Source organism: Dipodomys merriami, unplaced genomic scaffold (assembly GCF_024711535.1).
Source record: "Dipodomys merriami isolate MVZ:Mamm:240054 unplaced genomic scaffold, mDipMer1.0.p SCAF_2, whole genome shotgun sequence".
Classification (NCBI taxonomy): domain Eukaryota; kingdom Metazoa; phylum Chordata; class Mammalia; order Rodentia; family Heteromyidae; genus Dipodomys; species Dipodomys merriami.
In genome coordinates this window covers 37,087,954-37,160,042 of record NW_027203381.1, presented here as the reverse complement: position 1 = coordinate 37,160,042, position 72,089 = coordinate 37,087,954, and the positions used below count along the sequence as shown (strand labels likewise).

Below are 72,089 nucleotides of genomic sequence, written 5' to 3'. Positions count from 1 at the left end.
GATCCTTCAAATCCTTGGGGGAAAGGGTGAAATATAAACCATCTGTAAATACAAATAGCATTTAATCAGCCACCAAATATATCATCAACTATTATGTAAATCCCTCCCTCTCCATTCGCACTGTGGAGGATTTCATCCTAGCAGTGTTTATCTGAAAAATTTCCCCAGGAGCTTCCTCCACCCACTGCCTATCCTGCCAAGCTTAGGCTTCACTAGACATTGAGCCCAAACACACTCTAGTCCCATTATCATCCCAGGACCAGAGCAAGTTCCTGAGGCCCTTCCAGACTCCCACTGGAGTTCAGAGTTGAGGTTCTCACAAAAGGCCACCTCCTCACTCTGGCTAAGTTTTTGCCTGGGATCCACTTTCTGGAACAATGCAGATGTGATAGAAGCCCTGTCCTTCCTTGAGGGCGTCCTGAGGCCTCATACTCATGCTGATTAAAGCTCCAATTCCCTCCTAGTACCTTTCCTCCTAGGAGAAGTGGCAAGGCACAGCCACAAACTGGTGGGTCTTTTCCTCCTCAAATCCAAGTGATACCCAAGTAGGAAGCCAAGCCAAGCCATCTCATCTACAGCGGGGCCTGGGTAGCTCAGGCTCTTGGCATGAGATCATACAGTGAGCAAAGTATTTTTCTTTTTTTATTGTCTTGTAAAGATGCTGTTCAGAGGGGTTACAGTTACCTCAGTAAGGTAATGAGTACATTTCTTGTCGAGCATCGTTACCCCCTCTTTTGTTTTTCTCCTACTATCCCATCCCTTGAGCAAAGTATTTTTACCCACCTCCAAAAGATGGTAGGGGACAGGATGAATAGTTTACAGCATCGTAGCTCCAACTACACTCAAAAATCCATATTCCCAAGTTAGACCGTGCCCTCTTGTTTACTTGATCTTGCAAAAAGTAGATTTTTTTTTTCACATACCCACTGAGTGCCAAGCAGAGAACTGAACAGATAGGAGCCTTCTGGTCATAAGCTGTGGCATGGAAAATAGATAACTGAAAAAAAACAAAGTTAGCAAGGTTGTGGCAGTGACAAGCCCATGAGAAACAAGACTGAGACAGAGGCCACAGGCCCTCCTTAGACAAGGAAGTCAGTAAAACTGTGAGAGGGCATGCTTCACTTTGGTCTTAGTTCACTAGGGCTTTCACGGCTGAGTACTACAAAACAGGTGGCCTAAAGATAGAATTGTACTCATTGTCACTGAGGTCTAGAGGCTCAAAGTCCTAGACCAATATAGCATCAGGACCATGCTCCTACTGAAGGAACTAGGGAAGGATGTGGTTCAGGCCTCCCTGCTAGCTCTTAGAGCTCTTTGGATTGTGACAAAATTCCAATCATCACATACTCTTCCTGTGTGGCTGTCTCCAAATATCCCTTTTCTATAAGGACATTGGTTATATTCCATTAGGGGCCTGTGGTAGTCAATTTCCATTGCTGTCTCAAAATACCTACAGTTTGAGCTACTTTATAAAGTTAAGACATTTAGTTAGTTCATCGTGTGGGGAGCTGGAGGTCTAAGCAACATCGCAGCAGCTCTTGGTGAGGGCCTACCTGGCTGTATCACCTGCCATGCTGACATAGCATAGCAGGAACACCAGCGAGAGGGTAAGGTCACCGGGTAAGACAAGGCCTCAACAGGGAGCAGGCCCACCTTGCTCTCTATGCAACATCTTTCTCGTAAGAACTGACTAGAGTGCTGTGAGAACTGCATCAATTCCTTCTGAGGGCAGTGCCCGCCATAAGTGAAAGACCTCCCTCTGGACCTCACCTATTAAAGTTGCCATCCCCTCTTCACATTGTCACACTGGGGACCAAGGCTCTAGTCCACGAATCCCTGGGGACTAAACCACATCCAAACCATAGCAAAGATAACTCCAGTCTAGCGTGACCTAACTTGACTAATTACACTCCCAACAACCCTGTTTCTAATGAACATTTCGTCCTGAAGTCCTGGAGCTAAGCACTTGGTGAATTCCAAGGAGACAGTACCACTCTCAGCAATATTTCTGCGAGGGAGGGGTCCATTCAGGTGGCAGGGAGGACCACTTTTACCCACAATGCCCTGAGCAACTCTTTGAAAGCAAGCCAAGCTTTCCACTGTGTCTTCCCCACATCACCAAACACAGCATTCAGTAACTGAATGAATACTTGTTGATGGTTGATGAATGGTACATTTTACACTAAAATTTTAAAATGTGTGTGATATCCTGGGGAGGTAGTTTGGGATTTGTTTGTATGCCAGGAATAGATCTCATAGTTAACATATAGAAAATGCTTAAATCATTTGGAGCCTGATAACAGTTCCCAGAGATCATGTGGAAGAAAAACAGCTGGCTGGTATCTAATGCTGAACTGGCCCCTTTGTCTGCAGGCCTGGGTCCCAGAGGCAGCAAGCAGAGGAGCTCTGCGGCAAGGTTGGCAAGAGGTCACATGTGTGAGCCAAGAAGAAATTCTGGTAAGAGAACAGTAAGAGAGCGCATCCATCCAGGCCTCAGGGCAACTCACCCCCTTCGCCCAGCCTGGGGACACACAGCTGCCCCTCCAAGCTCAGAGGGGCAAATTCCCCCACATCAGACAGGCAGCCCTGGGCCACTAAAGGGAAACCTGGCCAGCTAGGAAGCAGCTGGTCTTGGCAAACAAAAAATAATGCCCCGGGCAAAAACAAAGCAAGTGGGATCCTGGAAAAGCTTCAGTCTTAGGAGCCACTCCCTGTCTAAACCAGATTTTAAACCCAGTATAGAATTTTAAACCGGTTTAGGAAACAGCATGGCAAATTCCTTCAGTCTAAAATTTTCTGTGATTAGAACATCCTAGAAAGCTTTCCTCTCCTTTCAAAACCCTCAAGAATTTGTTCCAATGGTACAGGCCACATTGCCACTGGCACTTTTGTTATCTACTATTCTTTTTTAATTTAACACAGGCAAAAAAAAAAAAAAAAAAAAAAAAAAAAAAAAAAAAAAAAACCAGAAGATCTTTTGTAATTTCATGAGGATCTACATCACACAGAATTACCTTTTAGAATATTGTTTATTGTTTTCTTACCTTTTTAATCTCATGAAATGACTTACTAATGGCAAGCTACTTTCACCATTGAAAATTATGTTTACATATACACATATACACATTGCAACCTCTTCTGAAATATGTATTTAATTCATTCATTAGCTTCCCACTGTGCATAAGAACCTGGAATCAGCTGTACATAATGGTCCTCTTATAAGAACAATAACTACCCACACAGATAAAACAAAGCAAGGTAAGTTTTCAAATAAAGAACTAGTCATAGTGAGAATCAAAGCCAGAGTGTTTTTTATCCTTATGTAGGACAATAATAATTGCTAGAAGTTAATCATCAAGCACTTTCTATGTGATAGGCAGTGTTATGTGATTTGGACCTATCTTATCACAAATCCTTTCAACTTCATTTAAAAAATTGCTTAAAAACAGTATGCCAGTTGGGTGTAGCTAAGTGGTAGAGCATCCGCTTAGCAAACACAAGGCTTGGATTTGATTCCCAGCACTGCCAGGAAAAAATACGTATATATACTTTATATTTAATAGTTTAATAATGAATAATTATATATATAATATTTCCAATGATATAATTTCAGCTAGTATTGAAAAGAGTTGGAATTCAAGCCCTACTTTGTCTTACTTTAAACTGTAGGCTTAGTACAATGTCATACATGGATAAAAACATGGCCAAGTACCAGTGATCCATGCTTGTTATTTTAATTACTCAGGAAATTGAGACCTGAAAGATCATAGTTCAAGGCCAGCCAAGGAAAAATCCACAAAACCCCAATCTCTAATTAAACAGCAAAAAGTGGGGCTGGAGGTATGGTTTAAATAGAACATTAGCCCAGCAACCAAGCTGATTGAGCTGAGGACCCGATGTTCAAATCCCAGTATTTCAAAATTAATGAGGAAGAAAAATACAAACTCTTTTTCTTCTTTTCTTTTTCCTTTCTCTTTTTTTTTATTGTGAAAATACCGTACAGAGGGGTTACAATCACATGAGCAAGGTAATGAGTACATTTCTTATCAAGCATTGTTATCAAGCATTTTCTTCCCCTTACCATCCCTTCCCATCTCCGTCCCCCCACACCCCCTGCCCCCCCCACGCCAAGGTTGTAAAGTTCGTTTTTCAACATAATGTCTTATACATCTCATTGTTGCAATGAGTCCACCTGTATCCCTATTTAAACAATTGGTTTTTTCCCTTCCCCTCCACAAATTATACCTACATCAAATACAGTGAAAACAGGGGTTATACCATGGGGGAGGGACATACAAAGCAACAAAGATATCATCTTATAAATACGTTAGAAACAATAGCAAGAAATAATAACCATTTGAGTCCTTATCTTGGGGTTCATTTCGTCTAACATCAACTTATCTGACTGTTTCTGCTTGTCTCAGAAATGTACTAGTCATTGCAAATGAGACCTATGTTTCTTTGGGCCTGGCTTACTTCATTTAATATAATTTTTTCCAAGTCTTTCCATTTCCTAACAAATGGGGCAATGTCATTCTTTCTGATGGAGGCATAGAATCAACATTGAGATACCACCTCACCCCAGTTAGAATGGCTAGAATCAAGAACTCTAATTACAACAGATGCTGGAGGGGATGTGGCCAGAAGGGAACCCTACTACATTGTTGGTAGAAGTGTAAACTTGTTCAACCACTTTAGAAAGTAGTATGGAGGTGCCTCAAAAGACTCCACATAGAGCTCCCCTATAACCCAGCAATCCCACTTTTGGGCATTTACCCAAATTATCACAAACAAGACCATACTAAAGCTACCAGCACAACTATGTTTAGTGCAGCATTATTTACTATAGCTAAGATAGGGAACCAACCCAGATGCCCCTCAGTAAATGAGTAGATCAAGAAAAATACAAACTCTTAGTCAAAGATTGAAAGCTCTTGGAAAATACCTATGGTATATTCTTTTCAAAAACTGATTTATGAAAAAAAAACTTCTATGAAAAACAGAAAATAAATCCAAAGGGAAAACTGAGGCATAGAAATTGTAACCAGAGCTTTTTTTTTTTTTAATGCTAGTCCTGGGGCTTGAACTCAAGACCTAGGCACTGTCCCTGAGCTTCTTTTGCTCAAGGCTAGCACTCTACTACTTGAGCCACATTGCCACTTCTGGCTTTTTCTGTTTATGTGATGCTGAGGAATCAAACCCTGGGCTTCATGCTAAGCAAGTACTCTACTAAGCACATTCCCAGCCCTAACCAGAGATTTTAAGAACTCACTCAGAGCTGGGTGTCAGTGACTCGAGAGGCTGAGATCTGAGGACTGGGGTTCAAAGCCAGCTGGGGCAGGAAAATCAATGACTCTTTTCTCCAATTATCCACCAAAAAGCTAGAAGTGGAGTTGGAGGTGGAGTTGTGACATATGTGGTAGATCATTAATCTTGAACTAAAAAGCCCAGAGACAGCATATAGACCCTAAGTTCAAGCACCACGACTGACACAAAAAAAAGAAAAAATTTCCCTCTAAAATGCAATTTTTAACAGATGAAATATCAGTTTGCCCTATTTTGAAGGTAAGTTCTAGAAGCCCTGGAGACTTCTAATGATTAAAAAAAATCACATGATAACCTTTTTTAGTAACAGGCTTATTGAACACAACATTACACTACTGATGCTATTCTAAGAAAAACTAGTCATGCTGGGCTAAATTTTCCAAGAATGCAATTTAAGTCCACAGTCAGGTGTATTGTAAAATGAATGGAATACTGCAGTTCAAACACGGTCCTTCCAATGGTCCATTGGTGGGCCTGATCTCACTGATTCTCATTAAACAGTGATTTCATTTCTCCACATCATCACCAGCCTCATTCCTGGGCAGCCCTCACAGATCTCACAACACATGCAAATATCATTTAAAGGTAGCCACACCCCAAGACAAAGGAGCCATTGCTGCTCCTCTTTCCAGGGTGAGGCACAAACCCCAGCAATCACAGATGGGAAGAAGGACTTGGTGGTCCCAGCAGGCCTGCCTTTTACCACCCTCTGAGGCTTCATTTAAAGTGTGGCAGTCACATACTTTTACGCTGACACACACCCTCACACACACACACACATACACATACACACTCACACACACACACACACACACACACACACACACACACACACACACACACACACAGGCACACAGAGTTAAACCATTCCACCTGCCCTTCACATCCCATGCACTTGTAATGTTAAAGATGTGGTGGACTCTATGAAAATAAAATCCCAAACCTTTACAGATATCTTGGCACAGACTTTCATTTGCTCCCCTGCCAGACTTGTAAAAGAAGGTACATTTCCCTCCTATTCCATATGGGGAAATTAGAGTGTGATATGTAGCAAGTGGTCCAGAGTTAAGAAATCATTGGAATTTTTAAGTTCTTATAGTTCACACTCTTCCTTATAGTCCATACCAGTTCCCATAACATGGTCAAGTTATTGGTAAGTTTATCTTTTCTCCCTTGAATAGAAAAAGGTTATTAGGGTGAGAGACAATTTAGGGTTCATTTTCAGGTTCTTATCAAACCCAACAAAGATCCCTCGAAGGCTAAGTGTGAATTTCTAGCACAAAAGCAAACAAAATACAAAAGAGCTGCTGGGTGGAAATGGGGAATGCTGATGGCAATGGCTGTTAATCAGGGCACTGGCTGATCATTAGTAAGTTTTCTTTATAGAATACGCATCTTCTATCAGAGAGTATCTTACTATGAATGGAGGACAAAGAGCAAACGAGATACAGAGATATGACAACCCTTGGCAGTTAATAAAGGAGCTATTGAGAGTTGAATTAATAGAGGTGTGAATGGCACATAGAAGTACTCACCCAAACCACTAATTACAACATGTTGTCTACTAGATAGAAACCCCATTGAAGTCATCTGTCCATTAGCTGAGACTAGCTTGGTTCCAATTAGCCAAATAGAGATGTTATTTAGTCCAGAACCACCCAGGGAGTAGATAAAGTCTACAGATATTTATCAGTCTATGTTAAAGATATGGACTGCAGATATAAACTGCCAGCCACCTAGTGTACCACTTCGAGTCTTACAGCCCAGATAAGCCCAAAGCCAACATCAAAGGAACAGAAGAGCTGTCCAGCAGAGCTCAAACAACTCACAGAACTATGATAATAAAGTAATAGTTGCTTTTAATCCACAAAGTATTTGTTGTGCTGCTAGTGATCAAGTGAGTCATTGTGGTGGTACCTGGGATTGAAGTTGGGGCTTCATACCAGCTAGACAAGCACTCTAAGACTTGAGCCATACCCCTGCCCTTTTGCTTTTAGTTTGTTTTTGTTTTCAGATAGGTATCGGATCTCACATTTTTGCCCTCCCTAGCCTCAGACCACAATGCTCTTACTTCTACCTTCCAAGTAGCTGGGATCACAGAGTATACCACCATGCATCCTAAGCCTCCAAGTATTGAGATACCTTACTACACAGGCCATAAGTTAACTGGAAGTAGAGTATACACTAAGTTAACTACCCTTCAAAGATACCCTCCTCCCCTCTTTAAGGGAAGCAGTACGAAGGATGTGGCAGAAGTCACATAACTTGCAAAGTTATGTCACATGTATGCTTACACACTTTGAGGCTTTTGTTCTGGGGGAAGCCATTCACTGTGGAACAAGTCAAACTACCTTGAAGCCTTCAAGGAGAAGCCTCTGGAAAGAGAGGAAGAGAAGAGCCTCAGCTCGGCTGACGTCTCAGTTGAGGCACCATGCACAAGCCTGAAGAAGCCATCTGGGTCACTGCCTTGTGGGTTATGAGAGACTTCAGCCTCTATTCTGTCTAAGTTCACTCACAAGAGACACCTTGCAAGAATCCTCCAGCTAGGCCTAATCAACACAAAGAATTTGTAGAGATGATATTAAGTTGTTCTGAAGCCAAGAAAGTTGAGATCAGTTTGTTACAGAATAGAAATACTTACAGAAAAAACACATTTGTACATTGTAAGTTGTAAATATCTCAGAACTTCTGGTCCTTCAATTTAAAAAAAAATAACTTTTCAGCCAGATGGCAGTGGCTTACACCTATAATCCTAGCTCCTCAGGAGGCTGAGACCTGAGGATCATGGTTCAAAGCCAGACCAGGCAGCAAAAGTCCATGAGACTCTCATCTCCAATAAACTACTCAGAAAAAGCTAGAAGTAATGCTGTGTCTCAAATGGTAGAGTGCTAGTCTTGAGCAAAAGAAGCTCAGGGACAGTGCCCAGGCCCTGAGTTCAAGCCCAAGGATGGGCAATAAAATAAACAACTTTTTCTGCATGTGGCAACTGCAAAATTTTGTGTCTTGTCTGTCTGACCAAAATGTAGCAGATTATTCAGCTACAAACTCAAAGAAAGATAAGTGAAGAGAATACATTTGTACTATTCATCAAAAGAATTTACTATTATCAGTAAACTATTTCTAGCATAGCCACAAGTATGAAGAAAGTGGGCACAAGGGATAGAGAACAAGTAGCCCCACACTGCCTGAACTTGGGTGGATGTGTGCTGTCGACCAAGGGTGCCAACACCTGAAGAAGATAAAAATGATTAGGCTTTAGATTTCAAGTGTCCTCTTACCAAAATTTTTCTCTACATATTATTTGGATGACAAACCCAGTAACACCCAATTGCACAACATCAAAGACGTTCCTATATGATGTAGAAGACTGTGTTGATGAATAGAACAGCTGTGGAAAACAGCTGCTAGGTATTGGAAGAAAAGGACACATGGTCTGGATCCACAGCCCAGCTGCAGGACATGGGTTCTGGGACCTCGGAGCAGCAGCAGAGCTCCCTCCTCAGCCAGGCCTTGGTTCTGCAACAATGTTGCCACTTCACCACCTCCTCAGAGGCACATTGCTTCTCTTAGTGGTACTCACTTATCCAGCATCTTCCCAGACTATTGGTTTTGATGGAAAGTACACAGCTGTCCTTGTTCAATGCATTGGTGTCTGTGATTTGATTCTGTATCTATTCAGACACAGTGTAGGTTCTGGAAGCAGGCTTTGAAACCTTGTTCAGTGAGAACTTTCACCTCTCTGAGACTCATTTTCCCCATTGATAAAATGATGATGATAATGTTTAATGTGCCTACCCTACAGTATTACAGAGACTATTTTATGTACAGTGTGCCCACAACATCAAATACACTCCAATAGTGCCATGATTCAAATATCTGTGTTCCCTCAGAATTTGTACATTAAAATGTAATTCCTGGCTAGGTGTGGTGGCTCATATCTGTAATCCTAATTACTTGGGAGGTACAGATCAAGAGGATTATAATTCCAGGCCAGTCTAGACAATGAAGTTTGCAAGACCCCATCTCAAGTGATAAAAATCTAAAGGGAAAGGCTCAAGTCCTAGAGTGTCTTTAGTAAGTGCAAGTGCAACTGCAAGGTCCTGGGCTTAAACTCCAAAACCACAAACAAAAACCTAGTCCTCAATGCAGTGGTCTCAAGAGGTGGGAATTGGGGGAAATGTAATAGATCGTGGGGACTCCACCCTCATGAATGGGGTCAAAGCCCTCACGGGAGACCTAAGAAAGTTTGAACAGCCATTTCTGCCTTATGCGAACACAAGGTCCCAAACTGTCCCCAGCCTTGATCTTGGCCTTCTTACCTCTCAGAACTGTGAGCAATAAATATCTGTTGTTTATAAATTACCAAGTCTAAGCTCTTTCATTATAGTACCCCAAACAACCTAAGACAATTAGGTACTATATTATTCTTGAGGAAATAATGTGTTCTCTTCCTTACATCATCTTCCTCCAGTGAGTTACACTAAACTAAGCTGCTGCAAACTAAGATGGCCAAGGACTCAGAGATATTTTGCAGCCTAATTACTCAAAGGATTGTTAGTGGAGGCCCAGGAAACTTTTAACTATTAACTAGAACTCTAAAGATACCTTTCCCCTCCCTCTGCTCCTGTCAATCATCCATTTGCCTCCTGGGTGGCAAAGGAGAATAAGAGATCTGACCACCAGCACAAGAAGTGAGCTCCTGAGAGTAGTGAACCAATGAGGACACAAGGGAACAGAAAAGGCCTCTGGAAAGGATGGTAAAGAAGACAGTAAAAGAATCAGATAAGAAAAATATCCCCCTACTTCCAGTGACAGTTGGAGCAAAGGCAGGAGAATGCAAATACCCAAGAAAATCAACTTTAAAAAGGATTTGGGATACAGTTTCAGCCTATGGTTACATGACTCTATAGCCTTTGGTAAAGAAGAACATCGTTTTAGGAGAGGACATCAGAGAAATCTGCTCAGCTCTCAGTGACTTAGAAATAGAGAGGAAGGAGCTAGAGTCCCAAAATACTTTTCCAGGGCACACCACCAATAACTACAACTAGGCCCCATCTCTTAAAGGTTCCACCACCTTCCATGCACAAGCCTTTGAAGGACATTTCTTGTGGCACTACTGATCTCTAGCTCCCCTTGAGGGCTCCAAAATGGTTTGGAATATGTTATCTGAACCCCGTATAGAGGGCATATCAGGTCTTAGAATGGACACTTGGCTGGCTGACTGCAAGAGCACTTGTGGCAAGGTCTCTATTGGCCCTCCTGCCACATGGGGACAGAGTGCTGGGACATATACTGTCGTTGTTTCTCCATTCCGAGTAAAATATAAGCCAGCAAAAGTCACTCCCGGACCCCAAGTTCCAATGTGAAGGGAAATATACTCCCTGAACTCTGCCCCAGATAAGTGATGTTGCTGATGAAACTTCTGGAGCCTCAAGGGGCCGAGTTAAAACAGGGTGGACCAAGCCAAGTCTCCTGCTTGGTCTTTCCCATCTCTGAGCCTCGGGCCAGCCACACTTGGGGAAAGCCTCCACCCCACAGGAGCTTAGACAACTTACACTGCAGCCCTTGGTTGAGCAATGCCGCCCACCCTGCCATCAGCCTTGGCTGTTTGCTGTCACCTGAAATGTTTTCTGTGGCTTTGCTAGGCTCCCATGGGGCCTGCAAACTTCTGATCTATACCCACGCTACAGCAATGTTGTTAGCCTTTCCCTAGGTCTTTTTCTCCTGCATGTCCCGTGAGACACCTGTGTTGCCTTCCCTCTTTAAGGCACTCTGACTCTTCCCTACCACAAAAATGTGAGGCAGAAATCTGAGGAGTATTTATCAGCAAAATTCAGTGCCTTCCATTGGGACTGTGAGGCAGAACCACCAAGGACTGTCACGTCTTGCCTATTAGATTCTTCTTTCTGAACAGAAAGCTAAGATATAAGCCGCCTGAATAACCCACCCAAGGTCATTTGTGTGGTCCACAGTGATGGCTGCAGTGGTGTGGTAGGGACTCAGGCTTTGCCTGCGAAGACTAACAGCTAAATCACCTATGAAGTCCCTCCCCCACCTTTCTGTCAACACAGCCAATGGCAAGGGTCAGCACCTCCACATCATTGATTGCTGGGACAAGCGACCTGCCAAGGCCCTTTCAAATCATGACTGCATTATTTCTCTACTTAAAAACGGAGAAGTTGTTATGTGGCCTCAACTAGCCCACCAAGCACTTAGTGGATTTAAAACCCCATTCTTCATAAATGGAAGCAAATATCAAATGACCACTTCCCGATCTAAAACAGGAAATATAAAGCATGGACCTGGAGCTTCTCCACATGTTTGAAAACAAGGGAGAGTTCGAGGTTCACAAGACACATGACCCCTAATGGCAGTGGGGGTGGGGGGCAGTAAGGGGAATGGCCTGGCCTGGGGGAATAACATGTCAACTTTGCACAGGAGAGAGCCTGCAAGAACTCTGCATGACCAGGACTAGAATAATTGGAGAAACAAAATAAATAGCACTAGAATATAACTCAGAGAATAACTAAACAATTGGACTAACTATCCCTAAAACCATACTGACATAAAAAGTGACTGAATAAATAGATAGATGGAAAAGGAGGAATAAATATTCCTTGTGGAAGAATTTCTGCCAGTAAGTATATAGAGAATGACAAACAGGAAATGCGTGTCAGGGTTCCACCAGTGCAGCAAGATCCATGGATGAATATTAACATTACAAGATGAAATGTTAAGGAAGAACAAGATGTTTGCATAACCTCAAATTATCTCCTTAGCATTTATTAATTACTGTGGTGGGTCTAACATATGTCCACCAATTCTTTGATACTCCTCTCTTTAGGAAGTAGAGCTTCATTCCCTTCCCTTTGAGTGTGGATTTGTTACTTCTAAAGAAAGGAGTATGAACAGCAAGAGTAATATTGTAGTGGAGGCATCTGACAGACACCACCCCAACCAAGTGGTCCAGGTTAGCATCATGAGAGAGTCGTGTTGATCTCATGTAGATCCTGATGTAATGCCCCCAAGAGGACTGCCCCTCCCAACCAACCATGATCCCTGTCTAATTAAGGGACAGCACCAGATGAAGCCCAATCAAGGGAGTGTCTGCAAATACCTGACCCATACTCTTCTTGAGGGTCAAAGGAAAGCCTGAGGAGCTGTCACAGATTGTGGGAGAATAAGGAGAAGTCACAACTAAATGCAAAGAATAAGGAGAAGTCACAACTAAATGAATTCAATCCCGAAACAAGAAAAAGATCTTGTTGGAGAAAATAGCAAAATGTTAATGCAATCTCTAACTTCATTTAGAACAAATGGGGTCTGGCAGTGTCTACACAACAAAGACAAATTTCTGAATAGAACACACAAGATGCCTCTGCCACCTTTCTTCACCATCAGTCACATTGGCATCTTCTGCAGTGACACAAAAATGAGAACCCTAAAATAGCTCTAGTAGCACTTTGTCCTTTATTCTGCCAGGAAAGCTTCCCCCGTTTGATCCATGCAGGCCTTCTCAGTTGTTTACGGATAACTATCTTTCTAAGACTCAGTCCAAGACTCCACATGCTAGTGGCCACTGTTTGGCCCTTACCTTTCTCCATCTTTCATTACATAACTCATCCTTATATTCTTACCTATAACATTTTAGGTTATTTCTTTAAATAACCATGTCGTTCTCTTCCAGGTAACAAAATTATTGAGGCGAGACTGACCTTACTCACTTTTACAGACTTGAAGTTTAGCAAATGCTTTATATAAATTCAGTGAAATGAGTAGATTATGAAATAAATTAATGGCTGGGTGCCAGTGGTACAGGTCTGTAATCCTAGCTACTTAGGAGACTGAGAGCTGAGGATCATGGATCAAAGCCAGCCCCAGCAGAAAAATCCAAGAGACTCTTATCTTGGCTTAATCCAAGATAAGATTAATTAATCACCAAAAAGTCAAAAGTGGAGGTGTGTCTCAAGTGGTAGAGTGCTTGCCTTGAGCAAAAAAGCTTAGGGAGCCAGGTGCTGGTGGCTCAAGCCTATAATCCTAACTACTCAGAAGGCTGAGATCTGATGATCAAGGTTCAAAGTCAGCCTGGATGGGAAAGTCCATGAGACTCATCTCCAATAAACCACTAGAAAACTGGAAGTGGCACTGTGGCTCAAATGGTAGAGCTGAAGAGCTGAGGGACAGTGCCCATGCTCAGAGTTCAAGCCCTATGACCGACAAAAAGAAAAAAGCTCAGGGACCTTGCATGCCCAGGCCCTGAGTTCAAGCCCAAGACTGGCACAATTTTTAAAAAATGAGTAGATGAGTGAATACTTAACAAATCCCCACTAGGAGTATATTGGATCAAAATGAGGGACAGATAAATTCATTTCATCTCTAGAAACATGTTTAAAGGAAGCTTCTGGTCAAAAGTTTTCAAACACTTTTTTAAGGTACATACATCAATTATAAAAACTCACGTTGAGTTCCGCAGATGTCCTGACAAAGAACCAAGTCCTGTCATAAATGAGGCAGCCACAGGGAGGGTCCAGACCCTGGCAGGAGCTCTGGACAGTTCCCCTTCCTGGAATTCAGTCAATTCCAACAGCCCCACACAGAGTCACACTAGGTCTCCTGACTTTATCAAGTCTATATTCTTTCCTGAGGTGTGAATATTTCAACAAGTACACCTAATACTTCTTTAATAATTCTAGGAATTCACACCCTCTTTTCAATATCGGTGCAAGTTGTTTTAGATGCCTTCGTAAACATACTACCTCCAAAAGAAAAATGGCAGAAGCCTTGCTTCTCAAAGTATGTTAAAGACATGTGAATATTACTTCTTGTTAAGCAAGAGTTTTCCATGTCTTGACACTATTGAACACACCTTGGACTGGTGAGAAAACATATTGATCTATCATCAACAAATATACTAAGTGCCTTTAATATGCTTATATCGAAGGACTGTGCTCAACACAGGGTTGACACACAAAATTTAATATTTCATCCATTAGAGGAAGAATATCTAGGAAGGAGAACACACACATCTCCTTAAAAGCTGGCAAGAACTGTAAGGAATATGGTGCAATCTCAGCTTCAAAGATCCCCAGCTCTTCTCTCTCGGGAGATGCTAGACAATGAGGTTTGGTCTTATGGCATTTATCTGGATGAAGTGTAGAACAATAGGTGAAATCTGTGCAAGCAGAAATCAGACTCAGAGATAACAATGTTTCCTCACAGTTTAAGTCCGTCCGTCAACAAACTTCCATCTCGATCTATTTATGATTCTTTCCTGCCATAACTGGAAAAACAGGCACAAACCACCACACCCAGCTTTTCCTGTTCATAGAGTATCACAACCCTTATTCCTAGTCTGGCCTTGAACCACAATCCCCTTGATTTTAGCTCCAAAGTAGCAAGGATTACACACAGGAGCCACCACATTGGGCTTTCATTATGTCTTTAGGTTGTCATTGTCTTTGTCTGGTTTTAGTTTTTAAGGTGATATTGGCTGTTTAGAGAGAGCTTATAAGAGTTCCCCCTCTTACAAGTTTTTTGAATGGTTTGGGAAGAATCAATGGTAGTTCTTTAAAAGTTGGGTAGAATACAGGTGGACCCATTGCAACAAGGAGATGTACAAGTCTTTATGTCAAAAAATGAACTTAACAACTTGACAACTTTGATGGGGGGTGGGGGGAGGACCGGGTGGGGGAGGGGAGGAGTATGGGAAGGTATGGGAAGGGGAAACAAGGAGGAGGCAACAATGCTTGATAAGAAATGCACTCATTATCTTGCCCTTGTAATTGTAACTCCACTGTACGGTATTCTCAAAATTTTAAAAAAAAAAAAAAAAAAAAAAAAAAAAAGAGGAAATAAAAAGCAGGTAATTGCAAAAAAAAAAAAAAAAGTTGGGTAGAATTCAGCAGTGGAGCCCTCTGGTGCTGGGCTTTTCTCTGTTAAGGAACTTTTTAAAATTCCTGTTTCAATCTCATTACTTTCCAGTTTTACATTTCAATCTCACTGATGTGTTTAGGTTTTCTGTGTCTTCATGGATTCATTCTAGTAGGTTATAACTTCTAGAAATGTATCCATTTCTTCTAGATTTTTCTACCTTGTTGATACATAATTGTTCATAACAATTCCTAATAATCTTTTGGTTTTTCTGTGCTATGTATTAGAATGTCTTCTTTTTCAACTGTGATTTTATTGAGTGTTCTTTCATTTCTCTTCATAAGTACATCTGAAAGTTTGTCAATTTTATTAATTTTTAAAAATCAACTTTCATCAATTGATCTTTTATACGTTTCAGTGTCTATTTAATTTATTTTGACTTTATTCTTTTGTATTCATTTCCCTCTAATCTGGAGTTATTTAGATAAAATGTTCTCTTTTCTGACACATTGCTCTAGTGTCCTTTCTTAATACTGCTTAATACAACATAGGTTTTGGTCTGTGGTGCATATATTTTGACTTGTTTCAACAATTTCTTTTTATTTCATCTTTGATTCCCTTGAGGACCACTGTTCATTCAAGACCATGTGATTTAGTTTCTAACACTCATCTAGTTGATTTCTGCTTTTATTCCACAGTCATCAGAAAAGGTAGCATGATAAGTTTTTGGTTTTGTCACCTAACATATTGCCTATCCTCAAGATTATTCTGTGGGTGGTTGAGAAGAATATTCTGAAGCCATTTTAAAAAGTTCTGTAAATGTATTAGGTCCATCTGATGTATAGTATCATTTGGCTATAATGTTCTTGTTGATTTTTTTTTTATCTACATGATATGTCTGCTGTGGAAAGGGGATGTTCAAGTCTTTGGCTATCATTCTATTAGAGTCTGTGTATCCCTTTAGATCTAATCATGTCTGCTTCATACTATTTGGTGCTCCCAGATAGGGTGCATATATATATATATATATATATATATATATATATATATATATATATATATGTATGTATATATGTGTGTGTGTGTGTGTGTGTGTGTATCTTCTTGCTGAATTGATCCCTTAATCAGTATATAATGAGCTTTTTTTCTCTTTAAGTGTTTTTTTTAAGTCTATATTATCTGTCATAATCACTTCTGCTTACTTTTGGTTTCCTATCACATGGAAAAGTATTTCCATCTTTTCATTCTCCATCTGTGTATGTTTTACTATCAGAGAAGTCTTTTAGGTAGTATATCATTTGTTCTTATTTTTAATTCACTCCATCAGTCTGAACCTTTTCATTGTAGAATTGAATCCATTTACTTTTAAGGTGATTTTCTTATTTGTATATGTACTCCAGTTATTTTCCAGTTATTTTGTTAATTTTTGCTCATGGTTTTAAATATCCTTGTTTTATTTCTCTCCCTCCCTATTCATCTTGTGGTGTGGCAATATTTGATTTCCTTTCTTTTTCTCTTTTTTGTGTATACACTTATACTGGATTTTACACTTCCAACTGTTTTCATGGTAATAATCTTGCTTTTACTTTTAAATGTAGAATTCTGTTACTTTTTTTGGCAAATCAGTGAAATATTTATACACCTTTTCCTGCCTTGTAAAATAGTCATAATTCAAATATTCATTTTCTTTGTCATCTCATAAGTATCAGAGGCTTTCTTCCTTCTTTGGACCTTTTTTTACTTCTACAGGTTATTTTGAAAGATCTTCCTCTGGTTCAATTTTTCCTTTCATCTGTTTAATCTAGTCTGCTGATTAGACTTTCAATTGTCTCTTTGATTGTTGTTTTACTTGTATGCCTGGTTTACACTAAATAATTAAATGAAAACAGAAATATTTTGACCTTTTCGCCAATGTTCTCCAAAACCTTCAAGCTGGCCTGCAATTACATCATTGAAGACTGCTGTACTCGAAGCAGTGGTAAATGATAGCTTTAGGCAGTTACAAACATGGCTTCAGCCAGCTTTCCAGAAATTTCTGTGCTATTCTCACCAAGAACCTGATTCACAGTAGACTTGCTCCCTCTTATCATCAGAGCCATCAAAGATGCCATCAAGTGAGCCATTGATGTCATTGTTCTAGGCATTTATAACTTCATACTTTCTTTTAGGGAATTCTGCATGGCTTATCATGTCTTCTGGCATCATTGTTGCCTACATTCCCCACATTATTTTTACTGTGACAGACATTGCACCTGTTATCTGCAGCTGGAAATTCATCACTTTGTTTGTGTGGAAATAGAAATTGTATTCTGAGCTTACAACAGAAATTCTTGATTTCTGTTTCTATTGATGTACAAGCTGCTTGAAAGTTTCTTCTATAAAATAATGTGGGAACGAGAATGGCTATGCTGTGGTTATAGTTTGAAATTGTCTCCCAAGAGCTCATGTATTGAAACTTAATACTATCCCTCCCCCCCACTTCATGAGATATACAAAGGTGAAAACTTAATTGAACATTGGTGTTCAAGATTGGAGCTTTTGCTCTCTCTGCTCTTTTCTAGCTCTTTCTCAGCTCTTTCCTTCTCTTCTCTTTCCCAGCTCCCTTCTCTTTCCTAGCTCTCTCTTTCCCACCTTTCCCAGAAGCTCTCTTTTCTAGCTCTTTTCTCTCTTTTCTAGCTCTTTTCTCTCTCTTTCCCAGCTTTCTCTCTCTTTTCTATCTCTCTCAGCTCTCTTTCCCAGGCCTTCCCCCACCACGTGGAGGACCAAGATGGCCTGGTGCCAGCCAGAACGATGAATAAACCTACCCCTTACCTGAATACCACATGCATGGTGCTGTTCTTACTCGGCTACCTCTTTTTAAAAACCTAACATAAATGGAGCCATGTAAACTCGGGAAGGACTTAAAAAAAAAAAAAAAGAAAAAAAAAGATTGAAGCTTTTGGATGAGGCCTAGACAACATCATTAGGGTAGAGCCTCCATGATTGAATACTGTTGGCTTCATAAGAGGAGAGGAAGTGACCACGAGAGAGAATATATATATATATATATATATATATATATATATATATATATATATATATGCCTTATCTCTTTCCACCTCAGCACTTTGCCAACAAGAAGGTCATCACCAGATCCACACCTCATCTTTGGATTCCAGAACTAGGAGCCAAAATAGGCCTCTTTGTAAGTAGCTAGCCAAGGGCATTTTATTATAATAATAGAAAATAGACAAGTACCAGAACCATTTATGATTTCAATCAAGAGCAAGGATATGTTGGGAGTAATATCTTAGGAATGTGCTGCAGGATTTAGAGGAGGAAACTTTAGAGGCCAAAAGAAAATCATGAAAATGTTGACTTAATATTCATTTGAATAGAAAGGAAAAGAGATGAGAAAATGCAAGGGGAGATCAATAGTAAGCACAGATTGATCATGAAGAAGAAAGAAGAGACAAAGTGACTTCCAAGGTAATTGAGAGACTAGCTATGTAATCTGAAGAGGAGGATCAAAACTGGAGTCAACTGCCTGCATTTAAGTTCCGTCTCCCATTTACTAGACATATGGCTTTGTGAGCCCAACTTCTGTCTCCCATACTATGATTATAATACTATCTACCTCACAAGCTTGTTGTGACGTAAATCATGAGAATGTATGGTAGTGAACATATGGTTATCTGAAGACAATAAAAAATAAAAGAAATAAGTTCAGATGTGGTAAGTCATGCCATAATTTAAGTTATTAAGGAGAGTTTCAGTTTGAGACCAGCTTGGATAAAGACTAACAAGACCACATCTCAACTAATAAGCTGAGTAGGGTGATATACACCTGCCATGCTAGGTATGCATAAAGTAGAAATAGGGGGAGCCTGATCTAAGATATCTTAGTCAAAATAAACCAGAAAGAAATGGGGCATGACTCAAGTGGTTAAGTGCCTACAAGAGGCCTGTAGTTCAAACTCAAGTACCATAGATAAATAAATAAGTAAAGCATACAGAGTAGTGCCTAGCACCTAGAAAACAACAGCAAGTTGGTGCTGTTATCATGTAAAAAAAAATAGCAGTAGCAGCAGCAGGAAAAAACTAGATCCCCTCAGAAATTACCCTGGTGAGAATGGAGACATTAACTTGGAAAACTATATTACAGAGAAGCATTTTATATTTACCATTAGGATATGAAGTCCCCATTCATCTCCCTTGTTCCCCAAAAATGTATTTCCCCAGCTAGTTTCAAGTCTCCAGCCCTCCTACCAAACCACCTCTAACATTTCTAACCCTAGTTATTTGAATGGAAATGAAATTTCTTTTGAGATACTTACTAGTTGAAGGGGGATTTTAAAATCATTTTTTAAGTAGAGAAGCATTGCTCTAAATGTACTGGGAGAGGCAGAAGTCTCCAAGAGAGACACTTTCCAAAGGATATTTGCTCTGAATCTTATGTAACTTAGGCATCCAAGAATGAGACTAAGGCCCAGCCACAGTTGCCTCTTGCCCTTCTTCAGACAAGGGCATTTGCCAAAGCTCTCAGCCACCATTTCCCCATCTTTAAATTGAAGGAAAAAATACAAACATGACTCCAGGTGGAATTGTACTTGTTTAGAAGAAAAGTAACCAGGGAAAAGGAGTAAATAAAGAAAAAAAAAAGGGATGCATATTTGGAAACTATCACGCATTATTAGTTTGGAGGGAGGGAGAATTATGCTATCTAAACACTGAAGCAAAGAAGAAACTGGAAATTAGGGATGCTCAGTCTCTTCTCCATAACCTCACTGCTACTGAACAAATAGCTGGGAATCTATTCATTTTTGCCTACCTGGGATATGATGAAGATTCATTGACATCGAATGCTCTGCTCTTTCAGTGGCGGCAGCTTGAGTGAAGGCATCCTTGCATTCTCTGGTTTCTGTTTTATCACCATCCTTGAGATGCTGGTGATAAATGTGGCCGTATTCAGTACGTGTTCAACACCATCTCCCAGAACCAAAAGAGCTCCACAGACACCCTTTTACTGCAGGTCTCTGTGCTAGTATCTCAGGATGTTTTTGATAATAGTGATATCAGTATTATATTGTTAATCCTAATGTATTTACCACCAAGACTCCTCCTCTTCTAAGGTGGAAATGTTACATTTGCTTTTTTAAAAGGTTGCAGAGCAAAATCCTTTTTCCAACAGGTAGAAAAAAAGAACTCAAATGAACCTTGAGGTAGGATGACCATGTGATATTTTTCTCTTTGCTTTGCTTTGTTTGCTTTGGTGTAGGTGTGTCACAAAGAGTTTGAACTCGGAACCATCCTGTTTATGACGTAGAGACTCTACCACTTGAGCTGCACCTTTCGAGTTTAGTTATTATTTCCGAATGTGTATTAGTTTGCCGTGGTCATATGCAGACTATAATTCTCTTGACTCTGCCACCCACAACATTGGGATTCTAGACAGATATGCCACCATGTCCAGCCTACTGGTTGAGATGGGGATCTCACTGACTTTTTGGCCTGGGCTGACCTCCAACTCTTAATTCCTCAGATCTCTTCTTTCCAAGTCAGATTACAAGCATGCACCACTTTAGTTGGCTTCTGGCATGACGGTTTTCTTTTTTTAAAAAATTGTTTACTATTATTATAAAGGTGATGTACAGAGGGGTTACAGTTTCATAAGTCAGGTAAAAAGTACGTTTCTTTTTGAACAGTGACACCTCCTCCCTCATTTTCTCCAAGTTTTTCCCTCCCGAACCCCTTTCCCACATAGTTCATTTTCAACTTAGTGTCTAGAGAGTATCATTGCTGCATGTGTTCATTCTTTGTCACACTACTTCTGTGCCACCCCAGACTTTTTTCTAAAATGGGGACATCACGCTATATAAAGCCATTGTTCCAGCACCTCACATGCCTTGGCTCTTGCTAATGTTTGCAATGATGCCTCTCATCTCAGCCTTCCCATCAGCCCTTCTCAGGAAGGTTTACACAGACCCTAATTTACATCCCAATTTCTGAAACAATTCTGTCTCAGGGAAAAAATAAGTCAATCACATTGGTCCACCCAGGGTCTCCTGCAGCCTCCATCTGACTAGCTTTAGGCCTAGGGATGATTGATTCATACATTCTCTCCAAAGACTTAACTTTATGATCACCAAGTATTTTTGCTGTCTGCTTTGTCTGATTATACTTCTGTATCAGGTCCTCTACCTACCTTCCCTGGATACGAGCCAGAAGCCTCATCCTTCTTACCCATTCTCCTGCCTAGCTACCCAGTCATAAGTTGAATACAGACATCTCAACAATTACCATTGAGGACAACTGACCAGTATCCATCCACAGGACCTGTCTCTGTCTTGAGATTGTATCAACCTTTCAAGACCTTCTCAAGAAGCTAGAGAAGAAGGAACCCTGAAATAATTAAGTTTTGACTTGGTGAAATATAGAACCTAATCAAATTATATTTACTTACAAGAGCAAAATAATTTTATAGGTACCTCTGAATTGGGTCAGATGCTTTACTAGCAATTCTCCTAGAACTGGCCAGCTCCTCTCCCTGTTGGCTGGCATTCTGCTGCTAACAGGTGACAAGAGAGCCCACTGCTGACTTCCATGTTTAAATGACTCAGTAGCTGTTGCCTATACTATAGACTATTCCAAAGCATATTCTTTGCCATCCCATCCATCTTAGTAGAAACAATATAAACTTTTTTTAAATTTTTATTTTATTTTATTTGTGAGCATACTGTACAGAGGAGTTACAATTACATGGGCAGGATAATGCGTACATTTCTTACCAAGCATTGCAGCCTCCTCCTTTGTTTACCCTTCACATCCCTTCCCAGCCTCCCCCCTCCCCCCCAATCCCAATCCTTCTCCTTCCCCCCTTTCCCCCCCCCCCACCCCGCACTGACGTTGTAAAGCTCGTGAAACAATATAAACTTATTGTCACTTTCCTCCTAAAAGCCAGGAAAATCAACCAATGCATAGACCCGTATACCCAGGGAAATGTGTTTTAGTGCCAGAGAATTCAATGACCCTTTGAAAGCCAATAAGCAGATCACAGATGGGCACAGATGGGAAATCTCTACACTCAGTGCACATGGTTCAATGCTCATCTTCTCTACTCAGAAACTGAGATGACATGAATGCAGTACTCTCTCAAGCCACTGGTGGCAACTGGGACTGCTGGAAGATTCTGTCGGGGTACTGTGCCCTAAAAATAATCCCATCTTGGCATAATCTAGAACATTTATTAGTAAAAAAAAAATATGCCTATACTTACAAACTAAATAATGCCTATTACTTAGCAGGGAATATTAATTTATGCAATAATCCAGAAAACTAAGCTCCAGTGCGAAAAATCAGTCTAGAATCCCAACCCAAAATATCAGGAATTAAAGCCCAGTAATGAGTACAGATGGTTTCATGACCCATCCTGTACCGTCCTAGGGTTTAGGCCAAACTTGGGGAGTAAATAGCTCAGAGGAAAGCCATTCAATCCAGACCACTGGATCACAAATTCTAGAAATACAAATGTGGCAACAAACAAATGAAATGTAGACAATGGATCCAGTTTCATCAGAAATCATGAAGAGCAGCACCTCTTTTCTCCACTTTGTTCTGTATAAGACTCTGTGGTTGGGTAAGAGGTAATGATGACCTGAGGTCAGCAAGATTCCACCTCCTTTCTTCACTTAACAGTAGTGCTAACCTAATGTCGTATTCCTGAAGCAAAGCTACCACTAGGTAGAGACTGTAAGTATGTGTATATGTGTGTGTGTGTGTATATATGTACATCTATATCCACCAAGAGAACATATATACATATATAGTTATATTCATACATACATATGTGAAAGTGTTAGGCAGATCATTTGGTCTCCTAGATGAGTCAACCTTATTCTTAAGACCACTCAGTCTGGATGACTCCCCAAATTCTGCTCTTTTAGTTCAGTTTCACTCACTAACATTCACTTATTCAACCAATACTGATAATGCGCCTCCTATATGGCAAATCCCATTCTAGAGAAGCACAAGGACCTCACAAATGGCCCGAAAAGTCAAAGGCGAACAAGTACAACAAATGTGAAGAAAGAAGGACCCCAAGTCTTAGGTGCATTCTTCCTCATATGTACCTAGAATCTGTCTTATATCATTTAAGCTTATTTTTAATTCACAAAAATGAAAATGGGACCATTGGATCTTTGGTTAAAAATCCTTATAAGGTGGCTACATTCATGAAATGGTCTTATTCTGGCTTCTCTTGATTAAACATCTCCATTTTCTTTCACGTATCCTCACTGGACATATCTCCTTGCCTTCAATAATAACTTCCGCTGTATTGGTGCAGACTTCACCATTTATAAGGTGTTCTGTGGTTCACTTCTGCTGCATTATCACACTTCGATCTTCACAATGACACTAAGAGGAAGATATTTTCAACACTTGCCAAGTAAGCCCTAGGCACTGTTCCAAGGCTACGGGGCACCTGAGCCAATTTACACGTCTTCATTGAAAAGGTATCCCAATTGTGTGGAGCCATTTCCTCAATGAGTCAAAGCCATTTTGAACTTTGTTTCTGTCCGGCAGAGCCATAAGAACCCTACCTAATTTAGTGCAGGCTGCAAATTTCATGAGCAGAGCCTTAATTCCTTCATCTAGGTCATCAATATAGTTATTGAGTACCATAGATCCTGACCCCAATACCTCTGGGAAAGCATTCAATATGTCCCTCCAGATTAATGCTCAGCCATTAATATCCCATTGGGATGAAGTCTTCTAGCCTCTAGAGGAAACATAGATAGGAAAATATGTTTCTGCTAACTCAAAGACAATGCTTGGTTTCATAAAAAAAATCATCAAAATCTTTACTAAAATTGTTATAGATCCTATCTCTCAGTTCCCCTGGAAATTAAATTGGCCTGGCACAATTTGCTCTTGCAAAGCCTTCCTGGTTGCTACTTAGTATTTTATGTCCTTTCAGGTGCTATACAATTGATTATCTGATGATTCATTCCAAGTTCTTCCCAGGTATCGATGTTAAGCTCTCAAGTCTGAAATTTCCAGGGTCATCCTGTCTTTCTCTCAGAAATGAGCACCTCATTTACCCTTTTGCTACCCTTAGGGGCTTTTCCAATCCTCTGTGATTTGGAGAAAACAACTAGCTAATAGTCCTAAAGATGAAAGTTGAAAATTCATTCAGCATCCTACAGGGCAAGCCATCAGGTCCTGCTGACTGGAACATATTAGGTTTTTCTAAGTTTTCTAACTATGCTATCCTTTGGCCCTCTATCCTCTTATTACAACTGGGCCCCTTTCCAAGGAGCAATTGATAGCTGAGATTATCTTCCCCCTGGGGAAAGGGAGTGAAGAGGACATTGTAAAAAAAAAAATTAAATAAATAAAAAGCTCTTTTCCCTCTCTCTTCTGGCTTCCTATTTTTTCCAGAAACAAAGCCATTCATCCAAATCTCATTTTCTTTCCCTTTTCACAATCACTCTGGAAGACTGCATTTCCCAGGATTCCTTGCAGTTACATATAGGTCATGTGATTTGGTTTAAACCATCCCCATGGTATGTACCTGTTCAGTTTGAACATAAAACTCTCTGTATGACTCTCTTCTCCTCTGGTGAAAACAATGTAGTGGGCATTTGATGTGGGAACAACAAAAGAGGAATGGAGATTTGGACAAATGGATAAGTATTGGGAAGTTATTCCAAAGAGACTAGCTCAATCTGTATTGGACTAATTTAAGAAAAGAGATATTATTATAAAGGTAACATATGCCTGTAAATTCAGCATTCAAGAGACTGGGGCAGAGATAGGAGAATCACAAGTTTGAAACCCACCTGAGCTACACAGAATGACACCAGAGAGAGAAAGAGTGGGGGGAGAAAAAAAACAGAGAGAGAGAAACGGGGGGTTGGGAGGGGAGAGAGGGAGGGACTCTGATGTTATGAAATCACTAGCTGTTAGGATGGCTTTGGGTACAGATCTAAAATCTCTCTCCCTGCACTCTCCTCACAATGACCCAAGTTTTACCTTTCAAAATCATTCAGGGAATATTTTCTCTGTCTATCACAAAGTAAAATGTTCTCTGAGTAAGTGTCCTTTTTGAAACTAAAGAATCATTTAGAGAATAATTTTCTTATTTTCTATTGTTTCCAAGGTATACATTTTTTGACTTTAACCTTGTCAATCATACTATTTTATATATTCATATAAAATGTTATTCCATTTTGAGGAGACCTTGCCAAAGGACCTTAATCCATCTTGTGCTACATAAAGAGAAAACTGACAAAATCAATTTTGTAGGTTAGAAAAAAAAGTGCAGTGGGTTGATTAGCTATATGTGAGTGTGTCATATTTGAAAATATTTTGAAAAATTATTTACTGTGAAACAGAATATGACAGATACTTGGACATCCACTATTCATTGTTTTTAAGTGTTCATATATTTTTGTATTTTGTAAATGTTCACATATCATATACATATGTATGTATATATACATATCACATACATGTATGTATATATGTGTATATTTTTATCTACATGAAACAAACTGGAAAGAAAGTCTTATTCTCTAACCTCATTTTCTTTGCCACCTCTGAGAAAAGCACTGTATACTCGAGCCACCTACACCTGTGAGCATAAGGAGCTTGTCATAATGTGCTGTCTTTAGTTTACATAAATAGTGGTTTATATATCTCTACATGCTTTATTTTACTTAATCTATGTTGTGATATAGTCAATCTGATACAATTAGGTATGTATAGCTCTACTTTATTCATCTTTCATTGCTATGTAGTGCTAAACCATTGTCTAAATATAAGCAGATATTATCTATTTCTCTGACTCATTAATAGACATTTAACCTATTCCCAATTTGTCACTATTGTAGTGGGGCAGTAACTCTCCAAGTGTTTGCAAATTGATCTACAATTTCTTGGCTTAAAATGGAACCAAAGTGACACACTCAGTACAAATGCTACTTTCTGAGTGTCAATTTAATCCTTCTCCTTGGCTAACATGTGATGTGGCCATCTCTGAGGATGCTGGGTAGCTGCAGGGAGCCATAGCCCCTGTAAGCCTGGAGTCCAGGAGCGGAACCATCTATAAGGTGCTACACTGCTAAGCTAGAGTGTTCCATCAGTTAGGTATGTTAAATGCATTTTCAACTGATAATATTATCAATTTATGATGGGTTTTTTCCAGACATACTCCATCAGGGAGTGTCTGTGCAGTGTCACCTACTCTCAGGTGTGTGGAGAAGTTCCTATGTTACCAGTCCTTTAGCAGCACTTGGTATAGTTGAAATAGTTTTATTTTCTTTGATGTTCTAGATCTTACTGTTTAAATTTCAGTCTTTGTGTGGACTTCCATAGCTAAATGTTTCTTCCAGAGGTGACAACCATGCTGCTCCTATGAATTCCTAGACATTTTGTAAGTCCTACTGATAATATAAATATAATATTAGGTATTCTTTCATTTTCTACTTGACTACTACTTCTGGTAGTTGGAAGATGCTGTTGCTTTCTTGCAGTTACTATCAAGAATATATAGCAACCAAGAAAAGCCTAAGAAAGGTGTGTGGGTGTTTGGCTCCTGTGCTGATGACTTGCTCCCTACTATAATAGTATCAAGGTATGAGGTCTTCCTTGAAGATATGGTAGGGCTCCTGCAGTGTCCATGCTCATGCATGAATTGCTTTTCTTTGATAGACTACTTAGCACTTTGAGAATGGATTAGGTTCTGATCGATTAGATCAGTTAGAAAGCAAGTTTGACTTCTTCAGCTCACTCTCTTGCCTTCCTTGCCAATGAGTTGCCATCTGCCACATGGCTACGCAGCCAGGGCCCATTCCAGAGAATTCCCTGCCGTTTGAACTTCCTACCATCATAATATTGAGCCACATTGATTTCTTCTTGTTATTTAGCACCTATCATCAGGTATTCCATTGTGGTAACACAAAATGCAGACTAAAAAATACTGGGATTTAGGTGACTTGTCTAAGGTCTCACTGATGATGAAGGACAGAAATGGGATTTGAACCCAGGCCTCTCTAAGTCCAGTCTTTGCTCTTTCTATTATAATCATGTGAATCGCTTTCCATCTCCTATACACTCCTCAAGGACTAGAACAAAATGGCTTGTGACTCTTTGCACTCGCATAATAAATAACCCAGTGCCTAGCATCAATAAATACTGAGGGAGTGAAAGTGACTGAGAGAGTGAATGGATAGACAAATGGCTGAATGATTTATTTAGTACACAGTTCACTGAAATTTCATCCCAATCTTTTGAGGCTAAAATATAAGAACCAATCTCTTTTTTTTTTAATTCAAATTGCTGATATTCATTCTCTATGAGAACTAGGCAAATGTCTTTAGGTCAGGTTCCCCAGAAGTAGAGCCTGAGACAAGAATTTGGTCCTTGTGATTTGTAGAGGGAGAGCTATACATCATCCTTCAGGAAATACCTCAGGGAGCACAGAGAGCAGAGTAAGGAAGTGGGATCAGGGCAAGCTAAGCTGTGGAGCCGATCAAGTCCCCCTTTAGCCTGATTGGAATATAACATACCCTTCAAAGTCATAGCTACCTTCAGGCCATCCATCATCAGCTCCAGGCAGCCTTCCTCCCAGTCTTCTCAGTGAGGCAGTGACCAGTTAGCGGCTGGAGTTGGGTGCACAAATGGTGAAGATACTCCAGGCTGGACCAAGCGTACCTCTTATGGCACAATTCTAAGTGAAAGTTCTTCACTTCATAAGCACAGAAAACTCAATTATTTGTTGGTGAGTTTATCTGGAACATCTCGGAACTCTGCCTATTTTGAGAAAAATGAGATATATAGCACCCCAAATATGTTTCCAAACACTTTAATTTTATCATTAGGCTTTTCTTTTTAAGCTTTCTTTTTTTTCTTTACAAAAGTTCTCAGATAACAATTCTTTAACTGTCTGGACACATAGCCAAAACCTTCATCAAAAACAAAAACAAAAAAATTACATACCAAGGAGTGGTGTGTGTTTGTGTGTGTGTATGTGTGTGTGCCCCAAAATCAAAATATGCAAATAAAGCAAGACTGTCTTATCAAGTAATCAGACAAGGGCAGTCCTTTCTTCAAATAATATTTAGAATGTAGGAACATCCAGAAAAGCAAGATCAAATTGGTCCTTCAGTACAGTTTGTTTTGGAATAGACTCTTCTCATTAGAGATAGCTATGGAAGAAGAGTCAAGAGGAAGATGTATTATTTAATAACTGACAGATATGAGGCATTGATATGGTCTGGGAATACCACTGGAACAAGAGCAGAATTATGAAGCTTATAGAATGCACCTGCTTTTGGTCACTTCCTTCATAGTGTCCCCATGTGACTGAGTTGAATGTCTCTACTCAAAAATTGGGGTTGGAGCATGCCACTACAAATCACCCTCAGTGGCCACCCACCAATACCAAAATACCAATTAGTACACAAGGAGGATGAAGACGATGGTACCGCTAAGCAATTCTCTGCACAGAGAGGGAAATACACTTCCAACTGTTCCTGGTTGAGACCAGTAAAATAGCATCTCGAGACCAGTAAAATCGTATCTCCTTATCTCCTTTATTTATTTTATCTTGTGTTTCTCTCTTCCTCCCCCACCATTCAACTTAAACTGTAAAATATTTTCCCCAGGAAAACTTCCCCAAAAATCTCACAAAATGTTCCAAGCCTCAGCAAAGGTTTTTACCCTGAGAATTGGTTTTTCACAAGCCAGGCTTTTTTGAAGTCTGATTTCTCAGGATGGATGCTTTGTCTTTAAACAGTGAACATGAACGTTGGCTCAAAGGGCTTGTGACAATCGCTAAGGAATAAAACAGACATTTGTGCCTGGGCAAGGTCTCCCCTACACAGGGAACCTTTTTGTAAATATTAGTTACTAGAACCGTAACACTAATAGATGTAGTTAATAATTATCACAATGTGCCAAAACTGCACAGTTTGCTCCCTGATTACAATATTAAATTGCTATTGAGCTGTGGTATTCGCTTCAGGCAATACTAGTAAGAACCCCCCAAAGACCCTGGCTGGCCTCGCCATACAAAAATGGAGAGTGTTCCTCTGCACACAATGCTCAGGCAGCAGTGGGCTTTGCCAGAAAACAAACACAAAACTCAAACAATAGAAGGAAAGTTTTATCAGAGCTGAAGTGTCCTTCCACTTGGGAACTGTCATCTCTCAAAAAGAAAAACACTCACACACTTGATAGTGGCTCACAGGCAAGCCATTACTATGGGCACAGTGACTCATGGTGCAGATAGAGAATTCTACACAGTCAGAGCTAGAAGGCTTTGTTTTATTTGCATCCGATTATGTCTAGAGATAGGCTGGGCCGGCTCTGAAAAGTTGAGGGCCCCCTCAGAATGCCAACAGGCTTCTCACCCTGGGAGCATTGGGGAATATTCTTTTCCCACACACTCTCTCCTCTCTGCTTGACAGGTCAAGTGGCCTGGACAATAGGCCAAAGCTACAGAGAGGAAAACTGCAATTTAATTGAGAGGTGTCATTAGCTCTAGGACAGCACATTCAAAAGCAGGCACAATGGGGGCACTTGTCATCTGCAGCACAGACCAACCCACCCCTCATCCACCCACGTACTGCCATCCCACCTCCACATCTGCAATTTCAGAGACCTGCACTGGGCAAATGAGTACTTAGCAATCAATTTGCATGTATAGCCGCTCAGCCTGTGCAAAGAGGAGGCTGCTTTGTTCTCCTAGGGGATACAGAGCATGTCGAGGGTCCGCCCACGACTGAGACTGAACTCAATATCTGCTGTTTTACAGGAAATCTAGGCTCCTGAATGCAGCCTGGTTAGGAGAAAAAGCACGGTGGCTATTAGGCGACTAATTAAGAGAGATCCAGCAAGAAGGATGTACTTGGGCCTTGACCTTTCAGGCCAAGCAAAGCGGTAAATAGCCAGTAAAATGCTTTTGTGCGGACAAGGAGAGGTTACACTGGGAGTCATCCGCAACCCTTTTAAAAGCAGCTACATCGTCTGTGGCCTGTGCAGAAGGACATAATAATGAACATTCCTGGTACAGAGCAGACAGTAAATGGCTGCTCTTTTCTTACCCCCACACAGCCATCCACCTGCTCTAGCTCTTCAAGGGGTGCTGGGCTAGATCCAGCCTTCAGACAACCTGATGCGAGCTTAGAGCTCCATAGGCAATTCAAGCCATGGTGTTCTTTGTGATATTCCTCAAGGAAAATGGGTGTTGTTTATCCCACACGGAGAAAGCCCAGCCCACTCAGAGCAAATTGAAGGGGCATTGAAATGAAATGGCACAATGCTTTGGTGTTTTTTGTTGTCTTTCCTTTCATTATCTTGTCACCTATGGTATGATAGTCTGATGCATGTATAAAATGCATGGCCATCAATCAGGATAATTAACATTTCTTCTTTGCTATCTTTTCTTTTTGAGCTGGGAGCCTGTAATTTCTCTCTTCTTTATAGAACCTATAATATTTATTTATTATGCACTATAGTCTCCTCCCTACCATAGAATGCTAGAACTTCTTTCTCCTGCTGAACTGTTCTTTGGGACCTGTTCTCCAACCTCTACTCTCTGTATTTCCAAAACTGTACTTGTGTGCTTGAAATCTTGTCCATGTGTTACATCTTTTTCACACGTCACAAGCTAAATTCTTTTGATACATTTTATCAATTCCTAAGGACCATTAAAGTTCTTACTCATTTCCCCATTTACAAAGCTGCACACGCTTTTTATATCATTTTACCATCTGAAAATGTGGGTTACACTAATGCAGATGCCATCTTAGCACTAGTTCCTAGTGCAAAGTAGCTCTCCAATTAACAGCTGGCTATCTTGTTATGGTATTCTCCTTTTTCCTTAGAATCTAGCGTACATGAAACACATGGAGTTTTTCTGTGACTAACTAGAATGAGTAAGTGAATGAATAAACAGTTAGATGGATGGGTGAATAATGAATGAATGAATAAACAGGTAGATGGATGAATGAGTGAATTAATGAATTGATGGCAGGAGTAAGTGAATGAATGGGGTGTGTGATAAGCAGCTTTCCACCCTAAGCTACTCCATTCCAATCATCATCCAACTCATGCCAGAAAATAAAGAGGTCTCATTTTTATTATTTCATCTGCTACATTGTGGTTCTCATATGTATCTCAATGTTAGCTGCCTCACTCAACCCAATGAAAGGACAGCAGAGGAAGTGCTTTGTTTTCCACTGTCGTGTGCCTGTGAATTTGCAGGGAATAACTATGCCAGATAGCTCTGGTTGATTATTTTCCACATGTAAAATCCGCAAAGCCCACATGGAAGGGAAGAACAGCAAAAAAAAAGAGCACTGAACAGCAACATTATCTATGCTACTTCCAAAAGCCAGCATGAGAAGAAGGAAGGCAGTGGAAAGCTGGAAGTGTGCACAAATGGCCCCATTGCAGAACAGATTCCTGAGCTCAAATTGATAACACCTCAGAGACAGGGAGGCATTAAGAGTACCTCCTCTGCAGTAATGCAGATATACCTTCTCATTCCAACCTTGACCTTGAACTAGGGACAAGTTACTGAAGCTCTCTTAGCTCATGTTCTTCATCTGTGACATGGAAGTGAAATTAGTCACATAGGGCTTTTGAGAAGTCCAAATAAAAATACACCAGTGGAGTACTTAAGACAGGCCCTGTCACTGAAAAGGCATGGGCACTTTTGAATTGATCTCTCTCTCTTCCCGTGTGTGTGAGAGAGAGAGAGAGAGAGAGAGAGAGAGAGAGAGAGAGAGAGAGAGAGAGAGAGAGAGAGAGAGAGAGAGAGACTATTGAGACTTGAGACTTGAATTCAGGGACTAGGCACTTTCCCTTAGCTTTCTTGCTGAAAAGTAGTGTTCCACTACTTGAGCCACAGCTTCTGGCTTTTGATGGTAAATTGGAGGTAAGAGCCTTATGGACTTTCTTTTTTTGGGCTGGCTTCAAACCAAAATACTCAGAGTTTAGCCTCATGAGTAGCTAAGGTTACAGGACTGAGATACCAGCACCTGGCTATACTGAGTTTTGAGCAAACTGAGAAATAAACTCAGGCCTCAAAATGGATCCAAATATTGGCTATTCAACTGATCATGGCACACTGGAGAAGCTAGCTTGACTCAAGGCCAAATTGGGCTTTCTACTTCTTTACTTCCAAGCCAACTGGTACCTTGGGAAGAAAGAATACTACTTCCATGACACAAAGGATACTTTACTCTTCTGCTGTAGTTTCTGTCTATAATGTTTTTGTATGATGGAAACTTAGTCACCAGTGGCAGTACTAGGTGATGGTAGAACCTTTAAGAGTTTCAGCTTACAACAAGACAATTCTGTTATTGAGGATGCTGCTCTTAGAAGGGATTAATGTGGTTCCCAATAGACTGTTCCTAGTTTCACAAGAATGGGTTGTTACTAAAAGAGCAAACTTGACTCCTAAGTTTCTCTGGATTTCTTTCTTGCTTTCACATCTATTCAGCCAATAAGCAACGACATGAAGTTGTCATTACAGGACATCCATCAAGCTACCTGATCTTGGGCTTTCAGCCCCTAATCTCGGATGCAAAATAGACTTCTTTTTTTTATAAAGTACTCAGCCTCAGGTTTGTTTTAAGAACAGAAAACAGTTAATAAGCTAGGAGCAAATGACTATAGTCCTAGCTCTTCAGAAGGCTATGATCTGAGGATTGGGATTTGAAGCCAACTGAGGCAGAAAAGTCCATGAGATTCTTATCTCCAATTAAATCACCAAAAAGCCAGAAGTGAAGTTGTAGTTCAAGTTATAGAGCACTAGCCTTGAGTAAAAATGTTCAGGGATAATGCACAAGCCCTGAGTTCAAGCTCCAGGACCTGCATACAAGAAAAAGAAAAAGACAAGACAAGAAAACAGAATAGCTAGCAATAATACGATAGACTTCTACTCTGTACCTCCCTCTTCAATTTTCTCAATCTGCAATAGGCAGTGACAATGAATCTTTCCAATATTAGCCCCATCCCTTAATTTGAAGCCATTCTTTTCCATCCATAGATAGTTATCTTTCTGGCTCAGACATTTATCCTTCTTACCTATTCTGCATATTCTCTTGAAGCTTCCCATAATGAGAGAGAATCAAGGAAATTTCCTAGCATGTTTCCAGGGGGATTAAACCTTAGAGGCATTCCCACCTATAATTTCTGAGCTACTTCAGAATTTATCTAATTCTGATTAAAAATTTCAGTACTCATCTCCCCAAGTTTCCAGTCTCAGATCTGTTTAAAGCAAACAGTAATTAATGGGCATTCCACTCCCAAAGTTTCCCCAGTGGCTGATTCTGATTTCTTACCCACAATACTTAGCATCCCCTCAAAACTGAAGTGACTCACCTCCCTTAGGGGCCACAATTCCATTCATTCTCTAAGATCCTGCTTGTCTTCTGATGGTTCCATTTCCAAGTTGCTCTCCTGATCTAGCAATGTTCTCAGTCCCCTAGTGACAAGCAATATTCCTGGCTCTATTTCCTTCTCCCTTCCCCACCCCCAGTCTAGATTGGTATTTTAAATGCTTGCAAAAGTCTTCGGAACAAGACTAAATTGAGTTTCTTCTAAAATAACCAGGGAGAGAGTCATCTTAGAACACTAAGAGACTCAGAAATGACAGACCAGTGTCTGGAGGCCTGAACCACTGACTGACTTCAGGACCAATCAATAAATAACTTGTTACCACTGCTTTACCCTTGATTCTACAAAAACTACTCACTAGATATTGCTCAGGTGTTTTATCGGTTTCCTTGTGAGATGAGTAATTTCATCCATCCACATCACTTATAATCCCTGGTCTTTGAAGAGACAGGACTAGCCTACAACCACACAATCACTACAAGGCCAGGAAAGCCAGTGGGGTGTGCTCTGGTCATCTCTCAAAGTGGAGCTGGAAATGGTTGGCAATGATGACATCCCATTATGTCTCCATTCCCTCATTTGAAGTAGATTGTATAGAGTCTTTACAATCTTCAAATTCAAGTGACATCAACTTTTGAACACTTGACAAGCTGATAAAATTCTCTATATTGTAACAGGATAAAATTTATCTCCTGGGGAAAATACACACAGCTTTTGATGTGACTTTACTTGAAAACAATAGTGATCATCCCAACATATTACTTCCTTCTTCCACAAAGCAAGTGTGACTGCAACATCAAATGTATGGTGGAAGTTATAGGAAAATCAAGATGATTTGAGAGGTTCTGGAACATCTGGCTTCCAGGACTTCAGCCTCTATCCTGTTCTCAGATCTGTCTTGTCTAGCCTCAAAGATCCCAACCTTTCCTATGATGCTATAGATTTTCCTTTTCCCCTTCCTACCTGCCTCATTTAGACTACTCTAGATTACTCCCAGGCTTTGTTCAAGGAAATTTTTCTCTTCCATGAGCCTAATCAGAAGGACTTTTCTTTTAATCTCCTACTATCCCTGTTTCCACTTCTAAATCAAAGCCAGAAACCTATGAAAAGCTTTTTTTAATTTCCTTTATATTAATAGGATGTGATTTCAATAATTCCACGGAGTTCTTCTCTACCTAGGAGCATGGCATCCCTAAATTGTGCCTCCTTTCCAGAAGGCCCATTCTTCTATATTACAGACTTATAAACAAAATTTGTCTGCATCAGATCTCTAGGTGGGGTCCTTGAAATCTACAACCAAGACAGAAGAGTACATGGTTACCTAATTTAAGTCAATTAGAGACTGTGTTGATAGAGCAGAGGGATTGGCTCCAATAGCCAATGAAGAAACTATATGAAATCAAAATAGTGGTCTCCCTATCTTTTCTTCTTGGAACCTAAAACTAGAATAGGTTAAATGAGATAAACAATAGGATCTGAAGCAATGTATAGTAACTGCTCTCAGTTTCTTGATCATTTAAAGGCTGTAACCAAGCATAATATGATTCCTAAGTTTTTTCTGCAGAAAAATTTGTAACGAGAACAACAAATGTTTCCATTTTCCAGTGCCAGAATACCTGTATAACCAAAAGGAGCTTATTTACACCCACTGCACCTGTTAAGGTCAAGAACAGCAACCCAGGTCCTGTGCCTGATTTTTTTAAAAAAAATCAACAGTTACACACCTGTGAATGTCAACAATAACGTTGTCACAGATTGTAAAATAATTTCAGAAAGACCACCCTATGCAAAGCCTTCTTCCAAACCACTCTATCATCACAATTCTTAAATGTGTGAATAGATGTTTAGCTTTGAGATTTCCAGGCTTTTTATCAAATGTAGGAGTTTGAGGGGGTTTCTAAATTGGGCATCTTCTCCATTCCAGGTTCTGAATCAATAAGACAAAGCTCAAAATATCAAATCAAGATTCTCAATGTTTACTGACAGAAACAAATTCCCACATACATAGTTAAAATCTGGAAGCTGAGTGTCTTAATTATATGTAATATATGTCATCTCTATGTATGTATGGACATATGTGTACATGACCAGATACCAAAACAAGCTTCTTAAACTATGCCATCAAGTCTATGTTTTAGGCTCTCTACATGGAAGGCTTGGGACAGCAAAGCAAAAAAATTTAGGATTAAGCTAAAAGGTTATGACTCCATTCACCCTCTGCTGAGTAGGGTAATGAAGGTCAGAGTTATACAGCCACCTGCAAGCCATCAATCCTTTTCTCAGTGGCTATCACATCCTCATTGCCCCATTAATCACATACTTCTTCTCCTATTCCAGTGGAAGCCTACCAGAGACAGAGGATGACTTCATCACTACATAAGAAAGTTCAACAGGTGTGCAGTCACAGATTTGAACTTAGCTGGCGCAAACCATCCTTTGACCAGATAGCAAAGTTTTCAGGACTTCTGAACTTGGTACTGTGTTCAGCTAATGCCTACTCATACACTTTGAATCAGAGGCTGGCAGAAGGTTTTCTTAAAGAACTGATCTCTGTCTAGCCCAACCTACCAGGAAAAGCTTTCTTCCACATGCTAGCTTTCAATGCTTATGAAATGTTGAACATTCCACAGGTATTTCATATATTGCTATGTCTTAAATCTTTTCACATGGCTTATTATTTAGAACAATTAATGCCCTTTACCAAGCTTAATAGAATGTAAGTCTATTTTTTTAGACAAAATGTGATGCATGCCAGAGGGGAGTATCCTCCATGTAGTGACTTACTAATTCTGGATCCACCCTCTTGTGTCTCAGCCATTTGAAACATTGCTACCAAGGATACAGCAACAGAAGAGAGAGAGAGATGGACAAAGAATCTTGATCAATACTTCAGTGCCTATGATTCCAGGTAGAATATCAGTTCTGCTGACAATCTCATATTCTTAAGATGGATCCAGTTCAACAGCCAGAAAGCTGGAAAAGACAGAAAAGCACCTAGTTACATAGACAGTTGATAAACCCAGATTCTCTCTGCCTCTCACAATATGCCCCTTCCTTGGGGTATCATTTTTCTAATTTCTTGCTACCAAAAAGTCTCTTATTTTCCAGATCCAGCCAAACATCCTCTTCCTATCCTCTTTAGTTATTTCCCCCTCTTTGATGCTCCCATAAGTTTTTCATAAATTTGTAATAGATTAACCTACATCATACTCACCTATTGGCATATATAATTCCAAGTCAGACAGTAAGAAGACATCATTCTTCACAGGGACGCCTCACCTTCTAACACCTGCCAGATACCTGTGACCATACAACACATATGAATGAATCTGCCATGATGAGCTATAGAAAGACTGGTCCACTGTGGAAGAGGGTGCGGAAGCAGAGAGGCTTGTTTCTCATCTGGATTTTGATCTTGCCTCTGAGTTTCTAGTTAAGGAAGACACTTTCCACAGAAAGTGGGCACTCTGCAAGAATGATTTCTAAACCAAATGTATCAGAGTTTAAATCATCCTAAGAAGCCACATAAACATGTGACCTATAAAATTTTTAAACAATATAACGTTCTGATTCTGGAATTGAACGACTTGAAGAGTTTCCAGTTGGGAGCAGGAGGCTTACTATCCTCAGGTTTTCTGCTGAGAAAATGTAGGGTAGGCTGGTGGTATAAATATTTCTAGGCAGCCAGCCAAGTCCTCATCCCAGGCCTGTGTGTGTATGGAGAGGTACGATGTCCTTTTCTCAAGCTGACATTTGATTCCCTTCCTGTGCCTAATCACCTTCCTCATATCTTTAAAACACAGACAAAATGCAAAAAAAAAAAAAAAAAAAAAAAAGTCAATGAAATTTATCCTAGTTCCAAAGCAGAGGAACGTTAGGAACTGGAATTTTCCAAATGTCTGCCTCATTTTTCCAGTAGCCCGCTGCATTCTGTCTGAGGTTAGGTAACCATAACAAAAAAGCAAAACGAATGACTTCAGTGAAAAGTTTGCCAGGGGCAAAGCCAAGAGGTATGATATTTCTGTTGGATTTCAATCAACAGAAGCAACTTAAACTGATGTCAGTATTGTTCAGAATTCTGGCGATAAGTGTAATGCACATTTAAGGACTTTTTTAAGAATTTTTTTCTGCCTTTTGATATTTCACATGAACAATTTGGATGGTTGGTTTTATCCCTCTTGCCCTAAAGCATTCATTAAGGAATCTGAGTCATGAATTTGAGGCTAGTGTAAAACAGCTGTCTTCCTATCAGTGTCCTGTGGTTTATAAGCTCACCATTTTCCTGGGAGAATTTAGAATCACATTAGCTGTGACTCTCCTAAACATGTCTCTCAATGCAACCCTGCCATTAGCACCAAATATTCCAGCAGACTAACTAGCTGTGGGCAACATCTCATCTCCCTGACAAAACCTGCCATCGGCCTCGATTAGTTTGGAGAGCCTGTCTCATCAGAAAAGCTCCATGACAAATCTACTTCTGGTGCTGATGTTAATGCACTGCCGTCAGGGCAACAGTCAAAATACATTTGAGTTGTGGACTCGTGTGAAAACTTATCACTGATGTAGACTCCTTGCTGAAGGACAGGAACTTCCCTTCGCTGAGGGTGAAAATTGGTTCCACAGGGAAAGTTTCAAGGCCATTTCAGCCATTAAAATGTGACTGGACATATTAGGAAAACAGGAGGGGGTGAGGCAGAGTGTAGGGAGTCCAGGGGTGGGGGTGGGGTGTTAGGATAGGACTAGCTTTAGAAAATGCCAAGTGACCCACTGACCTTGTCTTTATTCACAGAAGCAAGAGCTTGGCTCCAGAGCCTTATCTCCCTTGGATGGATTAACATTCCAATGATAGGTGTATTTACCTCTGGGAGATTGGCTTTACCTCAAAAATTAATAATGCTAATTCAGAGTGATATGCTAAAGCATGTTCCCCAGCAGGGAATTAAAAGGGCTGTAGTCTGGAATCTGGAAAGTATTTTCAAATCTGTCCCCCAACCTGAGCAACAAAAGTTATTACAAAAGAGCTTCATAAAACAAAGGGATGTGGCAGGGTGCTGGTGGCTCATGCCTATAATCCTAGCTATTCAGGAGGCTAAGGTCTGAGGATCGAGGTTCAAAACCAGCCTGGGGCAGGAAAGTCTGTGAGACTCTTATCTCCAGTTAACCACAAGAAAACCAGTAGTGGCACAGAGGCTCAAGTGGTAGAGTGCTCGCCTGAAGTCTGAATTCTTCAGGAACAGAACCCAAGCTGAGAGTTCAAGCTCCATGACTGACACACAAACATACACACACACACAAAAAGAGGATATGATGTAGGTGTGATAGTGTATACCTATAAACAGCTACCCGAGAGTTGGAAGTAAGCTGATCAATGTCTGAGGCCAGCCTGGACAAAGTTAGCATGAGACCCTGTCTGAAAAGCAAACTAAAAGCAAAATAACTAAGGGTGTGGTTCAAGTGATAGGGCACTTACCTTAGTAAGTTAAATTAAAACCTAAGCATCATCAGCCTCCAGAAAAAAAAAAAAAAGAGAATGCTCAATGATCATCAGATATAGTAAGAGAGGCTGAGCTAATACAGTGATTCTCAACGTCTACCCAAGAGATGACCTTGTAGAAATGCAAATTCCACTTCACCCCAGTTAAAATGCCCATATGTAAAAAAAAAAAAATCTAATAATAAATGCTGACATGGATGTAGCCAAAAGGGAACTCTATTACACTTTTTGTTGGTAGAGATGTAAACTTGTTCAACCACTCTGGAAAACAGTATGAAAGTTCCTCACAAAGCTAAACATAGAGCTACCCTACGACCTAGCAATTCCGCTCCTGGGCATTTTAGCCAATAGAACTACAACAAGGACACACTAATGCTACCAGCACAACCATATTCATTGCAGCATTGTTTACTATAGCCATGATATGAAATCAGCCCAGATACCCTCAATTGATGACGAATGGATCAAGAAAATCCGGTACACAATAGAATTCTACTCCATCAGAAAGAACAATATTGTACCATTCATAAGGAAATGGAAAGACTGGGAAAAATTATATTAAGTCAGACTCAAAGAAACATAGGTTGCATGGCTTCCCTCATATGTGGTAGCTAGAATGTACCTATAAAGACCCAGAAACACAACAAATCAAAGAAAGGTTGGACAAATGGGATTGCATGAAATTGCAGAGTTTCTGCATGACAAAGGACATAGCTAGCAAGATCAATAGAAAGCCCATGGATTGGGAGAAGATCTTCCCTAGCCATACAACGGACAAGGGTCTCATATCTAAATATACTTAGAACTCAAAAAATTAAATCCCCATAATATGATTTCTTTGTTGCTTTTTATGTCCCTCCCCCACGGTATAACCCCTGCTTTCACTGTATTTGATGTTGGTATAATTTGTGGAGGGGAAGGAAAAAAACAAATCATTTAAATAGGGATACAGGTGGACCCATTGCCACAATGAGATGTACAAATCGTAAAACGAACTTTACAACTTAGGCTGGGGGAGGGGGACACCCAGTGGGAGGGGACAAGGGAGGGGGAGATGGGAAGGGGAAACAAAGGAGGAAGCAACAATGCTTGATAAGAAATGTACTCATTATCTTGCCCATGTAATTGTAACCCCTCTGTATGGTATTTTCACAATAAAAAAAAATTAAATCCCCAAACAACAAATCCTCAAAGAAACAACCCCCCAATTAATAAGTGGGCTAAAGACTTAAAGAGAGACTTCTCTGAAGAGGAAATAAGACTGGCCAATAGACACATGAAGAAATGCTCAACTTCTCTGATCATAAAAGAAATGCACATCAGGGCTGGGAATGCAGTTTAGTGGTAGAGTGCTTGCCTAGCATGCATGAAGCCCTGGGTTCCATTCCTCAGTACCATATAAACAAAGAAAGCCAGAAGTGGTGCTGTGCCTCAAGTAGAAGAGTGCTAGCCCTGAGTAAAAGAAGCTCAGTGACAGTGGCCGAGGCCCTGAGTTAAAGCCCCAGAACTGGCAAAGAGAAAGAAACAGAGAGAGAGAGAGAGAGAGAGAGAGAGAGAGAGAGAGAGAGAGAGAGAGAGAGAGAGAGAGAGAGAGAGGGAGAGAGAGAGGGAGGGAGAGAGAGAGAGAGGGAGGGAGGGAGGGAGGGAGGGAGGAATGCAAGTGCCAGAGGCTCATGTCTGTAATATTCACTACTCACAGGAGGCTGAGATCTGAGGATCGCAGTTCAAAGCCTGCCCAGGCAGGAAAGTCTATGAGACTCTTATATACAATAGACCCCAGAAGTGGTACTGTGGCTCAAGTGGTAGAGCACCAGTGAAGAGCCCAGGCCCAGAGTCCAAGCCTCACAAACAACAACAACAACGTAAAGAAAAAAAAAAGAAAAAACATTAAGATTCTACCTCTAATAACAGATGCTGGAGAAGATGTAGCCAGAGGGGAACCCTACTGCATTGTTGGTGGGAGTGTAAACTTGTTCAACCACTTTGGAAAGCAGTATGGAGGGTCCTCAAAAGACTCCACATAGAGCTCCCCTATAACCCAGCAATCCCACTTTTGGGCATTTACCCAAATGATCACAAACAAGACCATACTAAAGCTACCAGCACAACTATGTTTATTGCAGCATTATTTACCATAGCCAAGATACGGAACCAACCCAGATGCCCCTCAGTAGATGAATGGATCAAGAAAATGTGATGTCTATATATACATATATATACATATATATCACATATAGATATAGATATAATGGAATTCTATGCTTCCATCAGAAACAATGACACCATCCCATTTGTAAGGAAATGGAAAGACTTGGAAAAAAATCATATTAAGTGAAGTCAAACCCAAAGAAACATAGGTCCCATTGTTTACCTTATTTGCAATAATTAGTATATGCCTAGGATAATCTTAGATGAGCAGAGCAGCTCAATAGCTGTGTACATATGACCATATAAGATGACACTAATGGGGCTGGGAAGGTAGCTCAGTGGTAGAGTGCTTGCCTTGCATACATGAGACCCTGGGTTCAATTCCTCAGCACCACATAAACAGAAAAAGCTGGAAGTGGCACTGTGGCTCAAGTGGTAGAGTGCTAGCCTTGAGCTGAAAAGCTGAGGGACAGTGCCCAGGCCCAGAGTTCAGGTTCCACAACCGACAAAAAAAAAAAAAAAAAAAGATGACGCTAAGCATAATGAACTCCAAGGCATGGATATAAGAGACTTTTTGTTGTTGTTGTTCTTGTTGTTAATGTACTATGTGATTTTTTTGTTTCTTTAGTATGTTCTTCCCCCTATGGCATATCCCCTGATGTCACTGTATGTGATTTTGGTACCTGGTATTATATATGTTTATTTGAATTAGGCAAGGGAAGAGGAACAACAGAATGGTGAGACAAAGGACAAGGGAGAAATCAACACAACAGCGATACACAAGACAATATATTGGAAATGATCTGTACAACTTGGGGCGGGGGGGAGTTGGAGGAAAGGAAAATAGGAAAGAATTGAGGGAAGGGGTAACAAGGTTGACAAGAAATGTACGCATTACCTTACGTAACTGTAACCCCTCTGTATATCACCTGGATAATAAAAAAAGTAAAAAAGAAATAAAAATAAAAATAAAAGACAAAAACACAATATTAAGATATTTTAAAAAGTCTAGTCTAAATTTTCCTCAACTGCAGATGTGATTTGTTTTCAGTTTTCAGAAAAGTTGGCAGAGTGAGAGGGATAGATGTAAGCATCCATGCTAGTTGAATTAATTCAATCCATAAAGTGTGTACTTACTCATTTAGCATTCGCAAAATTTACACTGCTAGTCCTTCAGCTCTCTATTTTTGAAGACAATTTCAAATTTATGTTTCCAAAAAGGGAAATGAAGTTTAACTTATACCATCACACAAACAAATGTTTGTTCCAAATCTAACCTTCAGGCATTTTGGAATTAGGAAGTTTTTAATCTCTCAGAAGAAGCAGATGCGGGGGGCAGCTGCCACATGTCCAGGGAAGTCTCAGGGTACAGTGAGAAAACCAACTGACACCTCTAAGGTAACAAAGGAAATCTGAAACATTGTCAACTTGGTAAACAAATCCGAAATTGTTTAGAATTCTAACAGAATTCTCCAAAAAAAAAGTTTAAATTTAAAAAAGGAATTTTTGTTCTAAATCTGAGGTGTTTAGAATGAGAATTTTTTTTGTATGCAAGCTCTAAATCTCTATTCCAGAAAAAAAAAAGTCTAAAAAAGAAGAAAATCTATCCCTGGCCATCCTTATCCAAAGAAAGTGCTGTTTCTAAAAAGAGAAAGCACTTTCAATTTAAAATCGGAAATAATGCATCACTTATCTGAAAAGAACCATTTTTACATTGTTACAAAGCTGATAGGAACCTGAGAGGTCAATGCCAACAGGTGGGCACGGCCTGGACCACCATTAGTCCTTCATTATCAACAACATGCTCTCCCGAGGACTCGTCCCTGCCTAGCTTCTGAAATCTAGTCCTCCATTTCCCTCTCCTTCGTCTCTTTTTCTCTCTTCCTTCCTCAATTGGTTATTATATAGCTCCATACTGCATGTACTGAACCTTGTGCTGAACCGTTTTCCTGGATTATTTCGTTATTTCATTCCACACAGGATCTGTGATCACTTCCTTACCAATGGTAATCTGGTTGTTTAGAGCTGTGTAAAGGTTGTTACTCTTGTGGTCCCAAATGTGTTCACAGTTAAGGAGCTGTGAACTTGCCCATCCAAGAGGTAGAAGCTATGTGTCTGAGCTTTCATTTTACTCTTAGTCATGTTAACTGCTTCAGCCAATGGGACAACAGAAGATGTGACCCAACTCAAGGCACAGTAGACGCTTCCTCATGAGAGCTGGCCCCTTTTCCATCTGAGAACCATTCTCCAGAAACCCAAGCTAGCCTATGAAATGAGGAGATAGGGTACAGAGAAGATTCCTTCCAGACATCGGAGAGATCCCAGTTCACCCCAGGACTGTCCCAGTGAGCCCAGCTTCATTTCCAACCCATCAGATCATGAACCAATTGTATTATTTTTTTGTGTAGGCCAGTACCCAGCCAAAGCTAACTGGAATGAACCTTTCACCCATCATCACACAGGGGCAAGACAAATATCCAAACCCAGATGGTCTTTCAAAGTGCATGTTTTACTGTACTATTCCCATGGATTCCGTCAGTACCATGGGTGTGGTTGGCAATCAGTTGTGATATGGTGTCCCCTAAAGACTCCCATAGTGCTAAGATATCTGTCAAGCTGGGCCCAAAGATGGGCCCATTCTACATGTTGCCACAAGTAGTTCATTTTTATATTCAGGCAAGAGACACCTGGGGAAATAATTAGCCACACTGCTGTTGGCCTCCCAGAACAAATTTGAGGGCAGTTCTTTATTTTTTGCTAAAGTTAAAGAGTTAGTGACAACAAATGTTACTTGCACTTTTCTAGGAATAGAAAAGTGTTTGCTTTTAATCAGTTGGGGACTCATTAGTGAAGCTATCTTTATCTCCCTGAGTCTTTGCCGTCTTTGCTTGTTTTTGTTGTGGGTTTTTTTTTTGGCCTTGTATTAGTGTTTTGTTTGTTTTCTACACAACCCTCTGAAATAAACTCTAATGGGCTAAACAAATCAGAAAGAGCAGCAGTGTGGATGGCAATGGTACTGTGTACTGACGTGAGATGCTTCCACACTCCTTTCCCTGTTCTGAACAAAAGCAAATGAACAGCTGATGAAAACAAAGGACTATCATTCAAGTAATGGAACTGGATGGAGCATTAATCAGGGGCAGAGCCACAGGCAAAGACCATCTACCAAAGCCTCTCTCAGAAACATAAAGCTTTCAAATCATTTTTCCATAGAACTGGACTCTTAAAAGATATGCAGATGTATGACCAAGTTAATTAAATATATTGTGTGTATAGTAAACAGAATTCATGTAGGAAAGCAAATTGGGGATACCAAATTCAGAAACAATTATGACTATAGCTACCTTGTGTAGCCTACTGTCAATAACCTCTCATGTTTCCCTCTGATTTTCTCTACTCCAATAATGGGACTCATAGTTTCTCTTTCATAGAATGATCAACAGTAGTGTTTCAAGCCAGGTGCCAGTGGCTCGTGTTTATAATCCTAGCTACTCTGGAGGCTAAGATCTGAGAGCCATGGTTAGAAGCCTCAGAAGCTAGAAAATTCTGTGAGACTCTTTTCTCCAACCATTAACTGGTAAAAGCTGGAAGCAGGGCTGTGGTTCAAGTTTTAGAACTCTATCTTTGAGCATGAAAGCTCAGGGATTGAATGTAGGCCCTGAGTTCAAGGCCCAGGAACAATTACTCCCCCCTCCCCAACACACACACAAAGTACTGCTGTACATGATATAGCTCAGGAAGTCTGCCTTTGAACTTCCATTAATTATTAAGTAAGTATGAATCTAAACTCCATCCTGAAAAGCTCCTTACACACACACACACACACACACACACACACACACACACACACACACACACACACACACACACACACACACACACACACACACACACGAGCATGCAAGAGAGAACTCTCTTTGCTCTCTGTCTGCCTGAGGAAGTCGAGGACTTCCTCCCAACAAGCAAAGTGCAGACACAGTCTATAATTCAGCATTAAGCACCACATCTATCTCCAGAAGAGATTTAGGCAATTAGGTACTTCCTGAAACAGTGGTGAATGTTTCTCTATTTTCCCACTCCATGTACACCATCCCCAATTCCTCGATCCTGGTTTCTGGAGCCCAGATTTCCCTTTATAGCTCTAAGGCAAGTTAGCAACCCCTCAAGTGTTAATAAAAGAGAAGATTATTATACAGTCCTTTCTTTTTTTTTTTTTTTTTTTGTCGGTTGTGGGGCTTGAACTCTGAGCTTGGGCACTGTCCCTGCGCTCTTCAGCTCAAGGCTAGCTCTCTACCACGTGAGCTACAGTGCCACTTCCAGTTTTTAGTGGTTTATTGGAGATAAGAGTCTCACAGACTTTCCTGCCCGGGCTGGCTTTGAACCACGATCCTCAGATCTCAGCCTCCTGAGTAGCTAGGATTACAGGAGTGAGCCACCAGCGCCCGGCTCAGTCCTGACTTTTCTATCCTAAGTTTCTTGGTCACTTCAAAAGTGGAAAGGACATTTGGGTGGGGAAAAAACTTACTTTTACTCTTATAGATTTTATTGAGGTTTTCTTTCTAATCATGTTTGTTTATCTAATCATATCTAATCATACCTCCCACTTCGGTGGTCCTGGGTTTGAACACAAGACCTGAAACTTGTTAAGTCAGACATTCTATGTTAGCCTCCAACCTTATTTGTGCTAGTTACTTTTCAGATAGGGTCTTACTTCCTGCCTGACCTTGTGCAATCTGCCTATTTTAAGTTCTTAAAGATGGAAGAACCACACACCTCTATGCCCAGCTTTTTTCATTGAGATGGGATCTCATGGACTTTTATGCTTGGTCTGTCCTTAAACAGAAGTCCTCCAGATCTCAGCCTCCCCAGTAGCTAATAATACAGGTGTGAACCACCAGCTACCAGCTCATGTGCTTTGCTATATCTGCATATCATACTGAATTCTTACCAGTCCACTCTAGAAGGTCAGGTATTGACTTGGAATCTACACTGTATTTAGCTATAAAATTAAACAGACTGTGTGTCTGTTTTGCAGGGGAATAGATGAATATTCAGGGATTAATCCATTTTTTATCCAATTCTGTATCTTTCCCACTATCACCTAGAAAGGTTGTGTTAATGAGATAAACTTAGTTATTGAATTACCTGGTTCTGTTAACCCTGTTCTGTACATGTTCAATGAAGTGTGTCTTTTGGGGACCTCAAAACCCAAAGTCTCAGGCCTATTTCTCCACCGTAAACCACAAAATACTTAAGGACCTATAATCTCTTTTTCTCTCAGTCAAGTGTACCTTGGCACTATCAAAAACTCTCTCTAAGAGACAAATTTTCTTTAAGCTCAATTTGCATGGAACGAAGGGCTTTGGGCAGCAAGCTGTTGGAATTCTTTCAGGATCATGTTTGCCTGCAAAAGGGCATTTACTCTTGACATTTTTGAAAATACTCATTTTACAACCCAATTTTCACACTCAAATAATCGCCATCTGTGTTGTCCAGTTTAGAGTGATCGTAGAAGACAAGAGCAATCTTTTTCCTCTCTTTTTTTTTCTTCATCTTATTTATTTGGTTTTGTTTTAAATTAATGGAAGCATAATTAAGCTTTTCATTTGCATGCACAGTTTATGCAAAAAAGAAGAGAGAAGGAAAGACAGAAGAAAGCAGGAGGCCAAGAAGGGAGGAAGAAAATAAACGACCTTTAATAAAGGGTACAATGCACTAAGCCCAGTGAGCTTTCTCTCCTGAAGCATCACTATTATTGTTGGTGCTTGTACTAATCGACCAAGTAAAGAAAGAGACTCAATCTTTAACCCAGTTTGAGCATCCTTAATGTTTGCAAGCCAATTTAGCCATATTTGTACTTGCTTTATATGCATGTTTTCAGTTTTAAAAAAGCCACTCTACTCTGTTGTCATGTCAATTTCATGATATCTCTGGATTCTCTTCCTTTAAGGAAGATGAAGCAACTGATGACATTAGGAGCTCTGGTTCCTGTGTTTTCCCTTCTGTAACTCTGATCACATTTACAATTACTTGTTCTTGGAGTTGTATGCTAGTGGATTACGCCGGTAATCCTAACTACTCAGGAAGTTGAAATCAGAGGATCACAGTTTGAAGCTAGCCCAGGCAGACAAATCCAAAAGACTCTTATCTCCAATTAACCAGCAAAGAGCCAGACGTAGAAGTGTGACTCAAGTGGTAGAGTGCCAGCTTTCAGTGGAAAAAGCCAAGCAAGAGCACAAGATCCAGAGTTCAAGCCCCAGTGCTAGTACAAAAAGTATATGCATAAATATATACATGCACACATGCATAAAATAAAATACATGTTCTTGGCATCTGCTAAGTCCTCATCTATTCCTAGAGATTTGGGACATTGAGATTGACAATTTCATGTGCCCTGTAAGTATTTACTTGATTAAATAAAGGAATGACTGTTGGTTCTGTTTCCTTTTCTTTTTTTTAAAAAAAAAGAAAGAAAGAAAGAAAGAATCTAGACCCATGATAGCGTAAGAATCTCCATTATAAGAGAGAAAGAAAGAGAGAGTTTGATAATATTTAAGGCTAAGTTTGGTGGAAACATTGTTCAATGATGTTTTGTTTATTTTTAAGACGATGTTAGCGCAAGCTGAACAGAAAAGAGCAAATGCAAAATTCAGCGCATTACTGCAGTGCATGAAGTGCTCGCAGGACTTAGTGGTCCCCACCATCGCATACAGACTCTGCATCAGGGCACATAAGGAGGAGATGAAAACCATATGGCTTTGTAGTAAAATAACACAGTTTAGCTCCACAGGTGAGAGGAAGTGCCAAGGGGAGTAAGCACTGTATGCTACTAAATTTAAACCAAACACACACTAAGAGCTCCATTTTGATCTTTGTGGATGGTGGACAGTGGAATAAGTAGCTCTGTGTTCTCTGAGAGGTCAGCATGTTTTGGACTACATATTGCTCCATTTCTCCGTACCCTGTGTGAGAACATCTGGAGAGGCAAAGCAGTTTAACATCTGTGCTCGTAAAAAGAAGAGTCACTGTGGAATCTACCTCGGTGACCACGCATGGATTCCTATTAATGATTCACGTGACTTCTTTTAGCTATTATTCCATTGTCTTATGGCTAGATTAGGTGGTCCTCACAAAAGCAAGTTCCTATATGAGGGCTCTAATAGAAGAATTCCAAAAGTACTGGCTAAATCAATAGAAATAAAAGATCCAAACTAACTGGGATTTACTTCATTTCCTTCACAACATCAACAACAACAAAGAAAAGCAAAAAAAGAAAAAGAAAGAAAGGCCTTGATTGAGAAAGTTTGCTTCTGTGTTCTTCTTAGCTCCCTTGAAAAGGTGCTGATAGATTTTGTGTCCAATTGATGTTATTATTTCCAGTGCAAGGATTCACACCTAGCCCTGTAAAACACCAGCACCAAGGAAATGCACCAGTGACCTCAGAATGTAGGATACAGATTTATGTCATAAAGAAGATATCCATTTGCCAATTTTCACATAGTTCCTATGACAAGTTAAAGCTAAGGTGTAAAGTCAAAGTCTGAGCCATGAAAAATAAGAACTTTCCTTGTTGAATCAGGGACTGGTAGTCTCAATAGTCTTCTAGGAGATTCTCTACCATAGTGCCTTTGAATGTTCGTAGTAACAAAATTGTGCCTTCTTCCTGAGTGAATTACTAATTCATTTTATGCAAGAACCAGATATTATTGGTATATTAAAAGTTAAGTGGGATTTTAGGTCCAGTAAATCCTGAATTCTTCATGCCTCGATACAATTAAATTTATTTGTTTCTCATCTAAAATAAAATGAGAGGTTTTCTGGTCATTTGGGTGGTTTTCTGTACCTGGTGACTCACAAGTCCAGATTCCTTCCATATTGTGTGGCCACTATATCCTTGAGTTTTGGGGGGCTTTCCTTGCAAACAGATGAAGCATGTGGGAGAGGAAGGGTGTTAGAAAGTCCTATCTCCTTAAAATCATCAGCCTGAAGCATAACTGTTTGTCCTCTTTCCTCAGTGTTTCATCCAAGAAAACCAGTCATGCGGCTGTTCTGAATAAAAATCATCTTTATTCTAAGTAACAACCCCACGTTCGCATAGAAGGTATGCAAATACGACAAGCCATTCAAACTCTGATGTCTAGTGTAAATCATTCCTGGTGTCTTCATTGATTCCCAAGAGATAGACTTTTTGGTGGGATCAATTGGGGGCATGGATCAAGCACACCCTGAGGTTTTTAACATCTCCCAGTTCTCCACGCACAAAACATCTTGGGAACCAAAAACATTTGAAAATTGATAGACTAGGTTAACGATTCAAAAAAATGGTCAATGCCCATATGGAGCTTAACTAGTTTCTTCTGGCTGTTCTTCAGAGCCCTGGAATAGCTTCTGCAGTGAATGTTATGAATTTTATATTGTTCTATACTTGAACTTAGGAGTCTTTACAATGAATATATCTTGCAAATAAAAAGGGATCATGGGTTACTGGTTCATGATAACTATGAAGAAAAGATACCTGCTTTTGCTCATTTCCTCAAAAAAAAAAAAAAGGAAAAGAAAAAAGCTACTCAAGCTCTAATGTCACTTGGCCCAATTAAATATATAAATGGTCAGGGGCTAAGTTAATTACAGCTCTGGGGACTCGAACCAGGCAAGCAAGAAATAGAATAGGAAGGATGAATGGCCAAAGCTTAGACTTTACTTGGGTTCAAACATAGCCTTCCCCTGCATTTGTCCTTAAGGGTAATATTCTGACCTAGATGCAAGGTGGATTCATCTTGAAGAACTTTAGTACTTGCTTCTCATTATGAGAAAAAAAAACTAGATGAATATTAACGAAACCTAAAATGAGAGCAAGTTGAAATAAGTCTTATTACAGTATACTGAGAGGCACATGAAAATTTGACCATCCAAACTCTTTATGAACTAAAGCTCATGAATGAAGAGCTTCTGAGCAAACCAGTTTCCCAGAAAAAAATCTCCTAAGAAAGTCACCAATGATATAAAGGGTATTTACATTGGTAGAAACAATGATCTTCACCATCTGGAAACTTTGGCCCCCTCACCCCTTCTGCTGATGTAGCTGCTCTACAAATCAGGAGTTCTGCCCTGGAGGAGTGTCAACATAGCAGTTAGCACGGCCAGATGTGGACATTTCCTTAAAGGGGAAGTGTGACCTGGGAGAGATCAATCTGTAATGCACTGAAGTCAGAGTCACTGTAACACAGTGATTTGTTCAATGAGCAGGAAAAGATGCTGTTGAATTTTATCTCCAAGTGGTGTCATTATTTCCAACTAACTTACTCCTTCAGACAACCCAAATAGTTTATGTTCCTGGAACCCTTTCTCAACAGAGCACACACCCTCCTCTTGCTAGGACCCAGAGAGGAGCCAGAGCCACAGCAGCTGAGAAAACATTCCAAGCCCCAGGAAAGTCAAAGACTGTCTGATCATGGGTGGGGATAGCAGGTTGTCACCCCAGATACATTGCTGGGTTTACATCAGGGAAAGGAGGACTGGGGAGGGGGAAGCAAAGGTTTTTTTTCCCTTGGTTCTGCAAGACACTGGGGATTCAAGTTCAGAGAGGTTTTCTTGGAAAGAGCAGAAAATCAAATGCTTAATGCTGCATATAGCGTAGGCTGCAATGTGTTCTTTCCTTCCACTTTCTTAAATTGGGATTTTTGTTTTATGTGCTTTGGATTTAGCTCCTGGGTACTCTCTGCTTAGTTTAAAAGGGTTTCCATCTCCACATTGTCATACATGGAAAATATATACTGAGTTAGTACACTGTGTGCATTGTGACTTTTATTTTGCTGTCAGACGGCAAGTTACAATATACCTGTGTGTATTAAAGACTCTGAGGCATGAGGAAGGGAAAGATCCCTTCACAGGCTGCCCAAGAGAGAGACAGGCCTAGAGGGAAGGAAACTGAAATAAACTCCTGGCCTTCTTACACACGACTGCCCCACAGCCCAGATTTAAGCAGCAACTCCAATTGCTTGTCACAACATTCCATCCAGTAAAGGCCATTTGTTAAAAACATGACTTAATTTTTTTTTCATTAGACTGTGTGGACTGGATTTTGGTTCACTCAGAAACCACTCATCGTATTTTTGTAGTACCAACCCTAGGATCGTTTTTGTGTTGTCTTTCACCAACAATGATAGACAGTTGGGGGTCCATCCACAGCTAATTGTCATACTCTGGTGCCCTATGAGACCAGCACCGTCTTCTTTCAGTGGCTGTCACATAAACAGGACTTGTGAGAACCCATATCTAACCCATACGCTCACCACCCTAACCAACTGGCTGCACAGAAACTGGGTGTTTCTGGTGACATGACCAGGCATAGCCTGAGCCTGGGATGATTCTAAATCTTATACTGATCTGACAATTTGCTCCTGGGAGGCAAGAAGTTCTGATGGAAACTGGATAGAGTGACCATCAACCCCTGTAGGTACCATAGGAGTTAAAAACTACTCACACATCATCAAGAAACTCTGCCCCTCTTCCCCATGGCCTACAGAAGCTCACTGTGGATGTGGAAGCTGGTGGGTTGTAGTCAGCAGCATCTGGGATCACTCAGGCTGTGGGCTTTACCAAAGGTTCCATAGACAGAACCATACACACAACAGCGGTCCCTGACCCAAGCGAAGAGACTTATGCTCAAATGAGGGCGGCTGTGCAAGAAACATTGCAACAGTATAAACCAAATTTTGTCCATTGTCACGTAAGTTCAAAAGCCAATTGAGCAGTAAATATTCATCCAAGCCAGCAAGATGCAAGGTACAAGTCTTTCCTGGTTGTTTAGTTGTTGTTGTTGTTGTTTATTTGGGGTTTGGCATGGGTTGTTTTGTGTTGTGGTACTGGTACTGAAGCTTGAACTTAGGGTCTCTTGCTGATGCTTAGATCTTTTGCCCAAGGCTGGCACTGTCCCATTTAAGCCACACCTCCTTGTAGTTAATTGAGGTGTCTGATTTGTCTGCGCTACCTGGCTTTGAACTCCACAATCGTCAGTTCTCAGCCTATGTAGCTAAGAATAGGTGTGACTCACACTTCAACTATTCTTCTGGTCTTTTTTTTTTTTTTGCCTGGTGGGGGGGGGGGGAGGTTGTGCCAATACTGGGACTTGAACTCAGGGCTTGGGCATTTTTCTTTAGGTTTTTTTGCTCAAGACTAGCACTCTACTACTTGAACTATAACTTCCACTTTGAGCTTTTTGTTGGTTAATTGTAGGTAAGAGTCTCATAGACTTTCCTACCAGGCCATGGTTTGAAAAACTACAATTTTCAGATCTCAGCCTCCTTAGTAGCTAAGAATATAGAAGTGAGTCACTAGCACCCAGTTAATCTTTTCTGTCTTTGCAAAAGTGTTTCAGGAAGACAAACTATTAGTAAGGACATTCAGGAAGAGAAAAAGAGATGGAAAAAATAGGAGAACACTTAAAAGATAGCCCACTGAAGCAAAAAATGCTACCAATGGAAAAAAAGGAAGAATAGTGGCTATAAAATAATCTTCCTTTCTATTAAATTAGTACCTTAAACTTATTTTATATGTTTTTCCCTTTGCTTTCAGTTCAAGAGTACCCAAAAGACAGCAATAGTTGATGCAGAGCTAAAAGGAGTTTTGTTTTGTTTTGTTTTTACAATACAGTCTGTTTAGATCTCCCATTCTATTCCTGGTAATTTGATTGTTTGGTCACGCCTCCTAATAAGTGAAATGTTACACTTGAGTATTTGTTTAAACCTCACAGCTTCCGATACAGTATGTTGCTGAATGATGTTTGCTAATGGCACACATTCGATAATTCCTATAATGTGAAATCTCAGTCAGATTTAATGTTTAATTTCCCTGGGATTCACTCTGAAATTATTATAGGCATTATGTATTCTGCTCCCTGGACTTGAAATTAATTTCAAAACCAAGTAAAAGCACATCCATTTTGGTGCCTTTGGGGAGTTTAACTAGGTAACATTCCATTTGTCCTGAAGTTTCAGAAGTTTAAAATACCTCACAGGCCAGAGCTAGTGGTTCACACCTGTCATTCTACCTACTCAGAAGGTTGAGATCTGAGGATCACAGTCCAAAGCCAGCCCGGACAGGAAAGTCTATGAGACTCTTAACAACTAGCAAAAAGCCTGAGCTGTGGCTGTGGCTGTAACTGTACCTCCAGTGATAGAGAACCTGCTTTGAGTGAAAAAGCCAAGAGACAACTCTCAGGCCCTGAATTCAAGTCCCAGTACTGACCCAAAAACATAAAATAAAAATAAATAAAATTATATACCTATTTACTTTGCTGCATTTGCTGGAGTTTGAGTAGCTACAAGAATATAGTCATCAGACCTACTTCTGTGTTTTTCATTGTGATCTTGGACATGCCAAGGCTTGATGAGTTTATAACCCCAAAAAACTGTATTGATCCTTCATGTTATATCTGCCTAACTAGTAGATACATTTTTATGGTTATCATAACACAAAAAAAATTGCCAACATGAAAAAATCTGGCAAGAATAATTAGTTACTTCAACATTCTCTCTGCATTACTAACTGCCACAGAAACAAAATTTACAACATGCATTGCTTTGATTAATCAATCAATGCAGTGGCTGAGCCTTCCATATCTGGCCCAAGTAGAAAGCTCCATGATTGGCAAACTGCCAGACATTTTAGAATAAAGTAACCAGACCTGTGTTAGGTTGTGATCCAAAAATTCCCAGACAATAAATCTTTAATTTGCTCTCCTGGCAACTCTCACCAAATTTGAATTAAAAGAATATTTTCCACACCAAGCTTTGAAAGGATTTGTCTCCTGAATAGTTTGAAAAGTTTTACCTTTAATTGAGGCATGCTTTCTACTGGCCTAAAGGAAATAGACTTTAAAAAAAAGACATTGAAGGATTAATTCATAAATTGTATCCTAAAATGAATGACAGCTGCTTGGGAGTTTGATTGCACTGATGTCCCATTAGGTTCAAAACACCTTGGGTCTTAAAATTTATCTCATAGATTTAATGGACATTCATAAGTGAAAACTTCACCTCCTGGGCATAGGTCTCAGCCTGTGAAGTCTCACCCTTGTATCTATATACAACTGTTTCCAGTGAGCTCTGAGCAGGAAAGAAATTCAAGTCCTTCGATCCTTATCATTTTCCTTTGCTAGATCTTATTTGTCCAGTTCTTCCTCCCTAAGTGAACAGTCCAATGGACCAAGGGAGCCCTAGAAGCATTCTGGAGGTGGTTGAATATAAGCTTTGGAAATGCATAGCTGTTCACACTCAGTGACTTCCAAAGACCTTAGAAATAGTTCTGAAACCAAATCTTATTTCTCAACTATGAAAATTGAGACCAAACGCAAATACTGGTGGACCCAAAGCCTTGTAGCATAAAATGTATTGGGATTTGCCCTCAGGGTCTCTTGCTTGTTGGGCAAGCACTCCATTATTTAAACCATTCTCATTCAAGTCCTTTTACTACTTTTGTTTTTTTTGTTTGTTTGTTTGTTTATTCATGGGGGTTATACTCTGGGCCTGGGCAATGTCCCTCAGTTCTTCAGCTCAAGGCGAGTGCTGTACCACTTGAGCCACAATGTTACCTCTGGTTTTCTTTCTTTTTTCTTTTTTTTTTAATTGTGAAAATACCCTTCAGAGGGGTTACAATTGCATGGGCAAGGTAATGAGTACATTTCTTATCAAGCATTGTTGCCTTCTCTTTGTTTCCCCTTTCCATCCCTTCCAATCTCCCCCCACCCCAACCCCAACCCCATCCCCTCACCCACCATCCCACCACCCCTGCACCGGCCAAAGTTGTATAGTTCATTTTTCAACATAACGACTTGTAGATCTCATTGTTGCAATGGGTCTACCTGTATCCCTATTTAAATGATTTGCTTTTTCCCTTCCCTTCCACAAATTAAACCAACATCAAATGCAATGAAAGCAGGGGTTATACCATGGGGGAGGGACATACAAAGCAACAAAAAATCATCTTATAAATATGTTAGAAACAATCGCAAGAAAGAAAAAAAACATTTGAATACTTATCTTGGGGTTCATTTCACCTAACATCAACTTATCTGACCTTTTCTGCCTGACTCAGACATATACTAGTTATTGCAAATAAGGGAAACCATGGGACCTATGTTTCTTTGGGCCTGGCTTACTTCACTTAATATAATTTTTCCAAGTCTTTCCATTTCCTAACAAATGGGGCAATGTCATTCTTTCTGATGGAGGCATAGAATTCCACTGTGTATATATACCACATTTTCTTGATCCATTCATCTACTGAGGGGCATCTGGGTTAGTTCCATATCTTAGCTATGGTAAATAATGCTGCAATAAACATAGTTGTGCTGGTAGTTTTAGTATGGTCTTGTTTGTGATCAAAGAAAGGTTGGACAAATGGGATTGCATGAAATTGCAGAGCTTCTGCATGGCAAAGGACATAGCTAGCAAGATCAATAGAAAGCCCACGGATTGGGAGATCTTCACTAGCCATCCAACGGACAAGGGTCTCATAGCTAAAATATACCTGTCTCAAAAAATCAAATCCCCCAACAACAAATCCTCAAAGAAACAACTTCCCAATAAATAAGTGGGCTAAACACTTAAAGAGAAACTTCTCTGAAGAGGAAAGAAGGATGGCCAATAGACACATGAAGAAATGCTCAACCTCTCTAGTCATAAAAGAAATGCAAATCAAAACATTGAGATACCACCTCACCCCAATTAGAATGGCTATAACCAAGAACTTTAATAACAAAAGATGCTGGAGGGAACATGGACAGAAAGGAACCTTACTGCATTGTTGGTGGGAGTGTAAACTTGTTCAACCACTTTGGAAAGCAGTATGGAGTTTCCTCAAAAGACCCCACATAGATCTACCCTATGACCCAGCAATCCCAATTTGGGGCATTTACATACCTCTGGTTTTCTAAGTGGTTTATTGGAGATAAGAGTCTCATGGACTTTCCTGTCCCAGCTGGCTTTGAACTGTGATCCTCAGATCTCAGCCTCCTCAGTAGCTAGGATTATAGGCATGAGCCACCTGAGCCAGGCTCAAGTCCTTTTTCTTTTGAGATTGTTTTTTCAGAGAGGGTCTCATGCTTTTACTCTGACTCCTTGTATAGCAATCCTCCTACCCACACCTCCTGAGTATCTGCCATTGCTGGTTTGCATCACCACACCCAGCCTTCATTGCACTGTTTTCAATTCTCCAATGTACCTTCTAGACAGAACTCAAAGTTCCAGACAAGGTCCTTCTTGTCTCTGTATGCTTAGCTCACAGTTCAGGACTGTGAAGGTAGTAGAACTGCCGTGAAGAATGTTTCTTTCTTACCAAAAATAAAAACTAAGCTTTGCCTTTCTCTTTTTTTTAAATTTCATTGTCAAGATGATGTACAGAGGGGTTACAGTTACATAAGTAAGGTCGTGATTATATTTCTTGTCTAACTTGTTACTCCTTCCCTCATTTTTCTCTTCTTTCTATTGTTCAATATGTCTGTGACCATCTATGCTCTGTTATCAGCCCTCAGCCAATATCATGAGCTAAGATACCATCCAAGGATTCTATGACTTAGGAAAAACAACAGTCTAATGAAGTATCCTGAACACTTAATATTCCCATCCATCTTCTAACTTTTTTCTGTCTCTTTAGCTAATACCTTTGATTCCTTTCATGAGGATCCATTTCTTTTAGTAGTTGAGAGAAGCAGTTAACAAATATTTAATTATTCCTTTCTCTGTACTAGTCATGCCAAGTTATTTTACATAGATACTGCATTTAACTTTACAACTTCAGCAAAACAAGATTATTATTCTCAATAGATACTCATTCACTTAGCAAATCTTTATCAAACATATGCTAGACATGCTCACACCAGTCTTTTAACAGGAATTTGAATTCAGTGTCTCATACTTGCTTGGCTTCTTTGCTCCACTGGTACTTTATCACTTGAATCATGCTTCCAGTCCTGCTTTTTTGGTTAATTGGAGATGGAGTCTAGTGGGCTTCTCTGTGCTGGTTGACCTTGAACCACCATTCATCCAGGATGGTAGATTACAGGCATAAGCCACTAAAACCTGGCTTCAGCATTGTTCTTGTTCCTGATGATATTGCAAAATTCAAAACACACACAAAACACCTTGATCTCAAGAAACAAGAAGCCAGTTCAAGATAATTAGAAAAGAAGCCAGTTCAAGGTAATCAAAAGACATTGACAATACATATTTTTCAAATGAATGTATTGCATAACAGAAGTTGATAAATGCTATGAAGAAAGCAAAATAAGGAGTGAAAAATGAGCAGCAATTAAGAGAAAAAATGTCATCACACTGCTGGAAAGTACCTGAGCTAAGAGCCAGACCCCATTTCCTGAAGTGCTGCTCTCCTAAGCCCCTGCTGGTCTTCTGTAGGGCCCTACACAATGCACACAACCTGACAATTTTCTCTAATGTTAGCCTTGCCAGTACCCAATGAGGAAGTCTTGATGAACAAGAACAATCTATTTACTGGTTCAATGTGATTGTTATTGCTTGTTCATGAAGCAAAGCTTCTACAATCCTGGTAACTTTCAAAACCAAGAATAAAAATATTATTCCATAAAATAAAAATTTTGAAGGCCTATACTCCTCTATGCAAAAAAATCAAATTCCCTTTCAGTAGGAAGAAGCAAAAACATAAACATGATGTAAACTTCAGTTTACATCATTTCTTTTCTTTATGCAAATCAAGAGTTGGGGGACTGAGAAGGTGGCTCAGTGGTAGAGCGCTTGCCTTGCATGCATGAGGCCCTGGGTTTGATTCCTCAGCACCACATATGCAGAAAAAGCCAGAAGTGGCACTATGGCTCAAGTGGTAGACCACTAGCCTTGAACTGAAGAGACAGCTGCCAGGCCCAGAGTTCAGGCCCAACAACCAACAACAACAACAACAAAAGAGTTGGTAGTTTCTTGTCAATGTACATTTTCATGACTATAATAAATCTTCTTTAGAATATCTCTCCTACTAAAAAGAAGGCATTTTAAAACAATCCAAACCCCTCAGTAATGTATTGACAAAAAAGATAATCAGCACGCCAGATGATCCCAGCCTCTTTGTGGACAAATATAGCCTGGTCATGAGAAAAAACAAACTGAGCCTTCCTTGTTTCTTAGCAAAGAGAAGAGTTGGGGCAGATAGGAAGAACATTAATTTTCAGCAAGAGAAAATCAAACTTGTCTAAGAACTTTATTGGCAGAAGTGAAATTAGTTTTTCTATCGCAAATAGTTAGTGGAGTTGAGAGATTAGTCTATTGCCCAAGAAGGAGAATAAAGTCACTGGAGTCCAGGAGCTTTCTTATTCTCAATAATGCTTTTAACTTTCAAAAACAAATAAGGTTTGTCTCTACATTTTTACGTTTAAGAATCACCTAAGACTAGATGATCTAAAAGCCCTCCCTTGCTAAAAAAAAAATCAAATTATTAAAGCAAGTTCTTGCAATTCATAAAGCTCAAGACAATTGTTAATATTTTTATTGAATATAAAGGGCCAGTCTAGATGGGGTCATTCCGATTCAAATAAAATTCACCAAAGATGGTAATGGGTGCAAAACGTTTGAACTAGCAGACGTGCCTCTCACTGTGGTCCATAGGCCTGGCACATCTAAACTATCTTTGTGGGAAAATAAGTAAGAATATTGCATGACCCAGAGGCTCTGTGAATAAAACCAAGAGAAATGATGTCACAAAATGCCCCATCTTAGATGCCTTTGCCAACCTTCCTACAAAATGCAACAGTGTGGGGGTGGGGGGAAAGATTGGGTAGGGGTGGATGGGAAGGAATGGGAAGGAGAAGGAGGAGGAAGGGGAAACAATGCTTGATAAGAAATGTACTCATTATCTTGCCCAGGTAATTGTAACCCCCCCCCACCCCTGTACAGAAATTTAAAACAAAAAATGCAACAGTGTAGCTAGAAGTGATATGGAGTGCATTAGAAGCCAGGTACTCATAAACTGACAAGTTGAATTGTCAACCCTTTGTACAACTACTTACAGAAAATGAAAGAGCAGTGACTAGAGATGTGATTACATAAATATGAAAGCCATGAGTCATGAAAGGTGAGTCATTTCCATTAGAAGGATGTCTTTTCTATGTTGCTGGAGTGAAAAACAAACAAACAAACAAACAAAAAAAACAGTCACAGATATAAAGAGTCAGCACCTGTTGTAAAAAGTGGCCAATCAGAGAAGAGATTCTTCACAGAGCTCTGTCTACTAAGTGTTTGGCCAGCTTCCTGGTGAAGGGGCATTGAAGATGACCCAATAGCCATTTTATTAGAATTGCAATTTATGGTACATACACTTGATTTTAAGTTAACTATTTGGTAAACTACAAAATTATCCATTACAGGGGACAGGTTCTGTCGGTCTCAACAAAATCCTTTCACTCTGTTTTCAAAGTTAGAGAACTCCTCCAGCTATTGGTAAAGATTGGTTGAGGACCCAAATGGGTCAAGTGAGTAGGTTCTTGTAAGGTATCCTGATATATGTTTTCCTCCTGCCTCATCTTCCTCGTTGATTACCGGTGTGCGCCACCACGGCCAGCCTGGTGTATTTTTTAATACATGACTATATGCATACAAAAGGGTACAACTGTGGTAAGCTAATGTTTGGGAAAGATTTGGAAACTACAGTAATTCCCAAATAGTGTTGTCTGACCAAGAGATCCACAATATTCTCCAATCCAAATATCACTTGATTTCCAGCAAGACTTGTCACATATTAACAGACTGTCCAAGCCTATCAACCACCTTTACTTTCCATTAAAGCAACCCTAACCACAATGCTGTGCTCATATCTATATCAATTGAGTATAGCCTGTCTGAGTAAAATTCACTGGGGGTTATAAAGTAATAATGTAACTGTCTGCAGCAAAACTCATTTACCTTAAAGAACACACACATATAGACACAGACACCTCCTTTTATTTTCAAAAGCACATACCTTTTTCTCAAAAAGGAAACCCTAATAATTTGAAAATAGTCATTCAATATATCTGATGCTAAAAAGAGAGAAGTCTTTATTTTTACTCTGACTTCTGCTTTAATTGCCTCCAAAGCTGTGTTCCTGTCTGACTGTACAATTTTACCTAGCCACGTTGTCTTGATAAATATATCTGAAAGTTACAGGCAGAAGTAATGAGTGTGGGAATTCCTCCTCCTTACAACTAACTTCTCGTGTTTCTTCTTGGGGTTTGAGATGATCGAATAGCTCCCCAGAACTACAGAGAATACATCATTATGAATCAACATATTACTTGTGTTGGTATTTCTAATGCTATGATCCACCAGCCTCCCAGGGTGGGATTTTTTAAGTTCTTTTTTTTTTCCTCAAGAATTTCATTCTCCTTTGTCTCCAGTATAAAGTACAGTACAAAAATAAGCACAAATAGAAAGGCTCCCCAATTTCCTATGGTACCCCACAGCCTTCTACCCAAGAGCAAATTAAGGGACACATTTTGTGATTTTTCCCCTTCATTTGAGATATTATTTTAACTTGATCTCATGTGGTATAATAAAAAGGAATCATAATGTACAGTATGTTGGTATAAGGAATATTCTATCGTACAAAGGATCTAAGTAATAGTGGTGATATCTGCCAAGGGTAAAAACAGCTGATCTGTCTCCAGTCTGAACAAGCACATGGAAGCAAATCAGCTTGCTGTGTTGATGAGTGTCACCTCTGACATTCCTGATTCCCCAGAATCTAACCTCTTTATCAGAAGAAAGAGAAACACTGAACTTAAGAACCACTTGTAGGTAACAGTGTCTAGTTCTTTGGAATCTTTTGGGGTTGTTGGAAAGATTCTTTCTGCAAATTAAAAGAAAAGGAAGACACATAGATATTGTCTTGGTGTGTTTTCCAGAATAACACAGCTTGGATCATTTATAACAGAACTTTATTTGCTTATTTGATTATTTATTTGGAGACTCAGAGTCCAAAAGCATGGAACCAGCACCTGATGAGGGCCATAAGTAGTACCCCAACATAAAAGAAGAGCAAATGTATCTTCAAGGTATAAGAGGAAAGGGGGAGGGGTTGAACTCTCACAATAACCCATTCCAACCATCTCACATTCATTAATTCACTACCACAATAATAGCATTAATCCAGTCATGAAGGCAGAGCCTTCATAACCTAATCACGTTGGGAAATTCCCACCTTTTCCTACCATCACCATAGCAATTTAATTTCAACATGCATTTTGGAAGATGCTCAAACTACATTTTATATATGAGTGTGTGTGAATTTTAAATATAAAATTATTCTCATCCATATGCGAAATGCAGGAAACAAAATTTTCTTCAAAAATTGTAATTCCTCTCATTAATTTACAGCTGCTCTTCATTCCCTACCAAGAGGCACAAACTTTTCAACCTACATTGAAAACTTCTCTTACTATGTCCCTAAGCTCCAATCCAATTTCACCCAACATTCTCCCTATGTGTATCATAATTCCAGTTAAGCAGAATGACTCAGAGCTCTAAAGGAAACCAAACTGCTTCCAAGTCTCATTGTCAGCCATATACACCACCTAGGATATTCTTTTGTTTTGTTTTGGTTTTGGGTCCGGTCGTGGGGCCTGAACTCTGGGCCTGGGCGCTGTCCCACATCTCTTCAGCTCAAGGCTAGTGCTCTACCACTTTTTTTCTTTTTGCTTATGTGGTGCTGAGGAATTGAACCCAGGGTCTCAGGCAAGTGCTCTACCACTGAGCCACCTTCCCAGCCCCCCACCTAGGATATTCTTTCTTTCCACAATTCTAATGAAAATCCTACACAAACTTCAAGGTACAATTCAAATGGCCCTATTTGTTGACACATTCCATGATTCCCTGAGCAGGAATTTTTGCTCTAAACTCCCATAGTAAGGGAAACATCTTCCAAGAACACACAACATTTCTTGCTCTTCAAGAAGGTCAAGAAGAGGAGACCTTGACTTACAATCACAGCCAGGATCAGTCCCATTACTGTGCCCCAGGTATATCATTAACCTCATACAGTCCTTCAAGGCAGGTATTACCAGCCTCTGAAGCAAAGGTTCAGAGGAATTTCCTGAGTGAAGCCTTTTGTATCCAATTTCCACCATGACCCTGCATTTGGATACCATTTAGAATACTGACTCAAGCTCTTTGCAAACATTTCTTTCCTCCTTTACAGATGAGAAGCTTGTGTAGTAATGGTGGTTGGTGTTTCTTTAGGAGAAGAGGCAATCTTGTTTCATCTCTGCCTTCTCCCTTGCATAGGAAATCTCTTGTTCAGATTCATGTGGTGTTCATGTATAATCTCTAAGACACAAAAACACTTTCCAAAAGAAAAAGAAGGGCTGAATATATACAGCACTTGCTGAGGATTTGGGGACCCCTGAGTTGAATCTCTAGCAAAGTGGAGGAAGGGAGAGAGAAACATAATAAATTTTCCTTTCTCACCTCTTCATTTTAGAGACACAGAAAAACAACCAAATGTAAGAAATCTTTTCTAGGATGACAGGCCTTATGCCTGTCATCCTAGCTACTTGTGTGGAAAAGATAAGAGGATCACCGTTTGAGGCTACTCTGGGGAAAAAAAGGTAACAAAATTATAGCTTCAAAAACAAGCTGAGCGTGGTAGTACTCAGCTATAATCCCAACTATAACCCCAGCTATTGCACTAGGCCAGCTCCAGACAAAACACAAGAACCTATGGAAAATAAGCAAAGAAAAAGGGACTGGTGCTGTGGCACAAGTGATAGAATACTTGCATAAACAAATGCAAAGCACTGAGTTCAAATCCTAGAATTGTCAAAGGAGGAGAGAGGAAATGGAGAAGGAGGAAAAGGAGGAGAGAAGAAAAAAGGAAGAAGAGAAGGAGGAGGAAGAGGAGGAGGAGGAGGAGGAGGAGGAGGAGGAGGAGGAGGAGGAGGAGGAGGAGGAGGAGTAAACTGGCTATTTGAAATAAGAAAATGAAGGTAATTATTTTGGAAGCAGTGGCAGCTTCTACTGTTAGAAGCAGGATGAAGTCCCAGGTGCTGGATGTGCATCCTTTAATTCTCAGACCTGCTGTGAGGTAGATAACAGGATTCTCATATTACAAATGAGGAAGGACCCCAAGTAGAAGTGAGAGGTAGCTAATAGAGACAGACCTTAGACCCCAAAGCTGTGCTCTTAACCACTGCTCTGGTTCTCCTTGGTTCCACAACTCCTCTGCCTCTCTGCAGTCTAAGCAGAGAAGACCTCTTTCCCCAATGCCATCTTTCTCAAATCTATTTCCATTATTCCTTTAACAATTTCTCATCTTTACAGGATAGAAACTCTGATCACTGATGGTGGGAAATCAGTGATATTCTCTACATGCACATGGTCACAGGATGAAAATAACCAAAGAGGTGGTTTCGCCTCCAACCACACATCAGCACCCGTACTACAATCGGTACTCCCCATGTAGAGAACCTGACCCCTGGTGGAACCTAACTAAAACTTCATATTGTTTAATTAATCCAAGTGCAGGGGCTCACTTTTAACAGGTGGATGGAAAAATAGGTCAAGATGTTACCATTACAGTTATGTTAATAACGTCAGATAGTTTTCTCAATGATGAAACACAAAACAGAGGAAAAGTAGCAAAATGGTTTTCAAACAATAATATCTGGCCAACAATTCTAAGGTGAGTTCTTTTATATTCATTCATTTACAACCTTAAGCTTCTCTAAGTCTTAATTAAACTCGCAGAGTCTTCGGTAGCATTTCTTCAACAAAGGTAAGTTGCACAGGAGTGCTTTCAAGAAAGGATTGAAAATGGTGAAGTTCGGACACTTCGAGTTTGTCTGCATGAAATACTCTCATGAATCCATCATTTTAAAGCATCCCCATTGTTAACTGTGATTTCACCAATGCTTAATTTATTTTACCACATATTATAGTTTAATTAAACACCAGACAGGAACTTTACTAGATCATTCTTTCTGCCCAATAATGTTAGGACTGTTACATTGAAGACCAACAGTAGAAGTGAATAGAATAGAAGGAAACCAAGATTACACTCACTTTGTTAACTGACTGTCAGTTAGCCCTATAGAACGTACATGACTAGAAGGCAGGCTCTGATGATTCACACCCATAATCCTAGCTACTTGGGAGTCTGATACCTGAGGATTGTGGTTTGTAGTCAGCCTGACAGGAAAGTCCATGGTTAATCTCCAATTAACCACCCACCAAAAAGCTGGAAGTGTAGCTGTAGCTCCAGTGGTGGAGCCTTGAGTGAAAACACTAATAGACAGTGACTAGGCCCTGGCACACACGCACACACACACACACACACACACACACACACACACACACACACAATTTATATGTGGGTCCTAGGCATTACTATTTTATTATCCACAGACAGTCTATATTAGCCCCCTGTAGTTCCAACTTTTTCTCAGTGAGTAGTAACTCTCACACATAACAACACACCTGCACTGAGGCAGACAAGCCTGCTTTCCAGTAGGTCCTCCGCTGGTTTATTAGACCAGCAACATGCCATCAGATCTGGTAGCTGCTCTTGTTTTGGTTTTGGTTTTAGTTTGGTTTTCTCCTTCATGAACATTATTGGGATTCTTTTTTTCTGAAACTGTGGTTTCACAAAGTAAGAACAGATGATAAACTTTACACGTGTATTTAATCACACAAGTATATACATACCCAATATAGAAATGTCTAATCTGTAAACATCTGAGCACCTTTCTATATCCCACCCCCACCCCAGCCCCAGCCTTCCTTTCCTCCCTAGCAGTAAGAAGTTGAAAGAATCGCAACTATAGAAACTCAAACCAGACAACTTTATTAAGAAAACCATTTTGGATCACTCAGAATGACCTCAGGCATTTACTGTGTTACCTTCCAATCCTTTGCACATACACAAATAAGTAGTTTAGGTTTGTTTCACTTTTTTAGGGGGGAGGGTCCAGTCATGGGGCCTGAACTCTGGGCCTGGGCACTGTCCCTCAGCTCTTCAGCTCAAGGCTAGCGCTCTACCACTTGAGCCACAGCACCACTTCTGGCTTTTTTTTTCTTTTTGCTTATGTGGTGCTGAGGAATCGAACCCAGGGCCTCATGCATGCAAGGCAAGCGCTCTACCACTGAGCCACCTTCCCAGCCTCTTGTTTCACTTGATAGAAGACAAAATGCTTCTATCTATGTTGTGTTCACCCTGGCTTTTTTGCTTTATCTATATTGAGAATAGCTCTCTATACCCCTTTTTTTGTCCTTTCTAACTGTTGCACAGTATTGAACAATAAGGTGTATGATATTTTATTTGGCCAATACCATATTGCCCAAGAGTTGTTTCTAACAGCTCCCTATTACAATTCATAATGACATAAACATGTGGAACTATCATGGTATACATACACATGTATTTCTGTGGACTAGCTATCCCAAAAAATGTAACTATTATGCCAACCAATTGGTAACTTTAAATTTTGGAAGACAGCACCAAATTTTGTCCAAAAACACAGTAATATCTAAGGAGTTACTAGGCCTCTGGAACTAATCATAAACGTCAACATTGGAAAGATTCTTAAAATTGCTCAGTCAAAAACCTTTGTTTCTTAGGACTGTAGTGAGCTATTAGAATGTAGGTTTTCAGTCCAGCTTCTCTAGCTCCCAAACTAGTACTTCTCCACAATATCTCTTATGGTATAAAAATTACACATCAATTTTGGAGTAATCCTTTCCAGTGAAATAGGCTTTTACAAACAAAAATGTTTCCATCCTTTGGAGTTTTTGGTCGCACTGTGAACAATTAGGATTTGTTATGAATTAAACAGTAAGAGTGGAAATAATTGCAAAACAAACAGATAGGTGTTGTATCAGGAGACATGCTTGAAGCTGAAACATGTACCTAGAATCCGACTTCCTTGTTAAATGCTGCTAGAAGAGAAGCATACAGTTCTGCGTTCATAACCCAATGGAAAGTCCTTCAATCACCATATTCCAGAGCTTCTCGAGTTATATAGTGCTACCTAATGAATCATCTTAAACTTAGTGGCAAAGAACAACTGACATCTTATACACACAAACCTGTATGTCTGAAATTTAGGAAAGGCACATCAGCAGTGGTTTGTCTGGACTCCATGAAGCCAGGAGTCTCTGCTGGGAGGATTCAGACATGGGGGAGAGCAGACAGATGGGGCTTGAATCATCTGAAGGAACACTTGCTCATGCATCTGCAGGTGGAAGCTTCCTGTCATCTGGGATCTCGGTTGGGGCTGTTGGCCAGAGCACTCACACATGGCCTCTCCATATGGTCACTACGCTTCTTTGTGGCACAGTGACTAGGTCCCAGGAGCAAACACCCCAAGGTTTGCTTTCTAGTAGTGGTAGTATGAAGATGAGAGACATCCTCCACAGAAATAAGTTTAAAACTTGGCATCCATATTAAAAACAGACATTTTAAATCCCTGGAAAATGGCCAAAAGTAGACAACAATTTAAGTAATATTGAAAACTGCCATTTGGTCAAGTAAATTCAATAACTCTATGGTTTTCTTTGATTGGGCTCGCTAAGCCCCAGAAGCAAAACCTTCCAGCCGGAGGTGGTATTCTGGGTTCAGGAGGGTGACAAGCCAGCTAAATCAAAGTAATATTGAAAGAAAGAAAGCAATATGGAAATGCAGAGCCAACAAACGCTCCACACATCACAAGTTAACCCCTGTGGATCACAGATTTAGGGGAATTCCAAAGCATCCATCAGGGACATGTGTACATCAATGTTGGTGGTAGTCGGACCTAAGAATCAATCTGTGCTTCCTTCTCTGAAGGAAAGATGAATTCACTGTGGAGAATAGTGTGTGTGTGTGTGTCTGTCTGTCTGTTTGTCTGTCTGTGTGTCTCTGTGTGTGTCTGTGTCTCTGTGTGTCTCTGTGTTCTGGAATACTCTAATGTAAATAGAAGCTACAATCTAGATAAATGTAAAAACAAATTGAACACTGACATTTGCATAGATATTGCCAAGAGTTCCCATGAGTCAGGGACTTTTCTAATATATTGCCACATATGAATCCTTTCAATCACCACAACATTAAGTCAGTGTGGCTGAACGCTGGTGCCTCACATCTGGAATCCTAGAGGCTGAGATCTGAGATTGGCAATTTGAAGCCAGTATGGGCAGGTAAGTCCATGAGCTGCTTATCTCTAATAACCACCAAAAAAGCTGGAGGTGGAGCTATAGCTCAAGCGATAGTGTTAGCCTTGAGAAAAAAAGTCAGCATTGTACATAAAATGCTTTGTTAAAATGCAAGAAAATTAAATACATAACTTAAAATTAAGATAAATAAGGGAAGGGGTAGTAGGGAGGGGTGGGTGAGAATGTTGAATAGGCTGACAGTGATCAAGATGCACTGTATTCATAACTACTTCAGTGAATGGCAACTCCTTTGCCCACTTAAAGAGAGAGAAAGGAAGGAAGGAAGGAAGGAAGGAAGGAAGGAAGGAAGGAAGGAAGGAAGGAAGGAAGGAAGGAAGGAAGGAGGGAAGGAGGGAAGGAAGGAGGGAAGGAAGGAAGGAAGGAAGGAAGGAAGGAAGGGAGGGAGGGAGGGAGGGAGGGAGGGAGGGAGGGAGGGGCGAGGAGCAGAGAGGAGGGGAGAAGGGAGGGGAGGAGAGGGGAGGAGAGGGGAGGAGAGGGGAGGGACACTGACTAGGTCCTGAGTTCAAGCCCCAGGACAGGCAGGCACACATACACACACACACACACACACACAGACACACACACACACACACACACACACACACACACACACACACACACTTCAATCAGAGAAGTATAATCAATAGAAAATATGGATAGACTGATAAAATAGATAGGCTAAAAAAGAACTGACTTACACAATTGACCCTCTGGCTCAGCTAGTCCCACACAGTGAAGTTGTGCAGATCATGAGCACACAAATACATGGGCACAGGACAAAGTTCTCATAAACTAGTCAGCAAGTAGACTACAGCCAGGGTCAAAGTCCATGGACAATTGGAACATCTGTGCAAACATGATGGGCAGAACTTTAAGACAGATGTCCAAATGACTTTTAGCCTTGTATAATCACCTCCCTTTTAGTGGGGAGGAGGGAGTCTGGGACCCTGTGAAGGTCTCACTCCTTCAATTAAGCAACCTTATGTGACAAAGGAAGATTGTCTATGTGAGTCTGATAGAATTCTGTAAGACCTTTAAAATCAGTTTCTTATGCCTTGTAGCTGAAAGAGTAAGAAAATTTAAGGCTCTGAATATGGAGGAGACCCACATGTTATTTTTAGGAGCTGCGAAGTGTTTCCAACATCCAGAGAGGATGTGGTTCCCTCAGTCCTGGACATGAAAGGAGCTGAGAATTCAGCCAGCAACTCAAATGCACTTGGAAAGAGATTCATAGCTGGAGCCCCCATATGGTAGTTTCAGACTTGCAAGCTGAAAAAGATCTGCAGATCCACCTCACAGTGATGCTTATATATTAAATATATAATATATATTAAATATAAATAGAAACGTTTAAGTATACTTAAAAAAGAGTTGAGATAGTAAACTCTATTGCTTTTTAACAATAAAACATATTTACCACAGAAATTTAAAGTCTGACCAAGATGCATATATGTTGTTTTGATAAATAGAATCACTATAAAAAGACTGATCACAGTATCCTTTATACAAATTTAAGAACTATTTCTCCATCTACTGTGCACATTTCAAAGGAATCCATGCATATTAGGATTGGTGTCTGAATGAATTAGTACAGTGGGACCTTGGGTGGGTTGAACATATGGAGATAGAAACAGAGGAAGAAAGTCAAAAGTAGGTGCTAAAAAATAAAATTTGCAATAACTAGTATATGTCTGAGACAAGCAGAAACGGTCAGATAAGTTGATGTTAGGTGAAATGAACCCCAAGATAAGGACTCAAATGGTTTTTCTTTCTTGCTATTGTTTCTAACATATTTATAAGATGATGTCTTTGTTGCTTTGTATGTCTCTCCCCCACGGTATAGCCCCTGTTTTCACTGTATTTGATGTAGGTATAATTTGTGGAGGGGAAGGGAAAAAACAAATTGTTTAAATAGGGATACAGGTGGACCCATTGCAACAATGAGATGTACAAGACATTATGTCGAAAAACAAACTTTACAACTTTGGTGGGGGGGGGTGGCAGTTGGGAGGGCAGGGATGGTAAGGGGAAACAGCTTGATAAGAAATGTACTCATTACCTTGCTCATGTAATTGTAACCCTCTGTACAGTATTTTCACAATTAAAAAACTTATTAATAATATAAAATAAAATAAAATATGAGCAAGGTCTTGCATGTACAAGAGAATCATTACCACCACTTTCTGTGCCTGAAGTACAGAGAAGCCAAAATAACATGAGTAATGTAAGCCTTCTTTTAAGTATGTCAGACATATTTGCAAAGAAACATATCTGGAATATCAATGTCCCTCTATAGGAAAAGTAATACATATCACTGAAGTCATCCATGGTGTCTTTTGTTTGTTTGTTTAGTGCTGGTCCTGTGGCTTAAACTCAAGACCTAAGCACTGCCCCTAGGGTTTTTTGCTCAAGTCAAGTCTAGCACTCTACCACTTGAGTCACAGCTCCAGTTCTGGCCTTTTGTTGGTTAATTGGAGATGAGAGTCTCAAAGAGTTTCCTCCTCAGGCTGCCTTCAAACTGGGTCTCCAAATTTCAGCCCCCCAAGAAGCCAGGATTACAAGCTTGAGCCACTGCATTCAGATTAGATTGTCCTTTTTCTTTCTTTCCAAATAGTTCTTTTTATTTAAGATTGGTACCAATACTCTCTCTCCCACATCCCTGACTTAGTAATATGAGTCCTGTCTTTTTTCTCTTGGACTGTTAGTAAAAGTTTTGTCACTTTCTTTTCCAAGAACCTTTTTAGTTATTGTTTCATTGCTTCTCTTCTTAATTTTTCTATCTGTTGTTGATTTATCTCAGATTAATGAGAAAATTTTTCTTTCCTCTGCAAGTTTTAGATTTCTAGTTATTTTTTTATTTCTGTAAGGTATAAAGTTAGGTGATGTCTCACTTTTTGTGTAATGTATTAAAACTATAAATTTCCTTATATACACTGATTCCATTGCTTCCTGTACATTTTGATATTTCATGTTTCTTTATGTCCTACAATATTATTTATGGGAATGATACTTAATTTCCACATTTTTATGTCCAAAGATTCTTTCTGTAACTGATCTTTCATTTCACTTCACTGTGTTCAGAAAATATACTCTATATGTTTTCAGTTTTTGTATTTTGTTCTATGTCACATGTGATCTGTCTTGAATATTATTTCAGGTACACTTGTAGAAAATGTGAATTCTGCTATTGCTGAGTAGAGTGCTCTATAATTGTCTTTTAGGCATAGGAGGAAATAATGTTCATATAGTCTATTTTATTCTTGATCTCCTTAGTTCTGTTTGTTACTGAAAGTTACTAATTAAAGTTGAGTGTGGTGGCATATATTGTAGTCCCAACTACTAAAGAGGCAGTGTTCAGAAGACTAATTGAGCCAACAAGTTTGAAACAGCATGGGCAACATAGTAAGGTCCTATCTCAAAACCCAAAAGCAAGGAATTGAAGTCTCTAACAATTACTGTTGAATGGCTGATTTTTCCCTTCAGTTCCCTCAGTTTTGCTTCATATATTTCCAAGGTCTAGAAATATATATGCATATTATATATATATATATAAACTATATAGCACATATATGTATATAATAGATGCGTGTATATGCATACATATTTGTTATGTCATCCTGACAATCTCTTGTATCATTATATCATCTACCAACTTTGTTTTATAGTTTGTTCAGCTGATATTAGCATGTTTATTCCAGCCTCGTGGTTGCTCTTTGCTCAATATATATTTTCATTCTTATCCTTTCAACATGTTTTGTGTCTAAGTCATGACTCCCGAACTTAGCATATAACATGGGTCTTCTTTTTATACCCAGACTGGCAATTTTCTACTTGTTCTACTACCTAATCCATTTAGATTTAATAATATTAATAGTAAAGTTGAATTTATACTTACTTTATTTTCATTTTCCTGAAGGTTTCAAGTCTTTTTTATTCTTCCATCACTCTTTTACTTCTTACGTTTGTGTTAAACAAGTACTGTGTGTTAGGTTTTTAAAAAGAGGAAGCCGAGTAAGAACAGCACCATGCATGTGGTATTCAGGTAAGGAGTAGGTTTATTCAGTAGACCTGCTGGGACCAGGCCAGGTTGGCACTCCACGTGGCTGGGAAAGGCCTGGGAAAGACCTGAGAAAGAGAGAGAGCTGGGAAAAGAGCTGGGAAAGAGAGCAGGGAAAGAGAGAGAGCTGGGAAAAAGAGCTAAGAGAGCCAGGAAAGAGCTGAGAAGGAAAGAGCAGAGAGAGGGCGTCTGGGCCTGGGCTAGACCTTATCTAGGGTATGGGTGGAGAAAGGTGTGGCCACATCAAATTCAGATGTGACCTCCACTGATGCAGATGTGACCTCTTCCAGGTGTGCCAGTTGCCTAGGTAATGCAGGTACTGGGTGGAGACTTTGCTGCGAGGAAGGTGGAGTCTTCTCCATCCAGGAGCAGACCTTACACTATGTTTTACTGTTAATGATTTTGTAGTGTTTTTGTTTTTTTTTTTAAGAATTTTAGTCCTTCTTCCAAGATTTTATCGTATGTGTCTTTCACTTTATCTCAGTGAAATACATAAATGTTATTCCTACATAACTCTACTGACATTTCCTCTTTTTATACAAATAGTTACATTTATATGTTTACATAATTTATAAACCTGAGAATATATTTTCATTATTATAATCTTACATTATTCAAA

General features: G+C 39.9%; 1 long non-coding RNA gene across 1 annotated transcript; it reads right to left on the bottom strand.

The window, feature by feature from the left end:
* Window positions 1-36,403: 36,403 nt before the first annotated feature.
* LOC138831597 (uncharacterized) lies at window positions 36,404-68,134 on the bottom strand. The gene is made up of 3 exons (XR_011373396.1): window positions 68,112-68,134; window positions 36,803-36,888; window positions 36,404-36,561 (listed from the first exon to the last, which is right to left on the bottom strand). It is a non-coding gene; the product is annotated as an uncharacterized lncRNA (long non-coding RNA).
* Window positions 68,135-72,089: the final 3,955 nt, after the last annotated feature.